Source organism: Amblyraja radiata, chromosome 31 (assembly GCF_010909765.2).
Source record: "Amblyraja radiata isolate CabotCenter1 chromosome 31, sAmbRad1.1.pri, whole genome shotgun sequence".
NCBI classification, from domain to species: Eukaryota; Metazoa; Chordata; class Chondrichthyes; order Rajiformes; family Rajidae; genus Amblyraja; species Amblyraja radiata.
This window is the reverse complement of record NC_045986.1, coordinates 29,379,733-29,451,821: the sequence shown is the minus strand read 5'-3', so window position 1 is coordinate 29,451,821 and position 72,089 is coordinate 29,379,733. Positions and strand designations below refer to the sequence as shown.

Genomic DNA, 72,089 nt, shown 5'->3' with positions numbered 1-72,089 from the left:
GCATCTATGGAGCGAAGGAAATAGGCAACGTTTCGACCCGAAACGTTGCCTATTTCCTTTGGGTTTCGTCCCGAAACATTGTCTATTTCCTTAGCTCCATAGATGCTACTGCACCCGCTGAGTTTCTCCAGCATTTTTGTGTACCTGTGAAAGTATTGCTAATTTGCTTGCACCCAGTTTGAAAATGAGATGTCCATCCCCAATGAAAGAAAGCAAAAGAAGTGCGGAGGCATCGTTATTCTAGTATCGTGGAATAGTGGCATTGAAGAGGTTGTTAGGTAGGCACATGGTTATGCTGGGAATGGAGTGATATGGATGACGTGTAGGCGGAGGTGATCAGTTTAACTTGTCATGATGTTCCTGGGCCTATTCCTGTGCTGCACCGTTCTACGTGTACAATGGCTCTTCTGCTCTATATTATTTGATCAGATGGGACTCTGTGAGAATTTTGGGCAAGAACCTACTCCTCAGCCAAGAGCACTTTAAATGCTACCTGGTGATTATCTCATTGGTGCTGCCTGTGTGATAATTGACTACTGGGATGTGTATATATTTTTGCCAGTAACTACATTGATTGTAAAATACTTTGGGACACCTAAAGACATGAAAATCGCACATAGAATCGTACAGCACAAGAACAGGCCCTTCAGCCCACAATGTCCGTGCTGTGCATGATGCCAAGACTAACTCTAACCTGCCTGTACATGATCCATATCCCTTCATTCCCTGCATATCCTTGGATAGGCCTAAAGGCCGATCCAAATTTCCCTAAAACGACACTATCACATCTGCCTCCACCATCACACCTGTTGGAGGTACTCACCACCCCTCTGTGTGTAAAAAATAAAATAAAACTGGTCCCGCACATCTCCTTTAAACTTTGCCTCTCTCACCTTAAAGCTGAGCCCTCCAGAATTTAACAATATATATGCAAAGTGCAGAAGTGATTTACTATATATATATATATAGATATTTAATATTATATTATATATATATATATATATATATTCTCTTATATATATATAATAATATATATATATATATATATCTATCTACATTATATAGCAACTTGAACCTACACAATACTTCAGATGCATATAGAGAGAGTACAGAGGAGATTTACTAGAATGTTGCCTGGGTTTCAACACTAAGTTACAGAGATAGGTGAATAAGTTAGGTCTTTATTCTCTGGAGCGCAGAAGTTAAGGGGGACTTGATAGAGGTCTTTAAGATGATGAGAGGGATAGACAGAGTTTGAGTGATCAAGCTTTTCCCTTTGAGAATAGGAAGATTCAAACAAGAGGACATGACTTCAGAATTAAGGGACAGAAGTTTAGGGGTAACATGAGGGGGAACTTCTTTACTCAGAGAGTGGTAGCGGTGTGGAATGAGCTCCAGTGGAAGTGGTGGCGCAGGTTCGTTGGTATCATTTAAGAATAAATTGGATAGGCATATGGATGAGAAGGGAATGGAGGGTTATGGTATGAGTGCAGGCAGGTGGGACTAAGGGAAAAAAATTGTTCGGCGCGGACTTGTAGGGCCGAGATGGCCTGTTTCCGTGCTGTAATTGTTATATGGTTATATGCAGCCGAACTAAAATTCTATACATTTCTAATTCTAGAAAGCCTACATCATGACTTCCTGATTCTTGTACTCGATGCCCCGACCTGTGATGGCCAGTAGAGCAGAAATAAATTGGAAATGTTGTTTTCTTTCTTGTCAGAACCTATGATGAGAAACAAGTGAGGCACAAACAGAAACTGCGCAAAGCTAAAGAGATCTTTATCCGTGAAGTGATGCTGCGAGATGGGAAATAAACATCTGGAAACAGAGGTCAAATTGATGAAAAACCTGATGGATAAGGTGAATCTGATATTTATATACAAACCAAAACAGAAAATGTTTTGTTCAGTTTAGAGATACAGCGCGGAAACAGGCCCTTCGTCCCACCGGTTCCGCGACGACCAGCGATCCCCGCATATTAACACTATCCTACACTCACTGGGGACAATGTTTACATTTCTGGTCAAATGAACAGCACAGTGGCATAACCAGTGGAGATGCTGCCTCCTGGCTGCAGTCAACTGGGTCCTGCTCTCCCTGTAGATTTAGCACAATCTCCTGCAATCATGTGGAATTCCTGGCTTTCCCCGACATCCCAGAGGAGGGTGGGATGGTAGGTTAACAGGCCATTGTAAAATGTCCCGATTGTGTAGGTGAATGGGTGGCATGGTGGCGCAGCAGCAGAGTTGCTGCCTGACAGCGCCAATGACCCGGGTTCAATCCCAACTGCGGGTGCTGTCTGTACGGAGTTTGTACGTTCTCTCCGTGACCACATGGGTTTTCTCCGAGATCTTCAGTCTCCTCCCACACGCTAATGACGTACAGGTTTGTAGGTTCATTGGCTTGGTATAGCTGTAAATTGTCCCTAGTGTGTGTAGTGTGTTAGTGTGCAGGGGATCGGTGCCGAAGGGCCTGTTTCCATGCTGTATCTCTAAACTAAATTAAACTAAATCCGGGAGAGTTGATGGGAATGTAGCGAGCATGGGTTACAGGAAAAATTAGTGCAAATGTGCAAGCCACATTGACTCAATCACCAAATCGACCTCCTAAGGAAATATGGAAGCAATATGGAATTCTGAGGTTGGTAAGGTGGAAGCTGACGACATGGGGAACTTTATCCTTTTTTTCTGAGCTACTGGAGAGTAAAAGAGAGGTGAACTGCAGTCATTAGAGGAGATGTGTTGTGGCGCCTGACAACGTTGGTGAAGGGACTGTCCCAGATCAGGATAAAGAAGGCATGTTAAAGGCACCATAACGGAAAATCTCACCATCAGGGTAGACACTCAGAAAGGAGCAGAATGATTGGAGTTCTGTGTAGGAAAGAACTGCAGATGCTGGTTTAAATCGAAGGTAGACACAAAATGCTGGAGTAACTCAGTGGGTCAGGCAGCATCTCTGGAGAGAACGAATGGGTGACGTTTCGGGTCGAGACTGGAGTTCTTGCAGGACGAGGAAGAGACTCAGCCCCTTCACCCAATGTCTGTTATATCAATCAATATTTGCTTTGTTAAAAGAGCAACAATGATATTGTTATTGCGTTTGAGTGGTGTCTTTGTTTTGTGTGTGTTTGTTTGAATTTGTATGTACATGTGTATGTGAAGGGGGAAGTATGGGGACAGTTGATGAGAGAAAGTTTGAAGAACGGGTGTAATTGTTGTTTTATTCGGCCCGTGATACTCCTTCCTCCATTGGTAGCGTACATGGTGTGATTCTCACATCCTGCCACGTCCCCTTGTCCTCTGATTCTGGGTGTTGTCCCCGAAGACCACCTGTCCCTTTCTACCATTCACCCTGCAATTAGCTCTTTTTGGCAATGGATTTTGTCAATGAATATGTTAAGGTGCGGCCCGAGAACTCTCAGCCCTCTCTCTGCCGTTCTCTCACTGACACTACTTGCGACACTTAATCATGTTCGTATTGTCTCTTGCCACCCACCTACAGGAACATGCCTGGAACATGAAGGTTACTTATGAAAATGACCTGCTCCTTGTTGAAAAGAGAGAACTTCTACAACAGTTAAATGAGCAGGATAATTCCACACGGAACAACAGTCCATCCGCCTGTAACACGAAGCACAGGTACACACACTGTTGTATAACATGCTTGTTTTTAAAGGTTTGCTTTTTAATTCAACACGGGGGGAATTATTCAGGCCAGGAGACCATAAAGCAGCACAGGATGTGAAGGATGCTAGATTAGCACCTCATTGCCAGGCCACATTTTTAATCTTAAATTACTTTATAATTCCACCAGAGTGAACAAGGATATTTCTTGCATTAGCCCTTTCCAGTCATAATAATTGCCGGGTCAGGGGGGATTCACGGCATGAACTTAAACATTGCTACTCCACGGGGTAGCTGGAAGAAAGGTGTGGTATTATTCAAAATACATCTTTCACAATTGCATTGCAAATCATATCTTAGGTTTATTTTTAAATGAGTCATTCTCCATCTACACTTCATGTTGCCTCAGGAAAGTAGCCAATATAATCAAGGAACATTTACACCCCCGACCTTCCATCTTGAAAATGTGTACCACCATATTCAGGAACAGCTTCTTCCCCGCTGCTACCAGACTCTTAAACAGACTGCTCATAAACTAAGGGTGTAATCCACATCTTCCAGTCTACCTCATTGTAGACTTTGCACTTTTTATTTTTAACTGCACTTTCTCTGTAGCTTTAACACTATATTCTGCACTCTTTTTGAAAGACCTCTTGTACTCATGCACGATCTTTGCTGTACCTGTGTATTGTTGGACTGTAATTGTGCGTAGTGTGATGCCTGGTTAGTATACAAGTTTGTCGCTGTATCTAGGCGAACATGACAATATTATACCAATCCCACTCAAAGCACCTGATACAATTGCAGCAGTGCTTCTTTTAGAAGACACAAATATTTAACGTATCTATCAGACAACAAACATTTTTATGGCACATTTCATGTAGTAAAATATACAAAGGCACTTCACTGACATGTAACCAAAAAATATTTGACATCAAAAACCATGCCAACATTATATGTTTAGAAGGAACTGCGGATGCGGGAAAATTGAAGGTAGACAAAAATGCTGGAGAAACTCAGTGGGTGAGGCAGCATCTATGGAGCGATGGAAAAAGGCGACGTTTCGGGTCGAGACCCTGAAGGGTCTCGACCCGAAACGTCACCTTTTTCCTTCAGGGTCTCGACCCGAAACGGCGCCTTTTTCCTTCGCTCCATAGCTGCTGCCTCACCCACTGAGTTTCTCCAGCATTTTTGTCTGCCAATATTATATCCTCATCTTGGTCAAGGATGCAAATTTTACAGGCAAGTCTTAAAATGACAGGGATTTGGGTAAGGAATTCCAAAGTTGAATACACAAGTACCTGTAGTTAAGAAATGCCCACAATATTTTTATGTTTTTTCACGTTAATTTTTATTTTTTCCACTCAACCGCCAGATCTTCCAACTCTAATGCGCCACACATCGTCACCAACAAGAAATTGCGACAAATCTCAAAAGAAATCCCAAAAAACAACATCCAGGTCAGTGCCTTGAAGTTTGTTTAGGAGACAATGTGAGCAAACAGGAACGGGAATCAATGAGTTCATATCAAAATGTTTCTGTCAATTGTGGAAAATAGATAAGTTGATAAATGGATAGGAGCAGAATTAGGCCATTCGGCCCATCATGACTACTCCACCATTCAATCTTTCCCCGCTCAACACCATTCTGCCTTCTCCCCATAACCCGATACCTGTACCAATCAAGAATCTATCTCTGCCTTAAAAATATCCATTGACTTGGCCCCCAGAGCCTCTGTGACAATGAATGCACAGATTCACCACCCTCTGACTAAAGAAATTCCTCCTCAATCTCCTTCCTAAAGGGACGTCCTTTGATGCTGAGGCTATGACCCTGCTGGTCCTAGACTCTCCCACTAGTGGAAACGTCCTCTCCACATCATGCGGTTATGAGCAAAGAGCACAGAGCTTGATGCATGCAGCTCATAATTGTTGAGATTCCATTATTAGATACCAATGTACACAAAGATGTTGCATTGAATAGCTTGTGTATTTGGTCCCAGGAGGGCTCCAGTTTATGCCTTGATCTGTGTATTTACCTGGAGACGCAGTAAAATAGCACGTGGCCTGTTGCCTCTATGTGGGTGGATATAAAGACTGGATGGATTTCTAAGCTTATTTGCCGTGATTAATTTTGCCGTTATGGCCAGTGATAACTGTGTCTGTGTTGAAACTGTATCCAGCATGTGCAACAGTTTTTATTTTTAAAGTGATGCTGAGCGGAAAAAATCTGTGGGCAAAATGAGGAAGAGCAAAAATCCGAATTCAGACCATTTGCCTGCACACCCGTGTGATCGATGTTGACCTGAATTGCCTTTCACATCCTTTAGGATGAACTGTTCAGAAGAGAACAAACAACTTCAAGAGGAGACAGTGAAATGAGTGATCGGCTGATTCATTGGAGAACACTCTGAGAATGAATAAGACGGTACATATACAGAGTAAGCTGATAGTGCTCCTTGCACTATCCAACCATTTTATTTTTTTCCTTCCAGCTTTTCACAGTGTCCTTGGATGTACCTGATCAGATCCAAGGATTTATCTAGCTTCATAGATTTTAGGACATCCAGCCACCTCGACTGTAATATGGACTATTCTCAAAGCCACCGCCATTAACTTTCCCAAATACCTTAGTCTTCATGTATTTCTCCATCGGTATAAACAGAGGAGAAATATTAATTGAAGACCTTGTCCATCCCTTACGGTTCTAAACACGGATGCACCACTTTGGTTGGAAATCACTGCAGATGCTGGTTTAAACCGAAGATAGACACAACAATGCTGGAGTGACCTCAGCTGGACAGGCAGCATCTCTGGAGAAAAGGAATGGGTGATGTTTCGGGCCGAGACCCTTCTTCAGACTGAGAGTCAGTCTGAAAGAAGGGTCTTGACCGAAACGTCGTCTATTCCTTCGCTCCATAGATGCTGCATCACCTGCAGTTTCTCCTGCTTTTTTGTCTACCTACCATTATACATTATATTGCCATAAATAGACACCGGACAGTATGTTGTATATTTCCTGATAGTAAAATATTTATGAATTAGCTGTGAAAAATGCAACAGATCGTCAGATAATCTGATTTAAATCTCATGTACCAACTTTTCACCTGGTTCTGAGAATTGTGATACAGTAATTACTGATATCTCTGAGCTTGCAGCATGATGTATAACTGGAGTTGCACTAAGGCAATTGAAAACCATCCTACCATCAACTAGAGAGCAGTCCTGGGCTACTGTCCACCTCATTGGAGGACCCTCCCTCGACTACCTTTAATCGGACTTCACGGACTTTATCTTGCGCTAAACGTTATTCCTTTATCATGTGTCTGTACACTGTGGACGGCTCAATTGTAATCATGTCTTTCCGTTGACTGGTTAGCACGCAACAAAAGCTTTCACTGTACCTTGGTACACGAGACAATAAGCTAAACTAAACTAACAGAGCAAACAATGGCCACTGAATCATTATACACTGGATATATCCCCTTGCCTGCTTTTCCCAAGCGATCTCGTTATCCATGGCTGAGCAACAACTCATCATCTTCACCAATCATACAATTAACATCCCACCCTGTATAAAATATATAAAGGCTATTCATTACTACTGATCTCAATTGAAATTGATTAAGAAAAGACATATGCACGGCAATGGACTCATTGAAAAACAGTTGCATGCCGCGCTAGCTAGTGATAGCATTGATAGTATGAATAAATGATTGGCACTCAGAAAGCTTAGGAAGTTCCGCATGTCCCCAACAACTCTCATCAACTTCTTACAGATGCGCCATGGAAAGCATTTTATCTGATGCATCACGGTTTGGGAACAGCTCCGTCCAAGACCGCAAGATTGCAGAGAATTGTGGACGCAGCCCAGACCATCACACAAACCAACCTCCCTTCCATTGACTCCATCTACACTTCACGCTGCCTCGGCAAGGCCAGCAGCATAATCAAGGACCAGTCTCACCCCGGTGACTCCCTCTTCTCCCCTCTCCCATCGGGCAAGAGGTACAGAAGTGTGACAACACTCAGGGCCAGTTTATGCCCAGCTGTTATCAGGCAACTGGTCCATCCTCCCGCATCTAGAGATCAGTCCTGAACCACTATCTACCTCATTGGAGACCCTCGACTATCTTGTTCGGACTTTACTGGCTTTATCTTCCACTAAACATTATTCACATCATTCCCCTTTATCGTGTATCTGTGGACGGCCGATCGTAATCATGTATTGTCTTTCCGCTGACTGGTTAGCACGCAACAAAAGCTTTTCACTGTACCTCTGTACACGTGACAATAAACTAAACTCCAGCTTAAACTCAAACAGTCATTGATGCTGATGGTAGGATGCTAATATGCTAATCTTATTGTGAGAGCAGTGTTTTGTAGCCACTTTCACTCTTGTCACGAGCTTTTCATTTTTCTGTACTTTGTTGGCAGGAGCCTTGCAAGTTGCATCATGACAGTTTATCCGTATCCCTTCGCCGAGGATCCTTGCAAGTTTCTATACAGTGATGCTGCTGCACAAATGGCAACTTCCCTATCTGCAACACGGGTACTACAAATAAATATTAAATATATCCTTTCACTGTAGTTTCCATCCCATCCTAATGGCCACATTGCCGGTACATAGTTCTTGTGAAAGTGGCATCACAGGTAGAGTTGGCGGTCAAGAAGGCTTTTGGCCCATCGGCCTTCATTAGTCCATAGAGTATTGAGGATAGAAGTTGGGAGGTCATGTTACAGTTGTACAACTTGGAGTATTGTTTAAGAAGAAACTGCAGATGCTGGAAAAAATCGAAGGTACAAAAAAAATCGAACCAAAGCTGAACACAATACTCCAAGGTAGACAAAAATGCTGGAGAAACTCAGCGGTTGAGGCAGCATCTATGAGTGAAGGGAGAGTCGAAGAAAGGGTCTCGACCCGAACGTCACCTATTCCTTCGCTCCATAGATGCTGCCTCACCCGCTGAGTTTCTCCAGCATTTTTGTCTACCTTGGATTATTGTGTTCAGTTTTGGTCACCCTGTTATAGGAAAGCTGGAAAGGGTACAGAGAAGATTACACGAGGATGTTGCCAGGACTCGAGAGCCTGAGCTACAGGGAGAGGTTGAGCAGGCTAGAACTCTGTTCCTTGGAGTGCAGGAGGATGAGGGGTGATTTATAGAGGTGTACAATATCATGAGGAATAGAGCGGGTAGATGCACAGAGTCTTTTACCAAGAGTAGGGGAAACAAGAATCAAGACATGGGGGAGGGGAGAAGGATTTAATAGGAGCCTGAGGAGCAATGTTTTTACACAAAGGGTGATAGTAATATGGAACAAATTCCCAGAGGAGGTAGTTGGAGGCAAGTACGGCCACAACATTTAAAAAAAGCATTGAAATAACGTACAAACTCCATACAGATAGCATCCATAGCAGAATCGACCCAGGTCTCTGACACTGTAAGGTAGCAGCTCTACCATTTTTGTTGCCATTGGCTTCCATTTTTTAAAATATCTCTGTATTGAGTCCTGAGACCTTCTTTACATTAAAGGTGATAAATCGGTTTCGACAAATGGTTTCAGTTATTTTTGTTGTTTCTTTTCCAGTGACACATCATCACCAAGTGGTAGTAACAATCCTGGCTGTTTGGACCTCTATCGACGTAGCAAATCAATGGATTATACGGATGCTCCCAAATCCACATATACCCCACCGCGGATGTACCAGTCAGATACGGACTACATGAATCTGTCGAGCTGTTCACGGTTCAGAGACCAGGAGGAGAGCCGATTCCTAGGCAATGACAATGTGTGATCTGGCAGTGACTGAGACAGAAGTAGATCTGAGTGCGATTGAAGTGGATCCTGACTGTGCTGCTCAAAAGAACTTTGAAGGCTGGATGATCCACAAGGTGGTTCTACCTGGAGTTAAAGTAATGCTGGTAACAGAGACAGGGACATACTGATTCAACATGCCGTTGTCTTTGTCACGTTGCCTAACAGGAATATTAACACATCTTTCTCTGGATGAGTAGTGATAGATTGGTTGAAATAACCTGCCCTGGCGTCTGTCCTATCCAAGCTATTGCACTTACAAGCACACGAACACTGGAATAGTTCCAGTGTTTCAAATGTCAAGGGTACAGGCTGGGCCTGTGAAACGCCACGGTTCTGTGGTACTAATTGTGTCCAGTCCTTCCCCAGTGTATAAATGAACTTTGGTGCTGGCTCCCCTCATGAACAATGCAAAGAAAGTGCTCACTTGTACGAGTAATTAGTTTTGTCAGGATGTAATTTAAATTCATTATTTGTGCCGAGTTCTGCAGTGGTACTTGTAAGCTAATTTCATATCAGTATATATTCCTCAGTTTAGACAACAGCATTAGCATTAGAAAGTAGTACTGGTGATCAGATGATAAAACTCTGTGTTGAGTCTACTGAACCGAATACCTTCTTGCACTGCTTTCCTCCTGAGATTTTTAATTGAATAGACAAAGCACCTGATGGCTTGGTGCATAAACCGTGAGAGGGGGTCAAGATGATCAAGTGAAGCAAAATAATTCCACTGGAAACAAACTTCTGATGGACCCTCTTAAACTGTGTCGGGTAATTTCTTACTTAAATCCCAACCGCTGCCACAAGATGCAGGAATGCCGGAGACAAACACTGTCTGATAACTGGCTGGTGTTTTCCCCTGAAATCACTGCCTTTTCCACGTTTGCAGCGATTACCAGCAATCACAGACAGTGAAATGATTTAAAAAGCTGTGGCATGTTTAGCCTGCCAGTTAAAGAGGTCGGCGTAATGCAGGCTCACGGCTGTTCCTTCGGATTAAGTTCCCACCTCAGCTGTGCCTTTGGCTGTGGGAAGAGAAGTGGTGGCAGTGGGGCACTTTCCAAACTTCCCCCAAAGGACAGCACGGAAGGTCTGCGGGGAAGAGTCAGCCGAGACTCTTTCTCAGCCCTGTCTCCGAGCTATCACACGGGAACAGGAGCGGCAGGGCCAGAGGACACAGAGTAGGCCTCCACTCAGTGACTGGTGTTGGCAATGCAGGAATTTCTGAATGAAAAGGAGAAAAACGTAACTTAAAATAAATGGAGCAAACAATGTGAGATTGGAACTCTTAATTTAGTAGTTGGGTATTAAAGCAACACTCCAACTATCCGCCATGAATCCAGATTCGATTCACTTTTTGTCATCTTGTCCACGCAAGGATAAATGACTCCTTTATATTTCAGTCGATCTCTTACTAATGCTGAGAGTCAGTTTCCACAATTGCATTGAGGAAGCTTGCCAACCTGGGATCTACAATCCTTTGTGTAGGAAGGAACTGCAGATGCTGGTTTACATTGAAGATTGGCACAAAGTGCTGGAGTAACTCAGCAGGTCAGGCAGCATCTCTGGAGAAAAGGAACAGGTGACGATTTGGGTCGAGATCCTTGAAGAAGAGACTCAACCCGAAACGTCACCTACTCCTTTTCTCCAGAGATGCTGCCTGACTCGCTGAGTTACTCAAGCTTTTTGTGTCTATCTACAATTCTCTGTTATCTTGATCTGTTCCATTATGTTCTGATATTTGCAATCTTCTTACCTTGTAACCGAGTGACCCAGCTTACACGGGAACTGATGACGTGGTTCGTCAGCTGAGTTTAGACCAGTCATCCTCACTACTGCTTTCTGCTCCTTCCTATCCAATCCACGCTTTACCTGTAAGTGATCTAAAGTTAAGGCAGCTCGCAGTAAACATGTTGTGAAAGTTCTTTACCAGTCCTGATTTCAGCATTTACCTAGACCTAGATAGCAGAAGGACTTAAAGTAGCTTCATTGTCAACTATTTCTGCCGGAGATGGAGAAGGAGATGTCTGCTAGGATGTGGTTAGTACAGGACCTGGGGTTCTTTAAAGATTCCAACAGAGGTTACAACAAACACAAAGTAATTCAGGAACTGTCGTAGACCATCATCGAAATGGATGACGCCATCAGCCTTCAATAGATCCTTCACACCACTTTGTTTGGATTTGCTTTTGGCTTTGAATCAGTGGAGGTTCACAAGTCTGTCATCAAACTTCTGGGTAAGACACTATCTCTATTGTGAATGCAAATTTTGACCTTTAACACTTCAACCAAGTAAATAAGAGGCATGAAATCAAAATAGAAAATGCGGGGAACATGAGGCAGGTCAGTCAGCACCTGCGGAAAGGCAAATAGATTTGGCATTTCTACACTGGGACCCCAGGAAAATGAAAAGAGGTTGGTTTTCAATTGTGGAGAAGATGGGAGGAGGATGGATTGAACGCAAATATTAATTCTAATCGGAAAAAAACAATTGCGTTAATGTGGCAGTTCTAAGCCGTTTGTGCTTCTTTGTGCCGGGGGAGAGAAAAACTGACCAGACGCACAGATTACTGACGGCAGAAGTAGCCAGTTCTGATGTAGAAAGAACAAACTAGTGAGTTACCTAAAGTTGAAACATTTGATACCAATTAGGGAAGGCTGTAATGTGCCTGGTCAGAAAAGATATTAATATTTTAAAAATCAGACCATATGAACATTCATAAACAAAGGCAGTTACATAAATAATTGAAGATCGATAGAAAAGTTCAAGAGGATTGGGGTTGTGGCAACATCCTAGATTTCACTGCTCTGGGTTTTGTAATGTGTATTTCATTTTTATTTGGGCTATATTTAGACAGAAAGAAACCTTTTTGAGATGTAATTGGGATTCAGTTTCTTTTCTGATTTATATCTAGATTCACAAAGCAGGATGCAAATAAATAGGAGAGTAAACTTATTTTAAAAAATTATAAATTTTGAATTTAATTTTGAAATTAATGTTAGAAGATAAATGTGCAAACACTTCACCATTGTTTTTTTTTCTATTTTCTTATTAAACTGGTTAGAATTGAATTCCGAATGCACTTTCACAGGTATTTATATAATGTGTGATACGATGCCTCTTACATTTATTATAATGTGCCAGTTTATTTCACTTCCAAAGCCCAGGTTCTTTGATCATTCAAAGTGTCTGACATATAATGAAAGAATGGATCGACTGGGCTTATATTCACTGGAATTTAGAAGTGGGGATCTGATAGAAACATATACAATTCTTGCGGGTTTGTAGGTTACTAGGCCTAGTTAAAGGGAGTGGATAGAACGCGCGACAGGGTGATTGGTCTGAATGAACAGAACAATAAAATATCAAAAATGTTCAGTTAAATTTTCTAGATAAAAAAATTGCTATAATTGCTATAATTAGAACAAGCCTGAGCTGATGAAGTTTTATTCAGAAAACAAAAGCTAAGTATAGAAGGCATAAAATTGATTAGTACGGGTGTCGGGAATTATGGGGAGAAGGCAGGAGAATGGGGTTGCGAGGGAGACATAGATCAGCCATGATTGATTGCGGGGATAGACATGCTCGGCTGAATGGCCTGATTCCGCTCCTACCATTTATGAATAAAACTGACAGAACCCAGTACTATCTATTGCCCAGACAGGACTAGTGAGTTGAGTAGGCCTGAAAGCACTCTCCGTTAAGAACAGAACCACAGCTGGTTTGCATTGAAGCATGATGAGCAAATAGCCCTCATCCAGTCTCTTCCACACCGTGGCTGCATTTGGGATTAACATCACATGTGTTGCTGTCTGACTATTCTTTGTTTGAAGCATTTTTAGCATCTTCAGCTGAAGTTCCTGCTTTTCACATCTGACAGGTCGGTAATTATTTATTTTAATATGTAATCGGCATTTGGATGGGCAAGGGCTGATTAGGGATGGTCAGCATGGTTTTGTACGTGGGAGGTCAGGTCTCACAAACCTGATTGATTTTTTTTTCCAAGATGTGACCAAAAAAGGGTGATGAGGGCAGAGCTGTAGATGTGGTGTACATGGACTTCAGTAAGGCATTCAACAAAGGTTCTGCATGGTAGGCTGCTCTGGAAGATTTAGATCACATGGGATCCAAGAGTCAAGAGTGTTCTCACAGAGAGTGGTGAATCTCTGGAATTCTCTGCCACAGAAGGTAGTTGAGGCCAGTTCATTGGCTATATTTAAGAGGGAATTAGATGTGGCCATTGTGGCTAAAGGGATCAGGGGGTATGGAGAGAAGGCAGGTACAGGATACTGAGTTGGATGATCAGCCATGATCATATTGGGCTCGAAGGGCCGAATGGACCACTCCTGCACCTATTTTCTATGTTTCTATGTTTTATTGTCATATGTCCCAGACGGAACAATGAAATTCTTACTTGCTGCAGCACAACAGAATATGTGAATATGAAAGCATAGTACATAATGGGGGAAGAGGAAAAAAAAAAGTTACAGTTCAATAAATAAGAAAATAGTGCAAATAACAAATAATAATATAGTCTTTTGCAGTTCAGAGCTCAGTTGTTGTGTTTAATAGCTGTAGGGAAGAAGCTGTTGCTGAACCTGGATCTTTCAGTTTTAATGCTCCTGTACCTTCTTCCTGATGACAATGGTGAGAGATAGCTGAATGGATAGCAAATTGACTCCATGGAAGGAAGCAGAGGGTGACGGTGGAAAGTCGTTTCTCATACTGGAGGCCTGTGACTAGTGGTGTGCCTCAGGGTTCGGTGCTGCGCCCGTTATTGGTTAATGGTTCATGTGCCCTCGTATGCGAAACAAGCACTTTATGGGAAATGGGTAGAACGTGTGGAACCACTAATATTGATAACAGACTCTGAAAGCTGCGTAATACAGAATGGAACATAGAACAGTACAGCACAGGAAAAAGAAAACGGCAATTGTCTTTGCAAAATCTACAATATGCAAAGCATCATTGAGAAGAAAGGTGTTGGCTGCCACATCTTGATACAGTAAACGTATGTCTGAAGAAGTGTCCCAACCCGAAACGTTGCCCGTCCTTTCCATCCACAGATGCTGCCTGACCCGCGGAGTTCCTCAGTAACTGCCGACTGAGTTGTTTTATTACTTTTATCCCCTCTGGTCTCCATGAAAGGAGGATGAAAGTAATTCAGCTAAACATTGAGCTTTGCTTAATTACATTTATCCTTTTAGGGTCCAGAGGAGGTTTACGACAATGATCCCAGGAATGATTGGGTTGACATATGAGGAGGGTTTGACGGCACGGGGCCTGTACTCACTGGAGTTTAGAAGGATGAGAGGGAACCTCATTGAAACTTACCGAACAGTGAAAGGCCTGGATAGAGTAGATGTGGAGTGGATTTTTCCACTAGTGGGAGAGTCTAGGACCAGAGGGCACAGCCTCAGAATAAAAGGACGTTCCTTTAGGAAGGAGATGAGGAGGAATTTCTTTAGTCAGAGGGTGATGAATCTGTGGAATTAATTGCCATAGAAGGCTGCAGAAGCCAAGTCAATGTATTTGTAAGGCTGAGATAGATAGATTCTTGATTAGTACGGGTGTCAAGGATTATAGGGAGAAGGCAGAAGAATGGGGTTCAGAGGGAAAGATATATCGGAGTAGACTTGACGGACCAAATGGCCTAATTCTGCTCCCATCACTTATGACGGTCTACTGATATGCTGGAAAGCTGCAGAGAACTATAAGGATTGCTTTGAAAACAAGGATTTTTAAATCACATTGCTCATGTACTATGGGGTGAAGGCAAGCAAATGGGGTTAGGAAGGAGATCAGCCATGATTGAATGGACTTGATGGGCCTGATGATGCCATGCCCACGATGATGTCATGTCCAAATAAGTCTACATATTTCCATGGATTGCTCCATTCAAGTTGTCTTTCTTTTGAATATCACAGGAAAGCTGTTGACTCTGAACTTACTAGCATCTTGAAAAGAGCTTAGGCTAATCGAAATGTAATCATTGACGATAATGCTACGTAGGAGGCAGGTAAATCATGTCCTTGGCTGAGTTTTGTGTACGTTTCCAAATGAATGGCTCCTTTGATTAATTTTTCCATTCTATTTGGTTTAAGTTTCTTTAAAAAGATCCGTGATTTCTTTGGCTGAGGTTTTTATTGTGTTTTCGAATGAATGGCTCCTTTGATTATTTTTTAAATTGTACTGTATTTGGCTATAAGTTTCTTTATAGAAACCCGTGATCTCCCACATCGTGCCGGAAATTAGGATCATTTTAGGAGGAAGCCACCACAGTTGCCTTTACGGTACAGTATCGCTACTTAATCTCCCTTGCTAGTAACGTAAATGTCACCACAATCAGAGAACATGCAAACTCCACAAGGCCAGTACTGGTCGTTAAGATTGATTCCCAATTGCTGGATCTGCTGTACTGCAGAAACAAAAGAATCCCATAAATTATTGGCCCCACACATGTATATTCAAGCCCCCGTATATCAATTAAAACTTCAGCAATCGCCAATCATTTTGCTCTTTGATCTGGAACTCGCTGAGTTTGTGCCTGGAGTATTGTGGAGTATTTCAACATGTAAGTAGTGAATAAAGAAACCTTAAACTTACTGCTGGACTCCACGCGTTATTAAATAGCGTGTTCTAACAGGTGCCAAATCTGTCTCTGAATTGCTCTTGCATCTACAGCCTGAACCTTCCCAAGGTGGGACAATACAAGGGAGTGCAGACACAATCACCCTGAAGAAGGGTCCCGATTCCAAAACGTTGCCTGTCCATTCCCTCAGATGCTGCCTGACCCGCTGAGTTCTCCCAGCACTTTGTGTTTTACTCAAGGCGGGATGAACCAAATCAAAAACCCAGTCAAAGCCTCAGAGAGCAACACAATGCAATTCATTGATAAGTTTATTGGTCCACGACTGATTGCTGGTAATATTTACACCTAGGCACTTTTAGTCTCAACCATTTAAACCTTCCTTTAGTGGGATCAGAGCACTGGCAGAGTGGAGTTGTGGATGTAGACTTTAGCGAGGCACACATGGGCTTGCTGCTTGTGCTTCTCTTTGGTGCGTTGGTTATTGGGCAGAGGGAGATGATTGAGGACAACCAGTGCAACTATCTCTGTGAGATCTCAGTCCAGCACCACGCTGGGAATTTCCAGGGGTCCCAGACAGGAGTGATCTTGGGACAACATGAACTAAATCCCTTGGCAGTTCACAAAGCGGTAAACAGTGTCTGACACTGAATTCAAGGAAATTCATGCCAGGAAATCCAAGCCTTTGGTGGCACGGTGGCACAGCGGTAGAGTTGCTGCCTCACAGCGCCAGAGACCCGGGTTCGATCCTGACTACGGGTGCTGTCTGTACGGACTTTGTACGTTCTCCCTGTGACCTGCCTGAGTTTTCTTCAGGTGCTCACTTTTCCTCCCACACTCCAAAATTGTACAGGTTTGTTGGTTAATTGGCTTTGATAAAATTGTAAAATTGAAGGATAGTGCTAGAGTACGGGGTGATCACTGGTCGGTGCAGACCTGGTGGGCTGAAGGGCCTGTTTCCACACTGTATCTCAAAAGTCTAAATTGTAAAGAGGACTTGTTCAATTTCCTGAGTGCTGTCAAACTCCACCCTCTAATGTTTATTTTTGGTGCTGAGATGCTGGCATAAAGAGCAGCAGCTCTGATGATTTAATTTCCAGACCATGTGATAAAACCTAATAGAAATGATGTTGGCCTGTGTGGGCTAGGTTGGCCGGTGTGGGCTAGTTGGGCCAAAGGGCCTGTTTCCATACTGTATGACTAAATGAGTGGGAGATTAGGACTGATGGGACTGCTTTGAGATATAGACTATTGGACAAAATAACTTCCTACGTCCTGAGAAGGTATGAGCACAGGTTCCAAGCCATTAGGTAATAGACTTTCCAGTAGGTTACACCGTTACCAAAGCTGCAGAAAAAATAAGGCAATGCTTGTTACATGTGGGAACTGTAACTGGTGATTATATCTCCATGTTCCACCACTTCAAAGTAAAGGGTTTGCGACGAACATTGGAACCACAGTGAACTTCTCCGCCCTTCTTGTGGTAGGAGGTGAAATCGTTAATGAAGGTACAATCCAGGCCAAGTGGTTCCAATGCTGAGCGCACTACAGCTTCCAGTGCACATTCTCCATTGATCAGCGGCCCAAAGGGTTTTGGAATTCCCAAGTACTTGCCAAGAACTATCATGTTCACCTGACGAGAGACAAATATAAACCTGTTTCAGCCCGTGCTGCCACTTTCAGACACATAATGAGAGTTAGAATGTCTGAAGTAAAAAAAGAAACCCGATTGCCCGAAAGTCAAAAGACAAGGAAATTGATTCAAGATTCAAGAGATTCAAGAGAGTTTATTGTGCTTTGTGTCAGCACAACAGAACATAGTAAACAATGATGGTCAATAAATGAGTTATGGACAACAGGAGAGGAGCAAGATCATAGAATGTTGTTGAAGATGGATAATAAGTTCATAAAACATAGGAGCAGAATTAGGCCATTCGGCCCATCGTGTCCATCTGCCATTCAATTGTGGCTGATTTATTTTTCCCTCTCAACCACATTCTCTTCTCCCTTTAACCTTTGACACCCGTACTAATGAAGAATCTATCAATCTCCACGTTAAAAATACCCAATGACTTGGCCTGTGGCAATGAATTGCACAGTTTGACCACCTTAAAGCTGTCCTGTACTCTCTGACATTTTCACCTTGGGTGGGGTGAGAGGAGGTTCTGTTTGTCTGCACTAAACTCAACTAAACTAAACAATTGCTTCTGTTCCCTCTCAGTCCTGATGCAGGGTCTCAACCTAAAAAGTCAACTGGCCCTTTTTGCCTCTGCAGTAGTTGCTTGACTTGCTGAGTTTTTCTACCATTCTGCTTTCTTTGTTTTTCACTTACCATATCTGGAAAGTAAGCTCCTACATGGGTTGCGTCAGTTGGCTTAAACAATGTTGGGATATCAATGATATCTGCTTCATCTAATCCCAATTCCACCTTTAGGATGTCTCGGTTCCAATCAATGCACATAGACTCACCTGTACATGGGCATTTCTTTCATGCAACGTTTGATTTTTCAAGATGTCATTAATTTTAACTGGGTCACAGAATGTATCTGATTTACAAAACACAAGAACACCATTAATATATATTTTTTGTTAAGTATCACTTTAACTGTACACTGAAGATCAGGTCACTAAAGTACAGATCTGCCGTGATCAAAGACGGACCAGACTCAATGGGCCGAATGGCCTAATTCTGCTCCAATGACTTATGACCTACGTTAGCGACACTAACTGTTCCATCCATATAGGAACTGCAGCCATCATGAATTTGCCTGTACAATCCTCCTTCGAACATCTGCCCATGCGTTGTTTAATCAGTCCTCAATGAAAAAAACACCTTGGCTCAAACTTGTGTGAAAGAGTCTGCGAAGGGTCTCAACCTGAAACGCCACCCATTCCTTGTATCCAGAGATGCTGCCTGTCCCGCTGAGGTACTCCACCATTTGTGTCTATCAAAGGTGCATTTGTGACTTCCACCACCATTTTTTTAATGTTGTTAAATGAGAGTTTTCATGTTACAAGGGCATTGGAGGCCACAGATTCAAACGTCAGTTATTTTTGAAAATTCCCTTTGCCAAAGGAGATACAAGGAACAAGGAGATGCTGGAATTTTGGGCAAAACACAAATGTTGGAGTAACTCAATAGATCAGGCAGGAGTATAATTAGGCCATTCGGTCCATCAAGTCTACTCTGCCATTCAATCATGGCTGATCTACCTCTCCCTCCTAACCCCATTATCCTGCCTTCAACACAAACTCTGACACCTGTACTAATCAAGAATCTATCTATCTCTACCTCAAAAATATCCACTGACTTGGTTTCCACAGCCGTCTGTGGGAAAGAATTCCACAGATTCACCGCTGTCTGACTAAAGACATTTCTCCATGTGTAATGGTGGTGTTTTACGTGAGGTTAGTTTCACTCACAAGTGAGCAGCTGAGAGGGGGAACATGAGGAACTGGCCTGAGTTGTATATGGGGATTAGCAGAGTGCCGCTGATTTACAGATGGGCTTAGATAGGGTGAAATTTGTCAAGTGTGTTCAGGAAAGTTTCCTCAGTCAATATGTTACGAGGCCTACAAGGGAGAGGGCAAAGCTTGACCTACTTTTAGAAAATAGGACTGCGAAAGTGACTAACGTGTCAGTGGATGAGCCTTTTGGGACCAGCCGCCACAGTACTAATGGCTTAAAAATAGTTATTAAATACGACAAGATTGATTTCTAAGTTGGAGCAAGGCCAACTTTGATGGTCTTAGACAGGAACTTGCAAACGTTTATTGAGGTCGGCTGCTTGTAGACAAAGGGATGTCCAGAACATGGGATGCTTTTAAAAGTGTGAAATCGAGAGTCCAAGATAGTCATATTAGAGTGAAGGGCAAGGCAGGCAGCAGTCAGGAATCCTGGACAATGAGAGAAAGTTAGGCTCTGGTCAGGAAAAAGGAAGAAGCATGGGCCAGGTAGAGGCAGTTGATCAAGTGTATCCCTGGAGGAATATAGGAGATTGATCAGACTATGGAGAATCCAAAGAGATGATTTAAGTATATTAAGAACAATTGAGAAACTGCAGAGAGAATAGAGCCCTCCAGAAACTAAAATGGTCACAAAATGCTGGAGTGACCCAGCGGGACAGGCAACATCTCTGGAGAAAAGGAATGGGTGATGTTTCGGGTCAAGACCCTTCTTCAGACTGAGAGTCACCCATAGTCAGGATCAAACCCGGGTCCCTGGTGCTGTAAGGCAGCTGAGCATCTCTACCGCTGCGCCACTGTGCCACCCCTAGATGATGAATGTTTGACTAAAACTGATTTCCAGAGAGAGTTAGATTTAGCTCTTAGGGCTAAAGGAATCAAGGGATATGGGGGAAAAAGCAGGAGCAGGGTACTGATTTTAGATGATCAGCCATGATCATATTAAATGGCTGTGCTGGATCGAAGGGCCGAATAGCCTGCTCCTGCACCTATTTTTCTATGTTTCTGTGATTAACACATCTTTTCTAGATTTGACCTCAGCCAATATTTGTATTCAGAGGTCATCTGCACTGGACATCTGTACATGTTTGTATCACCATTCTCACACAAATGCATCACCAATTGACCACTTAATATCCCAACATAATCCTCCGACAATTTCGCCACCTCCAACGGGATCCCACCACTAGCCACATCTTTCCATCTCCACCCCTTTCTGCCTTCCGCAGAGACCGTTCCTTCCGCAATTCCCTTCTTCAGACTGGTTAGGGATAAGGGAAACGAGAGATATAGACGATGATATAGAGTGATAAAGAACAACGAATGAAAGACGGGCAAAAAAGTAGATGATAAAGGAAACAGGCCATTGTTAGCGGTTTGTTGGGTCAAAAAGAGAAGCTAGTGCGACTTAGGTGGGGGAGGGATAGTGTGAGGGAATGCCGGGGTTACCTGAAGTAGAGAAATCAATATTCATACCACTGTGCTGTAAGCTGGCCAAGCGAAATATGAGATGCTGTTCCTCCAATTTGCGTTTAGCCTCATTCTGACAATGGAGGAGACCTAGGACAGAATGACCATGGAGTGGGCGGGATCATTGTGTACACGAGTATCATTGATCCAATCTGGCAACATTGGGAATATTTCGAAACTGATCAGAAATGAATAAATTGTTTTGAGGAAATACAAATGAATTGCAATATACATATGTTTAAGAAGGAGCCGCAGATGCTGGAAAATCGAAGGTAGTCAAAAATGCTGGAGAAACTCAGCAGGTGCGGCAGCATCTATGGAGCGAACGCAAACGTCGCCTATTTCCTTTGCTCCATAGATGCTGCCTCACCCGCTGAGTTTCTCCAGCATTTTTGTCTACCTGCAATATACATATGGTATTTAACCATTAGGTGCCACTGTGACCGATAAAGTCAGCCTTGTCCAATTACCAAATGTTTGCAGTTTGTAAAGAGGTGGACTATTCCACCTGTGCAAATATCCAGATAGAATCAGAAGTCTTTTCACCCCTCACTCCATGTACTATCTGTCATGTACAAAGTAACTTGTCTTTGTTGCTATAGATTTCATTGTCTGGGTCTCTTTTAAAACACATTCATTATTCGATAAACTATGTTTCAAATAATTTTCTAGGTGCTTATTTTAACTTCCTTTACCTACTTTAACTCATCGTAAATACTTTTATCTTTTTGCTGCATTAACCTAAGAGTAATTGGTGTCCCATGTTGATCTTCATCTTTAATGAAATTATCATGTTTTTCCATTTATTTTTTAATGCCAGTCATCCAGTTATATTTTCTAACAGAAAACTGCAGAGCTTTTTCATTCTTTATAAATCTCCTTAAAGCAAGGAAGCAAATTTTGATTTTCCTCTCTATGTTAGCAATGCATAAATAATTGTCTTGTTCCTTGCTAATAGCCAGGCCAGTTTCTACAAGAAAACTCATCTGCCATTGGTTTGGTTATGGTGCCTATGCTAAAGCCTCTTCTGATTTGTGTCATAGTCGTCTTGCCTTTACATGTTTCAGAATGCATGCATGCCCTGTCTTTTATGATGATGTCGATCACTGAACAGTATAACGCATGTCCAATCATAATTTTAATCATACTTTATTAGCCAAGTATGTTTTGCAACATATGAGGAATTAGATTTGCCATACAGTCATCATACCATTAAAAAGCAACAAAACACACAAAATACATTTTAACATAAACATCCACCACAGTGACCCCTCCACATTTCTCACTGTGATGGAAGGCAAAAAAAAGTTCAATCTCTTCCCTTCTTAGTTCTCCCGCGGTCGGGGGCCTCGAGCCTTTCATTGATGGGGCGATCTTGACTCTCCTAGCCGGCGGCGTTTGGGCCCTCCACGTTCGGGGGCGATCAACCTGCATCGGCGGGGGAATCTCAGCTCCCCTGCGCCGGGTGATCAGAGCCCGGGTCAGGGCTAGTCGAACCTTCTGTGTCGTTGGAGCTTTCCCGACTTGGTCTCTACCCGAGACTGCGAGCCCCGCGATGTTGAAATCCACAAGCCGCGGTTGGAGCATCGATCTCAGGCAAGGGATCGGCTCCGATGGTAAGTCCACGTCCCCGCGGTGGGGCTCAAAGTCAGTCCTGAGCAAGGTCGCCATCTTGATAATGTTAGACCGCAGTGCGACCGGAGATACGATCAGGAAAACAATTGCATCTCCGGCAAGGTAAGAGAACCCCTCCCCCACCCCCCACATAAAACAAACCAGAGAACGTTAACACAAACTTTTAAAACACACAAAAAATTACAAAAAAGATGCAAAGACAGACAGACTGTTGGCGAGGCTGCCATTGTGCGGCGCCCACTGGTGGTAGGTCAATGGATTTGACCTTGTTCATGTTGCTTCAATAAGACCATTTTAATTTCCATGTCAGAAGCACAACTTTTCCTAGAAGCCTCTCGACCATGTGAGTCACCCCAAAGTCTGTCTGACATTATTAGGATGGCAAATGCACAAAATATAATGGAGAAACCTTATGGCAAATGCTAAACCGCACAGAAACCTATTGAAAAAGCATGTTGTAAAGGGTTCTTAACGACAGCTAATCAAATTATATTTGCACATGTGTGTCATACATGGAGCAACTGGGCTTGTATACACTGGATTTTAGAAGGATTTTAGAAGCATATAAGATTATTAAGGGATTGGACACGCTAGAGGCAGGAAACATGTTCCCAATGTTGGGGAGTCCAGAACCAGGGACCACAGTTTAAGAATAAGGGGTAAGCCATTTAGAACGGAGATGAGGAAGAACAATTTCACCCAGAAAGTTGTGAATCTGTGGAATTATCTGCCTCAGAAGCCAGTGGAGGCCAATTCTCTGGATGCTTTCTAGAGAAAGTTAGATAGAGCTCTTAAAGGTAGAGTCAAGGGATATGGGGAGAAGGCAGGAACGGGGTACTGATTGTGGATGATCAGCAATGATTATAGTGCTGGCTCGATGGGCCGAATGGCCTACTCCTGCACATATTGTCTATTGTCTATTCATATCTTAAGGACTCTCAGAACATGATAAGAATCTATTTGTTTAAGAAGGAACTGCAGATGCTGGAAAATCGAAGGTACACAAAAATGCTGGAGAAACTCAGCGAGTGCAGCAGCATCTATAGCGAAGGAAATAGGCAACGTTTTGGGCCAAAACCCTTCTTGAGACTGATGGGGGGTGGCGGGGAGAAGAAAGGAAAAAGGAGGAGGAGGAGCCCGAGGGCTGAGGAAGGGGAGAAGACAGCAAGGGCTAACAAAAGGGAGAATTCAATGTTCATGCCCGCAGGATGCAGACTCCCCAAGCGGAATATGAGGTGCTGTTCCTCCAATTTCCGGTGTTGCTCACTCTGGCCATGGAGGAGACCCAGGACAGAGAGGTCGGATGGGGAATGGGAGGGGGAGTTGAAGTGCTGAGCCACCGGATGATAAGAATCTATCTGTTTGACGAGCAATTTCTTTTGATTGTGCTTTCTAAAATTGATCTTATTGAGACAGTACCTGCCTCCACTACTTCCTCGGCATCTCATTTAATACATCCACCACCCTTTATGCTCCTCATGTTCCTGTTAAATCTTTCCCCTCTCACCTTAAATCAGCATTCGTAGTTGAGAAATTGCCAATGGTGCTGCTGTAACATCTTTAACAATTGTTCAAGCATCTTCCCCACTAGTGATGTAAGGCTAACTGGTCTATAATTCCCCATTTTCTCCCTCCCTCTCCTAAAAAGTGCAGTTACACTGGCTACCCTCCAGTCCACAGGAACTGGTCCAGAATAGAGAGAACACTGGAAAATGATCACCACGATTTCTAGGGCCACCTCCTTGAGTAATCTGGGATGTAGACCATCAGGCCCTGGCGATGTATGTGCCTTCAGTGCCAACAGTTTACCTAACACCATTTCCTGACTAATGTGGATTCCCTTCAGTTCCTCCCTAGATCCTCTGTACCTTTGTATTTCTGGGAGATTGTTTGTGTCTTCCTTAGTGAATACCTCCCTTCATCCTTAAACAGTCTTACATTCTCCCTGGTCACGCTCTTATTTTTAGCATATGTGTAAAAATAGCTTGTGATTTTCCCTAATCTGATTCACCAATGAAATTTCCTGGCCTCTTTTGGCGTAATCAACTTGAGTTATTTCCTATTCACTTTATATTTCTCACAGACCCTGTCTTATGCCACCTTTTGAAACCTGACATGCATTTATTTTTTCTTCCTGACCAAATTTACAATCTCCTTGGTTATCCACAGTTCCCTTATCTTGACATCCTTATCCCTCCTCCTTACTAGAACATGCTGATCCTGCACTTTGATCAGCTGGCTTTTACATGTCGACTGTAAACCTAACCAATAACTTCTCCCAACTTACCCTCCCTCGACCTATCCCTATTCAAAACAATCTTAAAAACTTTATGGACTTGTGATCACTATCTGCAAAATGCTTTTCCACTGTAACACCAGTCACGTAGCCAGGCTCGTTTCCCAATAAAACGGTCAGTATGGTCACTGCTCGAGTTGAACTGTTTAACGAAAACATCTTGGATACACCTAACAACTTCTGCTTCATCTAATGCACAGAATAAATCCCAGTGAATATTGGGGAAGTTAAAGTCGACCACCACAACAACCCGGTAGATGGAATCAAATTAGAAAAAAAAAGTTTTAAAGGGAAGGCCAAATGGAATTCTTTGCCACAGACGGCTGTGGAGGCCAAGTCACTGGATATTTTTAAGGCAGAGATAGATAGATTCTTGATTAGTGTGGGTGTCAGGGATTATGGGGAGAAGGCAGGAGAATGGGGTTAGGAGGGAGGGACATATCAGCTATGATTGAATGGCAGAGTAGACAAGTGGGCCGAATGGCTTAATTTGCTCCTATCACTTATAATAATAATAATAATAATAATGGATGGGATTTATATAGCGCCTTTCTAATACTCAAGGCGCTTTACATCGCATTATTCATTCACTCCTCAGTCACACTCGGTGGTGGTAAGCTACTTCTGTAGCCACAGCTGCCCTGGGGCAGACTGACGGAAGCGTGGCTGCCAATCTGCGCCTACGGCCCCTCCGACCACCACCAATCACTCACACACATTCACACACAGGCAAAGGTGGGTGAAGTGTCTTGCCCAAGGACACAACGACAGTATGCACTCCAAGCGGGATTCGAACCGGCTACCTTCCGGTTGCCAGCCGAACACTTAGCCCATTGTGCCATCTGTCGTCCTATGAAACAGAAATAGGAGGTATATAAATAAAGAAGAGATTAGCGAATGTTAAGACTGCTCCAACAGAGGGTTAGACTGACAATTAACAATGGGGAATTAAGAAAATGTTGTGATTTGTCCTGGGCCCAGTTTATAGATATAAGGTGTGCCAGCACCTTTATTTTCTTAGAGGTTTAAAGAGATTCGGCACTTGGCTGAATATTCTGACAAGTAGCCACAGATGCACTGTAAACGTATTCTGACTGGTTGCATCATAGCCTGGTATGGCTTTTATACGCACATAAATTCAAGAGGCGGGACTGTCATATGCTGAGAGAATGGAGCAGCTGGGCTTGTACACTGTGGAGTTTAGCAGGATGAGAGGGTTTCTCATTGAAACATATGATTGTTAAGGGTTTGGACACGCTAGAGGCAGGAAATATGTTCCCGATGTTGGGGGAGTCCAGAACCAGGGGCTACAGTTTAAGAATAAGGAGTAAGCCATTTGGAACGGAGACGAGGAAACATTTTTTCTCACAGAGAGTGGTGAGTCTGTGGAATTCTCTGCCTCAGAGGGCAGTGGAGGCCAGTTCTCTGGGTGCTTTCAAGAGAGAGCTAGATAGGGCTCTTAAAAATAGCGGAGTCAGGGGATATGGGGAGAAGGCAGGAACGGGGTACTGATTGGGGATGATCAGCCATGATTATATTGAATGGCGGTGCTGGCTCAACCTGCCGAATGGCCTACTCCTGCACCTATTGTCTATTGTCAAAGAGTGGCGGTCTCATTGTGGGCACTGGCTTCCACACCATCAATAACATCTACTTGAGGTGCTGCCTCAAGAGATAGGCATCTATCACCAACCCCACCATCCAGCCAATGCCCTCCTTCTCGCTCCCATTGGGCAGGAAGTACACAACCCTGAAGACCCACAACGACAGGATTAAGAACAGTTAAGCCCCTGTCCCACTTAGGAGACCTAAACAGCAACCTCTGGTGACCTTGCCCACCACCCAAAAAAAAAATCAAGGCCGAGGTGACCAGCAACCTCCTACCACCTCCCACGCATATGTTGAAAACTTTCCTCGACTGAAGAAAACCGGCTTCGACTAGACCTGCGACAAAAAAATGATCGATTTTTAAAACGGCAACCTATTTTTAGTCGAGGCCAGTTTTAATCATGATGGAAAAAATAGCGGCAACCTGGATGAAGCCTCGACCACGCGGAAACCACTTTTGACCATTAGGGAGAGTGACCAAAGCCTGCGGTGACCTCATGGAAACCTTGGGTGGTGGGCAAGGTCACCAGAGGTTGCTGTTTAGGTCTCCTAAGTGGGACAGGGGCTTTACTTTCCCAAGACCATCAGGTTCTTGAACCAACCCTCCTCCTACCTTTTATCAGGATGCTTGGTTTGGGAACAGCTCCATCCAAGACTGCAAGAAATTGCAGCGAATTGTGGACGCAGCCCAGACCATCACACAAACCTACCTCCCTTCCATTGACTCCATTTACACCTTGCTGCCTCGGCAAGGCCACCAGCATCATCAAGGATGAGTTGCACCCTGGACACTCCCTCTTCACTCTCCTATCGGGCAACAGGTATAGAGGTGTGAAAACGTATACCTCCAGAGGGACAGTTTCTTCCCAGCTGTTATCAGGCTGCTGAACCATCCAACCAACAATGAATGAGCAGTGCTGAACTACTATCTGTATCTTTGATTGGCCTTTACTGGCTTTATCTTGCACTAAACGTTATTCACCTTATTCCTTTATCATGTATCCGTACACTAGATGGCTCGATTGTAATCATGTATTGTCCTTTAGCTGACTGGTTAGCACGCAACAAAAGCTTTTCACTGTACCTCGGTACACGGGACAATAAACTAAACTCAAACTTTGATTTAGTTTAGAGATACAACATGGAAACAGGCCCTTCGGCCCACCGAGTCCGCGCCGACCATCGATCCCTGTACACTAGAACTGTCCTACACACTAGGGGAAATTTTCAATTATACCAAGCTAATTAACTTATAAACCTGTACATCTTTAACGTGTGGGAGGAAACCGGAGATCCCAGAGAAAACCCACGCAGGTCAGGGTGAGAACATAAAACCTCCATACAGACAGCACCCATAGTCAGGATCAAACCTGGGTCTCTGGCAATATAGGACAGTAACTACCACTGCGCCACCGTGCCGCCTTAAATATAACCCAAGCTCAAAATAATGGCATGAAGCAACTTGGAGCACTTGGGTAAATGTTCTTTGTGGAGATTTGAAGCCCACTGCTAAAGTTCCTTGAGTGGCAATTGAATTATTGTTTCAATGTGGTAAGTGTTTTTTTAATCAAAAAATGTATTCAATTATAAAATAATAATATTACACTACAATAAAACAAAGCAGAACCCACCACCATAAATCAATACAAACATATATCCTTAATAAACTACTATACAACTATGTTACAATCCTTATTCAGGACACATTCAACACCTTGCAGAGCCCAGCGGTCCCGGAACTCCCCCAGGGTGCCCGTGGACAGGACGTATTCCCTTTCTAACCGCACCCGGGCACGGACGTAACCCCGGAAAAGGGGTGGGCAGCCGGTTCGTGCAGAGCCCTCCACCGCCTGGTGACGTGACTCGCGGATGGCCAGCTTGGCCAGGCCCAGGAGCAACACAACCAGGACATCTTCAACCCTACCCTGTGGAAAGTGTTTTGTTTCTAAATGTATTTGTGAGCGTTGACACGTACATTTGCGAATGGAAGTCCCATTGCCCAACTATCTGCATTGTGTAACTGACCTGGGTGTAGATGGGTTGGTCGGTATGTTTGCTGACAACACCAACATTAGGGAAATTGCAGACAGTGAGTAATGTTGTCAGATGATACAGCAGGATATAGATCAGCTGCAGAAATGGGTGGAGAAATGGCAGATAGAGTTGAACCCCAGCAAGCGTGAGGTGATGCATTTTGGGAGGTTGAATGTAAGGAGATGGTACACAGTTAATGGCAAGACCCTTAATAACATAGACGTGCAGAGGGATCTTGGAGTCCAAGTTCATAACTTACTGAAGGTGACAGCACAAAGTAGATAGAGTGGTGAAGAAGGCATATTGGGGCTAGGGGGCTAGTATAAGAGTCATGATGCATCACAATAGGACTTTGGTTAGGCCACATTTGGAGTATTGCGTGTAGTTCTGGTCATGCCATTGGAGGAAGTTGTGGAGACTTTGGAGAGGGTGCAGAGAAGGTTTACCAGAGTGTTATCTGTGGTTTCACCTTAGAGGATTTCAGCTACAGGGAGAGGTTGGATAGACTTGGATTGTTTTCTCTGGAACATCAGAAGTTAATTAGAAACTTGATCGGCATTTTCTCTGAGATCTCCAGTTTTCTACCACACTTTAAAGATAAGGCGGTCACTGTGGCGCAGCGGTAGAGTTGCTGCCTTACAGCAAATGGTGCGCCAGAGACCCGGGTTCGATCCCGACTATGGGTGCTGTCTGTAAGGAGTCTGTACGTTCTCCCCGTGACCTACGTGGGTTTTCTATGAGATCTTCAGTTGCCTCCTACACTCCAAAGACGTACAGGTTTATAGGTTAATTGTCTTGGTAAATGTAAAAATTGTCCCTAGTGGGTGTAGGATAGTGTTAGTGTGCTGGGACCAGGTGGGCCCAATGGCCTGTTTCTGAGCTGTATCTCTAAACTAAACTAAACTATCTAAAATGATGAGAGGCATAGATAGGATGGGAAGTCAGAACCTTTTCCCCTCTGGGTGGAAATGCCCAATGACTAGAGAACTACCTATAAAGGTGAGAGAGGGAAAGTTGAATGGAGATGTGCAAGGCAAGTATTTTACACAGAGAGTGGAGGGGACCTGGAACCCACTGCCAGGGGTGGTGGTGGTGGAGGCAGATACGACAGTGACATTTAAGAGGATTGGCACATGTAAGGGCAGGGAATAGAAGGATACGGATCTTGTTCAGGGTAGGTGAGATCAGTTTAACTTGACATCATGTTTGCCACAAGCGTTGTGAGACAAAGGGCCTCTGCTGTACAGTTCTATTCTCTATATATTGAAATCACTAACCCACGTGTCTGATGCTGCAATTGTGCGCAATTGCGATATACTCAGGGTGAGATTGATTCTCCATCACATGGCACCAAGAAAAATTCCTGTGAATGATTTCAATTCCAGGCATGTGTATTGAGCTCTGATTAAGACTCTGCAAAACTATTACTAAAATTACTAAAATTAAATCGGATAAGGGTGAGTTTTTAACACTGCCTAAGGATATTAATAAGAGGTTTGCCCAATTTTATCATAATTTATATACATCTAAAATAAATACAGATGTAAGGAAAATTACAAATTTTTTAGATAATTGCAAGCTCCCAAAATTGGATAGTTTAGAACAAGAGCAATTAGGAGCACGGATTACTAGTGAAGAAATAAAACAAATAATAAACTCACTGAAAAATGGGAAGACCCCAGGACCAGACGGTTTAGTAATGAATTTTATAAAAGATTTCAGGAGTCAATTATACCAAGATTATTCAATTTATACACGCAGGCTTATACCGAAAATAAACTACCAGAAACCCTAGCAGAAGCAACAATAACACTTATACCAAAAAAAGATAAAGATTTAGATGAACCGGGTTCTTATAGAGCTATTTCACTACTAAATACGGATCAGAACATTTTAGCAAAGATTCTAGCTAGAAGGCTAAATAATTATATTAACAATTTAATAAAAACGGATCAAACGGGATTTATACCCAAAAGACAATCATTTAATAATTTGAGAAGGCTTTTCAATATAATGTACTCTCATAATGAGGACAATAAAGATATTTCAGTTGTCACGCTGGATGCAGAGAAGGCATTTGATCAAGTAGAATGGCAGTATTTATACAAGGTACTCCAAAAATTCAATATGGGAGAGAATTTTATTAGATGGGTTAAACTACTTTACGATAGACCTACGGCAAGAATATTAACTAACAATACGCTATCTCCAAAATAATAGGCAAGGGTGTGCCTTATCACCATTGCTATTTGCCCTTATGATAGAACCGTTGGCCGAAATGATTAGAAATCACCCGAATATTCACGGATATAACACTAAGGATTCAAAGAATAAAATTTCACTATATGCTGATGATATTATTTTATATATTACTAATACACAAACGAGTATACCCACCTTATTAACACTAATTGAGGAATTCGGCTCTTTTTCAGGATATAGAATAAATTGGAATAAAAGCGAAATTATGTCTTTAAAACCACAGGATTCGAGACACTTACTAAAATTCCCCTTCAAAATTGCAACAGAAAAATTCAAGTATCTGGGTATTCAAATTACGAGAAGACACAAATCATTATTTAGTGCCAATTTTATACCACTATTAAATAAACTGAATGATATGATTAAATTTTGGAAAACACTTCCGCTCTCATTGATAGGTAGAATTAACGCTATAAAAATGACTTTCTTACCACAATTAATATATTTGTTTCAAGCGATCCCAATATATATTCCAAAATATTTTTTCAAAAAACTAGATTCCACTATCACTAATTTTATATGGGATTACAGAACACATAGAATTCAACGAAAGCACTTGTGCAAATCTAAAGAAGTTGGGGGTTTATCATTACCTAACTTTATGTATTACTACTGGGCAGTGCATATTAAGAACATAATGTACTGGCTGGATAGTTCCACTCAGCAGTTGGAGTGGATAAGAATGGAGAAAGAGGAGTGCTATCCGCACGATATAGGAACGATCCTGCTCTCACCGATAAAATTGAATAGTATAATATATAAGAAGAACCCAATTATTCACAATATAATAAGAATTTGGAAACAAATAAAAGTATCCTTGAAATTAAATAATTTATCAGTACTAACCCCACTATTGAACAACCCCGCATTCAAACCTTCTCTCATCGACAACACATATCAACAATGGGATAGACTGGGGATTAGGAAGGTAGGGGATATGTATGAATTGGGTAAACTGTTATCATTTCAACAATTAAAATTAAAATTTAAATTGAAGGATAATCAATATTTTAAATATATACAGGTATGTGACTTTATGAAGAAATATACACATAGATTTCAAACTATATTTTTAGACCCTTTAGAAGAAGCAATGAATATTAAGGCTGATTCACAAAAATTAATATCATACTTTTATAATAATATATTATATAGAGAATCACCCTCAACAGAAGCACTAAGGGAAGATTGGGAACATGAGCTAATGATAAAGATCTCGAAGGATAGATGGGAAAAGTATTTGATGAATACACATAACTGTTCTATTAATACAAGACATAATTTAATTCAATTCAAATTATTACATAGACTATATTATTCAAAAACGAGGTTGAATAAATTTTATCCAAACGTCTCTCCCAGATGCGATAAATGTTTGTTTCAAAACGCTAATTTAACACATTCATTTGTAGGATGTACAAAGTTGAATAAATTTTGGAGTGATATATTTGATATATTTACAAAGCTCTTCAAGTCAAGAATAGAACCCAAAATGGAATGGATTATATTTGGAATAATAGGAGAAGATACCAATTTAAATAAAGACCAAAATGTTTTTTTTAATTATGGGTTAATAATTGGAAAGAAATTGATACTTAAATTTTGGAAAAATACAACCATACCAACTGTTAAAATGTGGATTAGGAATATGATGGACATAGCACGCCTTGAAGAAATGAGACTCCGACTAATAGATAAATATGACCAATTCTTAAGGAGTTGGTCTCCTTTCATCGACTTTCTGGAATCATGTGATGCAGCGGTACCATAAGGATTGCTGATTTCAGTTCATGACGTGGATAGATCTACATCTCCGAATATAGATTTGAAAAATTCACTTTTAAGGGGCCTTCTCTTCTATTTCTACTTTCCACCTTTTCTTTTTTATTTTATTTTATTTTTTTTTTTTTTTTATATCCACACTTCACATTTTTCTACTCTCTACCATCTATTTTTCCACCCTTTCCCCTTTCTATTGTTTTCTTTTTCTTGTCTTGCTTACTTCCTTCTCATAACATAAAACTAGAGGTTGTACATGGAATGGATTACGGTATGACATAGTTGGCACCTAAAATTAGGTGCCACTGTATTGTTTTGTATTGTATTAACTTCTAATAAAATAAACAAAAAAAAACAAAACAAAAAAAAGACTCTGCAAAAGATGGGCAAATTTGATCTCCTTGGAGAATCTTTGTAGTGGACCCTTGACTTCCTCATCGGCAGACTGCAAACAGTGCAGATCTGTAACATCTCCTCCTCGACGATCATCACCCACAGGCGTATCTCAATGCTGTGTGTTTCACACCAGTGACTGTGTGGCTAAACACTGCACAACACGAATAGTCAAAGGCCTGGATAGAGTGAACATGGAGAGGATGTTTCCACTAGTGGAAGAGTCTAGGACCAGAGGTCATAGCCTCAGAAGAGAAGGATGCACCTTGAAGGAAATGAGAAGGAATTTATTTAGTCTTTTGGGTGGTGAATCTGTGGAATCCATTGCCACAGACGGCTGGAGGCCGTCAACGTATATTTTTAAGGTGGAGATTGACAGATTCTTGATTAGTACGGGTGTTAGGGGTTATAGGGAGAAGGCAGGAGAATGGGGTTCAGAGGGAAAGATAGATCAGGCATGATTGAATGGCAGAGTAGACACGATGGGTCGAATAATTCTGCCCATATAACTTATGAACTATGGTCACCTGTTGCATGGTCTTTGTATGTGTACTTAGTTCTTGCATGTTTGAGTCTCAGTGATTGTGATGCAACTACAAGCAGGAATTTCCATTAAACTGTAACTGACTATACTTGGGGACAGGATAGTAAACTCAACAGGACAACTTGACTTGGGCGTTTTTGGGATAGATTTTTATGGCAGCACATTCAGTACCAAAACAGTTGGCAGACTATACTGGCATCGGTATTGTGCAATGAGATAAGATCAATCAATTATCTTACTGTAATAGGACACCAAATTAGCTGGGAGCACATTTTTTCAACTGACTTTTACATTAAAGTTGAAAGAGAGATAATAGATCCCAAACCAGGATTTGAAACTCAAATCAAGGCACTCTGAGAACAAGAAAGCAAAACTAGCAAAAGGCAAATTAGGGTAAAGGAAATTTTCATTCAAGATGCAGTAACGTGAATTTGAGATTTCTTTGAATACAGAGAAATTATTCATTTTCATAAGAAAGAATAGTTCCAAGAAGCTCTACCATCACGGTGAACAAAAAGGGTTAAAGATTGCATCAGTCTTAGAGAAAAAGTGCATATTGCAGAAAGATAGGTGGGAAGGTAGAAGATTGGACATAATACAACACGGCAAAGCATTATTAACAAGAATAAAGGAAGAAGCTTTTGGGTCTGCAGCTATGAAGGACAGAAAGGCGGGTAGAATAGATAGAGAGGTAGAAAACCATAGGCGAGGGCAGATCTGCCGATGGACTTTAAGGTGGGAAAATGGGGAGTTGTCTCCTCAGTCCCAACTTCGATCCTGACTACAGGTGCCGTTTGTACAGAGTTTGTACATTCTCCCTGTGACTATGTGGGTTTCCTCCGGGTTCTCCAGTTTCCCCTTTCCAAAGACGTGCAGATTTGTATGTTAATTGGCTTTGGTAAAATTGTCACTTTAGTGTAGGATAGTGTACGATGTGATCTCTGGCCAGCACAGACTCGGTAGACCGAAGGGCCTGTTTCCCCGCTGTATCTCTAAAGTCTAAAGTAAATAAAAAGAGGCATATTATCTCAATGGTGAGAGATTACAGAGCTCTGAGTTGCAGGAAGGTCAGCAAGTCCGTGTGTGCGACTTACATAAGGATATTGTGGACCTACAAAGCCAAATCTTATTTGTTGCTCCGTCAATTGAATACAAAATGGGAAGACTATGTTTCAGTTATATAGGGTAATGGTGAAATCTAATTTGGAATTCTAAGCACAGTAATAGCCTTGTTATTAATGGAAGGGTTTAAACGCAGTAGAAGAAGTTCAGAGAAGGTTTAGAAGCAAGAAACTGCAGATGCAGGTTTACAAAAAAAAGACACAAAATGCTGGAGTGCTTCTTCAGAGTCTGAAGAAGAGTGCCAATCTGAAACATCACCTATCCATGTTTTCCTGAGATGTTGCCTGACCCACTGTGTTACTCTGGTACTTTGTGTCTTCTTTCAGAGGTTTGTGAGAGCAATTCTGGAATGGATGAGTTGTCTGGAACAGAAAGGTTGGACAGGCAAGGCTTGTTGCTCATAGAGATTGGAAGAATGGGAGGACACGAATTTGAAATAAATAAGAGGAAGAGGGTTTGAGAGGATGGGTGTTGATGTGGAGATGATATTTAGTCATCAATGTGCATTTGCCAATCGGAATACATGGGTGTGCTTATCAGAGCAAGCCTTCTTATAAGGCAGGTGCAACTCAGCTCCTGAATAGTTGCTGGCACTTGCGACAGAGGTATGCTCAATGTAATTTTTAATTGGGTCTAAAAAAAAGGTAGTAATTTGGACAGCATATTAATTGTAAGGAAGATGTACTGTGCCTTGAGACAGAAAGGTAGGAGGTGGATAAAGTTGTAGAAATTGGCACACTTCATTTATACTTCAAATGTGTGAATTGTGAAATAAGCTGAGAAAGGGATCTTGGTTTAGATGGATTAAGGCATGTCACCAGTTTCAGACCTTGAGTTTGATCGGTTGTCTATAGTGAGTACAGGAAAGTAAAATGTGGACCTACCCAAGTTTGTGAAAGAGGGTTTGAGAGGTTGGAGGAGCAGTTATCATGGGTGACTTTAATCTACATATAGATTGGGCCAACCAAATTGGTACATCACTGAGGAGGGGGATTTCCAGGAATCTATATGGGAGAGTTTTTTAAACCAATATGTAGAGGAACCGACTAGAGGGAAGGTCAACCTACACTGGGTATTGTGTAATGAGGAAGGATTAGTTAACAATCTTGTTGTGCAAAACCCCTTGGGAAACAGTGACCATAATATGGTGCGATCCTGCATTAGGATGGAGAGTGACAGTTAATTCAGAGACTAGGGTCCTGAACTTAAAGAAAGGAGACTTTGAAGGTATGAGATGGGAATTGGCAAGGATAGACTGGCAAATTATACTTAAAGGGTTGCTGGTGGAGATGCAATGGCAAAGATTGAAAGACCGCATGGATGAACTGCAGAAATTGTTCATCCCTGACTGGCGAAAAAATAAAACGGGTAAGGTGGCTCAACCATGGCTAACGAGGGAAATCAAGGATAGTGTTAAATCCAAGGAAGAGGCATTTAAATTGGCCAGAGGAAGCAGCAAACCAGAGGACTAGGAGACTTTTAGAACTCAACAGTGGAGTTAATTAAGAGGGTAAAATTAAGAGGCGTAAAGAAAGAGCATGAAAGAAAGATGGCGGGGAATATAAAAACTGACTATAAAAGCTTCTTTAAATATGTAGAAAGGAAAAGATTAGTGAAGACAAATGCGGGTCACTTCCAGTCAGAGACAGGTTAATTTATAATGGGAAACAAGGAAATGGCAGAACAGTTAAACGAGTACTTTGGTTCTGTCTTCACTAAGGAAGCCACAAACAATCTCCCAGCAATACGAGGGGACAGAGGATCTAGTGGGAGGGAGGAACTGAAGGGAATCCACATTACTCCGGAAATGTGTTGGGTAAACTGTTGGGTCTGAAGGCAGATATATCCCCAGGGCCTGGTGGTCTACATCTCAGAGTACTCAATGAGGTGGCCCTAGAAATCATGGATGCATTGGTGATCATTTTCCAATGGTCTCTCGACTCTGGATCAGTTCCTGTGGACTAGAGGGTAGCCAATGTAACTACACTTTTAAGAAAGGAGGGAGAGAGAAAACGGGGTATTATAGACCAGTTAGCCTTACATCGGTAGTGGGGAAGATGCTTGAGTCGACTATTAAAGATGTTATAGCAGCGCATTTGGAAATCAGTGACAGGATCGGTCCCAATCAGCATGGATTTATGAAGGGGAAATCATGCTTGACTAATCTTCTGGAATTTTGTGAAGATGTAACAAGTAGAATGGATAAGAGAGAGCCAGTGGATGTGGTGTACCTGAACTTTCAAAAAGCCTTTGACAAGGTCTCACACAAGAGATTAGTGTGCAAAATTAAAGCACATGGTATTAGGGGTAGGGTATTGACATGGATAGAGAACTGGTTGGCAGACAGGAAGCAAAGAGTAGCAATTAACGGGTCATTTTCCAAATGGCAAGCAGTGACTAGTGGGGTGCCGCAAGGCCCGGTGTTGGGACCCCAGTTATTTACAATATATATTAACGATTTAAACAAGGGAATTAAATGTGACATCTCCAATTTGCTGATGACACAAAACTGGGTGGCAGTGTGAGCTGCGAAGAGAATGCTATGAGGCTGCAGGGTGACTTGGATAGGTTGGGTGAGTGTGCAGATGCATGGCAGATGCAGTATAATGTGGATAAATGTGAGGTTATCCACTTTGGTGGCAAGAACAGGAAGGCAGATTATTATCTGAATGGTGCCAGATTAGAAAAAAGGGAGGTGCAACGAGACCTGGGTGTGCTTGTACTTCAATCATGCAGGTATAGCAGGCAGTGAAGAAAGCTAATGGCATGTTAGCCTTCATTGCGAGAGGATTTGAGTTTAGGAGCAAGGAGGTCCTACTGCAGTTGTACAGGGCCCTGGTGAGACCGCACCTGGAGTATTGTGTGCAATTTTGTCTAATTTGAGGAAGAACATTATTGCTATTGAAGGAGTGCAGCGTAGGTTCACCAGGTTAATTCCCAGGATGGCGGGACTGACATATGATGAAAGAATGGGCCGACTGGGCTTGTATTCACTGGAATTTAGAAGAATGAGAAGAGATCTTATAGAAACACATAACATTCTTAAAGGATTCGCAGGCTAGATGCAAGAAAAATGTTCCCAAAGTTGGGGGAGTCCAGAAATAGGGTCACAGTTTAAGAATAAAGGGTAGGCCATTTAGGACTAAGATGAGAAAAAACTTTTTCACCCAGAGAGTTGTGAATCTGTGGAAGTCTCTGCCACAAAAGGCAGTGGAGGCCAATTCACTGGATGTTCTCAAGAGGGAGTTAGATTTACCTCTTAGGGCTAATGGAATCAATGGGTCTGGGGAGAAATCAGGAATGGGGTATTGATTTCCGATGATCAGCCATGAACATATTGAATGGCGGTGCTGGTTCGAAGGGCCGAATGGCCTACTCCTGCATCTATTTTCTATGTTTCTAAGAAAAGCTGGGAGAATGTATGGAATTTTAGGGACTTTTTACCTGATGCAGCGATGGCAGGCTCGCCAACGGTCTGTCTGTCTTTTCGTCTTTTTTTGTTATTTTTAGTGTGTTTTAAAAAGTTTATGTTAATGTTCTCTGGTTTATTTTATGTGGGGGGTGAGGGAGGGGATCAGGAGAAACACTTTTTCAGTCTTTTACCTTGCTGGAGATGCGATAGTTTTCCGGATCGTATCTCCAATCGCTCTGCAGCCTAACGTCGTGGAGCTGGAGGCCTTGCGCGAGACTGACGTGGAGCCCCACCGCGGGGCCGTGGACTTGCCATCGGAGCCTGCGATCCTTTGCCTGGGATCAACGCTCCAACCGCGGCCTGCGGATTTCAACATCGAGGAGCTCGCAGTCTCAGGTAGAGACTGACGTTGGGAAGCTCCAAAGTCGCAGGAGGTTCGACCAGCCATGACCTGGGGTCCAATTGCCCGGCGCGGGGAGCTGAGATCCCCCCAATGCGGGAGCTTGATCGCCCCGACGCGGAGAGCCCGACCGCCGCTACGGGAGCCAAGATCGTCCTGTCAACGGAAAGCTCGAGGCCTCCGACCACGGTAAAACAAAGAAGGGAAGAGATTGAACTTTTTTTTCGCCTTCCATCACAGTGAGGAATGTGGGGGAGTCACTGTGGTGGATATTTATGTTAAAATGTATTTTGTGTGTTTTGTTGCTTTTTATTGGTATGATTGTATGGCAAATCAAATTTCTCATATATTGCAAAACATACTTGGCTAATAAAGTATGATTATGATTGCTGATGGATCTTAATCAGTATTGGAAACTTGAAACGTGTGAAGTCGGGGATCTGTAGATTAATTTGACTGTTTCTGTAATCATCATTGCAAAACTAATTGTGTTCTAGGGCACTGAGCCTGTACTCGCTGGAGTTTATGACCTCATTGAAACTTACCGAATAGTGAAAGGCTTGGATAGAGTGGATGTGGAGAGGATGCTTGCACTAGTGGGGGAGTCTAGGACCAGAGGCCATAGCCTCAGAATAAAATGATGTACCTTTAGAATGGAGATGAAAAGGGATTTATTTAGTTAGAGGGTGGTGAATGTGTGGAATTCATTGCCACAGACGGTTGTGGAGGCCAAGTCAATGGATATTTTTAAGACAGAGATTGATAGAACGGCTGTCAGGGGTTGTGGGGAGAAGGCAGGAGAATGGAGTTAAGAGGGAAAGATAGATCAGCCACGATTGAATGACAGAGTAGACGATGGGCCAAATGGCCTAATTCTGCTGCTAGAACTTATGAACAAATGAACTCTACAACGGCAGATAGAACACAAGTGAATATTACAGGAATAGGTTTTGCTTTCTGACCATTAGTTACTCAAACTGTATTAACAGTCTGGTTGATTTGTAATGTGCACAGCATGGACTTGTTCTGTCGAAGGGCCTGGTTCCATGCCGGATGACCCTATAAATGGTATCTCATCATTTTGCAGGAATCTCCAGCCCTCCGTGGACACTGGTTTGGTCTTCATGGGATTTCCACCAGGGAACAAATGGTTATTAGTGAGCAGACAATAGTCCGTTCACACAGTGGTGCAGCAGTAAAGTTGCTGCCTTACAGCACCAGAGACCTAGGTTCGATCCTGACCTTGGGTGCTATCTGTATGGAGTTTGTACGTTCTTCCTGTGATTGCGTGGGTTTCCTTCCACATAAGTTCATGTGATAGGAGTAGACTGAGGCTATTCGGCCCATCAATTCTACTCCGCCATTCAGTCATAGCTGATCTATCTCTTCATCCTAACCCCATTCTCCTGCCTCTCCTCATAACCTCTGACACCTGTACCAATCAATAATCTATCTATCTATGCCTTAAAAACATTCCAAAGACGTGCCGATTTCGAGGTTAAATGGCCTCTGTGAATTGTTCCTAGTGTGTGTAGGATAGGACGAGTGTAAAAATAAAGTCTATACTTTCTTACATTGCAGAAGACTAAATCTTCGTCATGTCCAAGCAAAGAACTGTGCACCTGGAGTGTGGGAAATCAACACAAGTACTTTATGTCCTCGGGACTGTAATCAACATTGACATTTACAAGTAAGTCATCAGCCTTGTTTTACGATGTCCGACTGACAAATTTTAACTGAGTTTAGAATAGAAGTTTTGGGAGTCCGGTTTCAAGCATGCAAATAACAAGGAATCTTTCCCCTTAAACCTACGTCCTCTGGTTTTTGATTCCCCTAGCCTGGGTAAAAGGCTCTGTGCATACACCCTATCTATTCCCCTCACATCTATAAAATCACACCTCGGCCTCTTGAGCTCCAAGGAATAAAGTCCTAGTCTGGCCCACCTCTCCCTATTGTCCTGGCCCCTCCAGTCCTGGCAGCATCTTACAGTTACTTAAAGCACTCTGTTTTATTGTATCCTCATCACTGAAATTACACCGTGTAACTCAGGCTGTGTAGGACATCCTCGTTGACTAGCGTTATTGGAGAGATCAACCTGCTTTCATTACACAAAACTACACAAGGAATGGGAAGAGCGATTTAATTGGGGGAATGATAGAACAGGAACCCGAGGGGTAACTATTTCACACAAACGGTGGCGGGTGTAGGAACGAGCTGCCGGAGGAGGTAGTTGAGACGGGTACTATCACTACGTTTAAGAAACATTTGGAGAGGTACCTGGATGGGACAGATGTAGAGGGATATGGGCTAAACGCAGGCTGGGTGGGACTAGTGTAGATGGCACATGCTGGCCATTGTGGACAAGTTGAGCCGATGGGCCTGTTTCCACGCGGTATAACTCTACGAATACTTGCTAATCGAAAACCGTTCTAACGAAGTAATTAAACAGACTTGTCTGAGAATAAAGTGAATATATACAAATTCATAAGGTAGACTCCAGGGTTTCTACAGCGGCATCAGCATTTCACCATGTGCTTCAGTGAAGAGGATGAATGAATAGTAATTTGCATGTCCACAGTAATAGATACAGGAGTTTGAGGATGTGGTTGCAAGACACGGCAGAAAACTGAGCCAGTCATGACAGGTTAACATTTCCTTCATTGAAATTAGTGAGACCTGGAGCAGATTCCATTGTTTTCAACAGTCAGCTGAACAGATACTTGAAAGGGAACAAACTGCAAGGCCACAGAGAACATAGAACAGTACAGCACCATTACAGGCCCTTCGGCCCACAATGTCTGTGCCGACCATGATGCCAAGACCGTATCTTTGCCACCTGCACATAATCCATATATTCCTTAATATCCTTGAGCCTATCCAAAAGTCTGTTAAATGCCACTATCCTATCTGGAATGGTCAGACTCATCATGCAACAGGTGTCCTAAACTTCCTGAGGCGCAACTTTCATCATTGTTCAACTTCTGTCAAGGAGAAGCTATACTTCACCCTCGTTAGACCTCATTTGGACCACGCAGTTGCAGCATGGGACCCATACACAAATAAAAAAAAATCTTCCATCGAATGTGTCCAAAGACAGGCAGCTCGATTTGTTACTAACACCTATGAGAGAGAAGCGAGTGTCACCAAACTTCTGAATTCTCTGGGGTGGAACCCTCTCCAAGACAGACGTGAAGCTCACCGTTTGACCTGTTTTTACAAAGTGTTAAATGGTCAGCTAGACATAGACTACAAAACACAAACCAATTAGGAGCAGACGAGGGCATTCGATCCAATTTGTGATCCCAGCTACCAAGACAGATGTGTACAGCAATTCGTTCTTCCCACGCACAATTGAAGCATGGAATAATCTTCACCCTACTATAGTTACCCAACCAGATGCAACTAAATTTAAGGTAGCTCTTTCTTCCCAATAACCCTTTCTGGCTTAATCCCTCCCTTCACTACCAGTTTAAATTCCAGTTGGAATATTTTGGAGGACCAAGAAACCAAGAACCAAGAACCACCTACCCCGGGACACGTTCCTAGCACTCACCACCCTCTGGTTAAAAACAAAGTTGCCTCATACATGTCCTTTAAACTTTACCCCTCTCACCTTAAGGCTATGTCCTCAAGTATTTGATTTTTCCCTGCTGGAAAAAGGTTCTGACTGACTGCCCTAATTATGCATCTCATAATTTGATGAAACTATATCAGGTCTCCCACATCCTCCGGCATTCCAGAGAAACCAATCCCAACTCTGTCCCACCTCACCCTGTAACTAGTAGGTCCTAATCCAGGTATAATTCTGGTAGACCTCCTCTGCAATAACCTACATTGAAACAAAAGCTGGAATAACTCTGCAGGTCAGTCCCGCTGAATTACTCCAACCTTTTGTGTCTATCTTCGATTTAAACCAGCAGCTGCAGTTTCTTCTTACACAACTTACATTACATTTTCTCTTCCTCCAGACCATCTCCCCCAGGGTGTCGATCCTTTGAAGTCACCTCGAGCCCTGGTGTCAATTATTCCATCTCAGACAAACAGAATGGCAGCATTGTCACTCACCCCGTGATACGCTGGGCTCTCACTGAAGACAGCTTGCTTCTTGTCACGGTGGACCAAGAAAGCTCAGCTGCCAATGATGGAAAGGTAATATCATAACGCCTCTGCTGACATGCATTATTAATATTATCATAATAAACACAGTAGAATTATGTCAAAATGGAATCTTGATGTGGAAAACAAAAGTTGTTAGCACTGTTTGGGGCAACACAGTGCAGGTAGTTTAGTTTAGTTTAGTCCAGGTTCTCCAGTGGGTGCTCTAGTTTCTTCCCACACCCCAAAGATATGTGGGTTTGTAGGTTAATTGGTCTCTAAAATTACCCCTAATGTGTAAGGCGTGGGTGAGAAGTTGGGATAATATAGAACCAGTGTGCACAGATGATTGATGGTCAGCGCGGATTCAATTGCAGGGGGGCTGTTTCCATGCTGCGTCTCTCTACTAAATACGGAGAGGAATATACATTATCTGACTGATTGAAAAGTTCAGTTTTACCCAACTGCTGAAAATTAGAAAGAGCCTAGACCACCTCAACCCCAGTATTGTTTGTGACTGTTTTCTGCATTCTTTTCTAGGTTAAGGTTACATTTTATGGAGACGATTTGGATAAACCGGTTGACAAGATGACCCTGGAGCTCACGGCAGTCTGTAAGTAAATTGCACTCTGATAAAACAGACCAGTCCAGTCTTTCCATCTGGTGAGTTTCAGTGGTTTCACCTCAATGGGAACTGAGTGGTGCTAGGCTCTGTTTCTGGGGACATCCTAATGCCCCTGCCAAACCAGGTTACTTTTTCGGGAACTAGGCTGTCGCCACATGGTCGCCAGGATGTCGTACATGGGTGGCCCAGACTTTGCAAATGGTTCCAAAACATGGTGGCGCCCGCATGTGGAAATATTCAAAAAGAATTTCACTGTGCAGTTGCACATGTAACAAATAAAACCCATTCAACCATTAAACCATCACGTTTTTGACACCAATCATGGGAATGGGATTCTGACTCTCTACCCCACCTATGCATGTTATAATTTTACAGATATCTCTATCCTATTACACATCCACATCCTTTGCTCCAGGCTGGAAAAAACGTTTATTGAATCTTTTCCCAGAAGTGAATTCATCTAATACATACAATATTAGCAATTTCAAGCCACTTTTAATCACAATGACAAAGTGATAATCAATTGCTTTATTTTCCCACTTCATTGACTCCCCAACTGCTGGTTCTCATCATTTCTCTTCAATTGCAGACGTGTCTTTGGATGTGGATGCAGATCGCGATGGAATAGTTGAAGAGAATAATCCTAATAAGGTGATTAAAAGTGGAAACAAGAATTATGGTGGTAACACCGCGCTGGAAAGAAGGGTGGTGGGCGAGTGGAACGAGCTGCCAGAGGAGGTAGTTGAGCCAGGGACTATAGTTGTATCTAAACATGGATAAGACAGGTTTGGAGGGACCTGGCAGGGGCAGGTGGGACTAGTGTAGCTGGGACATGTTGGCCAGTATGGGCAAGTTGGGCCGAATGGCCAGTTTCCACACTGTATGATTCTATGGCTCTATAATTCATGTTTTATAACACGTCTGAATTTTCCCCACTTTTTTTAAACAATGTATTTTGGGGGGAAAGTGGCCATTTTTGCTCATCCCCCTATATTCACTCCATACGTTCATAAGTCATAGGAGCGGAAATAGGCCATTCGGCCCATCAAGTTAACCCAGCCATTCAATCATGGCGGATCTACCTTTCCCTCTCAACCCCATTCACCCGTCTCCTCCCAAAGCACCGACCGACAATCACCCTGTACACCAGCACCTTCCTACACATGAGGGACAATTTACAATTTACAAAGGCCAATTAACCTACAAACCTGTACATCTTTGGAGTGTGGGAGGAAACCGGTGCACCCGGGAAAAAAACCATGCGGTCATGGGGAGTACGTACAAACTCCATACAGACAGCATCGGTAGTCAGGATCAAGCCCAGGTCTCTGGCGTTGTCCCGCTACACCATTGTACCACGCTAGTCAAGGAAGTTAATTTCATCAGGATCATTTACTGAACTCACCTGAGCAAGCAGAGAGTTTTCCATCACACTCTCGATTTGCTCATTGTAGATGATGGGGAGACCTTGGGATGTTGGGATGTCATTCATTAGTTGCAGGGCACCCAGACATTGATCTAATCTTGTAGCTTATCGTGTATGTGGCTGTTCAGGATGAGTTTCTGGTCAATGATGATCCCATGATGTTGATGGTGAGGGCCTGTCAATGGTAATGCATTGAAAGTCGAGGGTATTTCCACTTCTTTATGATGAATGAAACATCATTTGATGAGACAGATTACAATGCGCTGTTTTATTTTTGGTGGATAAATAACAAAAACTACAATAATTGGCATGAAAATAATGCAAGAACTTGAAGCAGAAATGGCCCCACTCTTATGTCCTCATTCCAAACCCTTATAAACATTTTTCTTGCCACCTTAATAACTCTGTTTCTCTCACAATTGATGCTGCCTGACGTTTTGAGTGTTTCCAGCCTCTTCTGTTTTATTTCAGATATACAAGAATGCCTCATATAGATTTGTTTTCATTTCTTTGCCAGAGTTCTTGGATGTGGGGTCCGGAAGGACACGGAGCTATTATCCTTGTGAACTGCGACAAGGAATTTTTAACTACTTCTGAACCTGACAACATGGATGATAAAGTTTACACATTTGAAGGTAACAGGCGATGTTTACCACCATAGACGATGAAGTATTCTTGGCCGTGCCCAGATGTAATTACACTGCTGCAAATTGTGTCTTGATGGAAATATGCTGGTACACAATGAATCTGAATCTATCAATATGAATACTTTATTGCCATTCGTTGCAAATTCTTTGCTTACATTCCCACGGTATACAAATCGTCGCCCATAAACGGCACTTACAAAGTTACAAAGTACCCCCGCGCCAGGTCCCCTTTTGTTCTCCCCCCACCCCCCTATGGTGCAATGTAAGAGTCAAAAGGCTCTGCAGCTAAGGTGGAGGTGGCTGCTAACAGCAACACACAGCAAACAAGGATGCTCGCTTAGAACAACAACTAGGTGCTTAGGAACAGAACTGGGCTCACTTAGAGGAAGCTGTAAATCATGAGGCTGCAAGGACACCAACATTAAGATAAAATAAATTCTAATGAATAATAAGATAATATGAGGTCATAGCCACAGCGTGAAAATACTTCCCTTTAGAAAGATTAAGGAGGAATTTCTTTAGTCAGAGGGTGGTGAATCTGCGGAATTCATTGCTCCAGAAGGCTGTGGAGGCCAAGTCAATGGATATTTATAATGCAGAGGTTGGCAGATTTTGAATTAGAATGGGTGTCGGGCATTATGGAGCGAAGGCAGAAGCATGGGGCTGAGAGGGAGAGATAAATCAGCCATGATTGAATGACGGAGTATACTTGATGGGCCGAATGGCCTAATTCTGCTACTAGAAATTATGGACTTATGAACTATGCATGACAGATGGAACACAAGTAAGTATTACAGGAATAGGTTTGGCTTTCTGACCATGAGTTACTCAAACTGCATTAACAGGCTGGCTTGATGGGCCAAATGGCCTTATTCTGCTGCTAGAACCTATGAACAAATGTGAATACTTTCTTTCAGACCTAGCTGACATGTCACGTATGATCATAAGAACTGAAGGACCAAAGCTTATGCCAGCTGGGTACACACTCAATCTGCACATTTCACCTTCTGATAAAGAGAAAGTCCAACTCTTTCGGCATGAGATATGTGAGTATGTTTGGTTGACATTCTCCCCGAGCAGCGATACAAGTTTAGTTTTGTAGTTTAGTTTAGAGAAACAGCATGGAAACAGGCCCTTCTGCCCACTGAGTTCATGCTGACCAGCGATCCCCGCACACTCACACTATCCTACAAACTAGGGACAATTTACTATTATACCAAGCCAATTAACCTATAAACCTGTACATACTTGGAGTGTGGGAGGAAACCTAAGATCCCGGAAAAAAACCCAATGCAGCTCACAGGGAGAATGTACAAACTCTGTACAGGCAACACCCGTAGTCAGGATTGAACTCAGCTCTCTGGCGCTGTAAAGCAACAACTCTACCGCTGCGTCACCGTGCCGCACAAGTGTTGCGTACATTTCTGGTCGCCCCATTATAGGAAGGATGTGGAGGTTTTGGAGAGGCTGCAGAGGAGATTTACCTGATCCTGGATGCCTAGATTAGGGAGCAACAGCTACATGGAGAGGTTGGACAGACTTGGATTGTTTTGTCTGGAACAGCGCAGGTTGCGAGGAGACCTGATAGAAGTATGTAAAATGATAGTGTGGATGCTGGAATTTTGAGCAAATCACAAAGTGCTGGAGGAACAGCGGGTCAGGAAGCATCTGTGGAGGGAATGGAGTCAAAAAGGGAGACTTTGGAGAAGGTTCCCGATCTGTTGGGATAATATAGAACCAGTGTGCACAGATGATTGATGGTCAGCGCGGACTCAATTGCAGGGGGGCTGTTTCCATGCTGCGTCTCTCTACTAAATACGGAGAGGAATATACATTATCTGACTGATTGAAAAGTTCAGTTTTACCCAACTGCTGAAAATTAGAAAGAGCCTAGACCACCTCAACCCCAGTATTGTTTGTGACTGTTTTCTGCATTCTTTTCTAGGTTAAGGTTACATTTTATGGAGACGATTTGGATAAACCGGTTGACAAGATGACCCTGGAGCTCACGGCAGTCTGTAAGTAAATTGCACTCTGATAAAACAGACCAGTCCAGTCTTTCCATCTGGTGAGTTTCAGTGGTTTCACCTCAATGGGAACTGAGTGGTGCTAGGCTCTGTTTCTGGGTACATCCTAATGCCCCTGCCAAACCCAGGTGACTTTTTCGGGAACTAGGCTGTCGCCACATGGTCGCCATGATGTCGTACATGGGTGGCCCAGACTTTGGAAATGGTTCCAAAACATGGTGGCGCCCGCATGTGCAAATATTCAAAAAGAATTTCACTGAGCAGTTGCACATGTAACAAATAAAACCCATTCAACCATTAAACCATCACGTTTTTGACACCAATCATGGGAATGGGATTCTGACTCTCTACCCCACCTATGCATGTTATAATTTTACAGATATCTCTATCCTATTACACATCCACATCCTTTGCTCCAGGCTGGAAAAAACGTTTATTGAATCTTTTCCCAGAAGTGAATTCATCTAATACATACAATATTAGCAATTTCAAGCCACTTTTAATCACAATGACAAAGTGATAATCAATTGCTTTATTTTCCCACTTCATTGACTCCCCAACTGCTGGTTCTCATCATTTCTCTTCAATTGCAGACGTGTCTTTGGATGTGGATGCAGATCGCGATGGAATAGTTGAAGAGAATAATCCTAATAAGGTGATTAAAAGTGGAAACAAGAATTATGGTGGTAACACCGCGCTGGAAAGAAGGGTGGTGGGCGAGTGGAACGAGCTGCCAGAGGAGGTAGTTGAGCCAGGGACTATAGTTGTATCTAAACAAGTACATGGATAAGACAGGTTTGGAGGGACCTGGCAGGGGCAGGTGGGACTAGTGTAGCTGGGACATGTTGGCCAGTATGGGCAAGTTGGGCCGAATGGCCAGTTTCCACACTGTATGATTCTATGGCTCTATAATTCATGTTTTATAACACGTCTGAATTTTCCCCACTTTTTTTAAACAATGTATTTTGGGGGGAAAGTGGCCATTTTTGCTCATCCCCCTATATTCACTCCATACATTCAAAAGTCATAGGAGCGGAAATAGGCCATTCGGCCCATCAAGTTAACCCAGCCATTCAATCATGGCTGATCTACCTTTCCCTCTCAACCCCATTCACCCGTCTCCTCCCAAAGCACCGACCGACAATCACCCTGTACACCAGCACCTTCCTACACATGAGGGATAATTTACAATTTACAAAGGCCAATTAACCTACAAACCTGTACATCTTTGGAGTGTGGGAGGAAACCGGTGCACCTGGGAAAAAAACCATGCGGTCATGGGGAGTACGTACAAACTCCATACAGACAGCATCGGTAGTCAGGATCAAGCCCAGGTCTCTGGCGCTGTCCCGCTACACCATTGTACCACGCTAGTCAAGGAAGTTCATTTCATCAGGATCATTTACTGAACTCACCTGAGCAAGCAGAGAGTTTTCCATCACACTCTCGATTTGCTCATTGTAGATGATGGGGAGACCTTGGGATGTTGGGATGTCATTTATTAGTTGCAGGGCACCCAGACATTGATCTAATCTTGTAGCTTATCGTGTATGTGGCTGTTCAGGATGAGTTTCTGGTCAATGATGATCACAGGATGTTGATGGTGAGGGCCTGTCAATGGTAATGCATTGAAAGTCGAGGGTATTTCCACTTCTTTATGATGAATGAAACATCATTTGATGAGACAGATTACAATGCGCTGTTTTATTTTTGGTGGATAAATAACAAAAACTACAATAATTGGCATGAAAATAATGCAAGAACTTGAAGCAGAAATGGCCCCACTCTTACGTCCTCATTCCAAACCCTTATAAACATTTTTCTTGCCACCTTAATAACTCTGTTTCTCTCACAATTGATGCTGCCTGACGTTTTGAGTGTTTCCAGCCTCTTCTGTTTTATTTCAGATATACAAGAATGCCTCATATAGATTTGTTTTCATTTCTTTGCCAGAGTTCTTGGATGTGGGGTCCGGAAGGACACGGAGCTATTCTCCTTGTGAACTGCGACAAGGAATTGTTAACTACTTCTGAACCTGACAACATGGATGATAAAGTTTACACATTTGAAGGTAACAGGCGATGTTTACCACCATAGACGATGAAGTATTCTTGGCCGTGCCCAGGTGTAATTACACTGCTGCAAATTGTGTCTTGATAGGAAATATGCTGGTACACAATGAATCTGAATCTATCAATATGAATACTTTATTGCCATTCGTTGCAATTTCTTTGCTTGCATTCCCACGGTATACAAATAGTCGCCCATAAACGGCACTTACAAAGTTACAAAGTACCCCCGCGCCAGGTCCCCTTTTGTTCTCCCCCCACCCCCCTATGGTGCAATGTAAGAGTCAAAAGGCTCTGCAGCTAAGGTGGAGGTGGCTGCTAACAGCAACACATGGCAAACAAGGATGCTCGCTTAGAACAACAACTAGGTGCTTAGGAACAGAACTGGGCTCACTTAGAGGAAGCTGTAAATCATGAGGCTGCAAGGACACCAACATTAAGATAAAATAAATTCTAATGAATAACAAGATAATATGAGGCCATAGCCACAGCATAAAAATACTTCCCTTTAGAAAGATTAAGGAGGAATTTCTTTAGTCAGAGGGTGGTGAATCTGTGGAATTCATTGCTCCAGAAGGCTGTGGAGGCCAAGTCAATGGATATTTATAATGCAGAGGTTGGCAGATTTTTAATTAGAATGGGTGTCTGGCGTTATGGAGCGAAGGCAGAAGCATGGGGCTGAGAGGGAGAGATAGATCAGCAATGATTGAATGACGGAGTATACTTGATGGGCCGAATGGCCTAATTCTGCTACTAGAAATTATGGACTTATGAACTATGCATGACAGATGGAACACAAGTAAGTATTACAGGAATAGGTTTGGCTTTCTGACCATGAGTTACTCAAACTGCATTAACAGGCTGGCTTGATGGGCCGAATGGCCTTATTCTGCTGCTAGAACCTATGAACAAATGTGAATACTTCTTTCTTTCAGACCTAGCTGACATGTCACGTATGATCATAAGAACTGAAGGACCAAAGCTTATGCCAGCAGGGTACACACTCAATCTGCACATTTCACCTTCTGATAAAGAGAAAGTCCAACTCTTTCGGCATGAGATATGTGAGTATGTTTGGTTGACATTCTCCCCGAGCAGCGATACAAGTTTAGTTTTGTAGTTTAGTTTAGAGAAACAGCATGGAAACAGGCCCTTCTGCCCACTGAGTTCATGCTGACCAGCGATCCCCGCACACTCACACTATCCTACAAACTAGGGACAATTTACTATTATACCAAGCCAATTAACCTATAAACCTGTACATACTTGGAGTGTGGGAGGAAACCTAAGATCCCGGAAAAAAACCCAATGCAGCTCACAGGGAGAATGTACAAACTCTGTACAGGCAACACCCGTAGTCAGGATTGAACTCAGCTCTCTGGCGCTGTAAAGCAACAACTCTACCGCTGCGTCACCGTGCCGCACAAGTGTTGCGTACAGTTCTGGTCGCCCCATTATAGGAAGGATGTGGAGGTTTTGGAGAGGCTGCAGAGGAGATTTACCTGATCCTGGATGCCTAGATTAGGGAGCAACAGCTACATGGAGAGGTTGGACAGACTTGGATTGTTTTGTCTGGAACAGCGCAGGTTGCGAGGAGACCTGATAGAAGTATGTAAAATGATAGTGTGGATGCTGGAATTTTGAGCAAATCACAAAGTGCTGGAGGAACAGCGGGTCAGGAAGCATCTGTGGAGGGAATGGAGTCAAAAAGGGAGACTTTGGAGAAGGTTCCCGATCTGAAACGTCATCTGGCCATTCCCTCCCCAGATGCTGCCTGCCCTGCTGAGTTCCTCTAGCACTTTGTGTTTTTCTTCACGAGTAGTTGGTTTTTAATCATTTCCTTTATTGCTTCTATCAAATTTCCAAATGTTAACATTCAAGTTGAGCAACTGACCTACCTTTTTATTTGCTTATTTTTCTAGTCGCTCTAGTTCTAATCAACTTTCACAAGTGCAATAGAGTGGCGCAGCGGGTAAAGCTGCTGCCTCACAGTGCCAGAGACCCAGGTTTGAATCTGACCTCGGCTGTTTTCTATATGGAGTTTGCACGTTCTCCTTGTGACTGAGTGAATTTCCTCTGGTTGGTCCGATTTCCTTCCACATCCCAAAGTTGTGCGAGTTTGTAAGTTAATTGGCCTCTGTAAATTGTCCCAAGTGTGTAGGAAGTAGATGAGGAAGTGGGATGACTATGTTTACATATTCTGTTGTGCTGCAGCAAGTAAGAATTTCATTGTCCTATCTGGGACACATGACAATAAACCACTCTTGACTCTTGAATTAATGTGAACAGGTGATTGGTGGTTGGCATGGACTCAGTGGGCTGAAGGGCCTGTTTCCATACTGTATCTTTAAACAAAACTAAACCTTTCATTCAGGCTTCTCAGATTTATTAAAATCTTTCACAAGAAAATCTTTTGAACTTCAAGTCTAAGTTGAAGTTCAACCCACTCCCTCTGTTTTGATTATATTGTATTCAAGATATCATTTGATTTATTTTCCTTTACTTTTTCATTTGTAGCAAGCGTGACCAGTGTGTTGGGCAGAACCAAAGAATTGACTGCTATGGATTTTACCAAAGGCCACAATAAGATTATTTTCTCTGCTGAAGGGCTTGCGTTTCCAGATAATAAGAATGCTACTTTGGTGACCTTCAACCTCAGCGTGGTAAGAAAAATCGCTAAATTTTGATCCAATTCAAAATGTGTCAGATGAAAAATGTAATTGTGTGAAGAAGGGTCTCGACCCGAAACATCACCCATTCCTTCTCTCCAGAGATGCTGCCTGTCCTGCTGAGTTGCTCCAGCATTTTGTGCATATCTTCGGTGTAAACCAGCACCTGCAGTTCCTTCCTACACGTAATTGAAAATAAGTTTTGAATCGATACGAAACGATAGAAGTTTATTCATCCCGGGAGTGAAATTGATCTGCCAACAGTCAGAATCACAATCCGGTGCAGACTGCTATTTTCACGCTGCCTCGACTTGAAGGAAGCATGTGGCATGTTTTCCTTCGTACGTTGGGGAATAGAATACAACAGTTCGAACATTATGTTGCAACTTTACACTTGGGATACAAGTCCATAATGCTTGCTTTCCGAGTCGGGGCTTTGAGTATAAGTCAGGAAGTCATGCAGCTTTATAGGACTTTGGTTAGGCCACATTTGGAGTATCGTGTGCAGTTCATTATAAGAAGGGTGTGGCGGCTTGGGAAGGGTGCAAAGATGGTTTAACAGATGCCTAAATTAGGGGATATTAGCTATTGGACAGACTTGGATTGTTTTCTTTGGAATGCCTGAGGTTGTGAGGAGATCTGTTAGAAGTATATAAAATTGTGTGAGGCATGGGTAGAGTAGACACAACTTTTTCCCCAGGATTAAAAACTCAAATCACAGTTGTAAGTTGAGAGGGGCAAAGTTTAAAGGAGATGTGTGGAGCGAGTTTTATTTTATACAGAGGGTGGTGAGTGCCTGGAATCACTATGGGGAGGTGAGGCAGATACGATCGTGGCATTAGTGAAGCTTTTGGAAGGGATATGGATTACGTGTGGGCAGATAAAAGCAACAGGAATTACCTGGAAATTGAAATATCAATAAAGATACATTTCATTCACCACATCACATTACTTCTTTCATTTCAGGTTCACCAACAACTTCCTATTTTCTCTGATCAAGTTGTACTTCATTTTGCTCCATGGATTATGACTCCTAATACTCAGGCTCCCGAGGAGGTGTATGTTTGTAGGTAAGGGGATATCTTTTAAAGTATGAACATCACCATAATATTTCCTTTAGTTTAGTTATAAGTACATGATAGGAACAGAATTAGGCCATTCGGCCCATCAAGTCTACTCTGCCATTCAATCGTGGCTGAACTATCTCTCCCTCTCAACCCCATTCTCCTGCCTTCCCCCCATAACCCCTGACACCTGTATTAATCAAGAATGTATCTATCTCTTTCCTAAAAATATCCATTGACGGCCTCCACGGCCTTCTGTGACATGGAATTCTGCAGATTCACCACCCTCTGACTAAAGAAATTCCTCCACATCTCCTTCCTAAAGGAAAATCCTTTTATTCTGAGACTGAGTTTAGAGATACAGCGTTGAAGCAGGTCCTCCAGCCCACTGAGTCCCACGATCAGTGATCCCACACACTAGCATTATCCCCCACACACAGGGTAATCTCATTTAGCAGTTCCCCTTTACACAATCTCTTTTTCCCCCTCTCTTAGCTCACCTGAAAATGAGAAGTTCCTGGGAGAATTCAAGAAGTTTGTGAAGAAAGCACAGTGCAAGCTAACAATCTGCCCTAAAACTGAGCATGTCAATGACATCTGGATGCAGGTAAAGCAATGATTTCCAGTCTATACAATAAGCAGCACCCACAAAGTGACTGCAATCCTCATCTGTACAAGACAATGCCTAATTATACTTTCAATTTAAATTATGCTTTCAATTCAAGCTAAGTTATGTTTTCAATTTAATCTCCTGGACGTAATAAAAATCAGAGCCATCATTAGACGAGTAAATGTACATTCTCCCTGTGACCATGTGGGCTTTCTCCGGGTGCTCCGGTTTCCTCCCACACACCAGACGTACATTTGTCTCTTTAGTAAAGATTGTAAATTGCCCCTAGTGTGTAGGATTGTGCAAGTAACCACTGAAGCACACTCCATTCTCCAGATCTGTGGCATCTGTCCAAGTGTGCCCTGTCTCTTTACCCACTCGCTTGTGTTACACACTCATCCTTCAGACCATCAGTGGAATCTATCTTTGTTGCCTGCACATGGAGTGTCACCGTTAGTCTTCCCTTTCACTGTGTGTTGTGTTAGTCTGATTCACCTTTCTGTGGAATAGTCATGCTGAATGTATTCTCTCTCTCTCAGGATGAAATCGAGTTTGGTTACATAGAAGCTCCACACAAGTTCATGAATATAGTGATGGATTCTCCTCGAAATAGGGGCCTTAAGAATTTCGCCTACAAATTCCTCTTGGTAAGGGATAATATTTCCGTTACTTGCAAGTTTATTACTTCAATATGTTCACTCTCCTAAAGTACTGATTTTAGTTGGAGTTATGCATGATACTTCAATTTCATTTGTCTGCTTTAGTATCTTATTCTGACGGTAAAGGGAAATCAGTTCCTTGCATGAGGATAGTTTAGATCCAAAACCAGAGTTTAGTTTAGTTTAAAGATACAGCGTGGAAACAGGCCCTACATCCCTCCAAGACCGCACCGACCTGCGAACCCCGCTCACTAACACGACCCTACACGCACCAGGGACAATTTTTTAAGACAATTTTACCAAGCCAATCAACATACAAACCTGTGTGTCTTTGGAGTGTGGGAGGAAACCGGAGCATCCGGAGAGAACCCATGCAAGTCACGGGGAGAAGGTACAAACCCAGTACAGACAGCGCCCGTAATCAGGAACCAACCCAGATCTCTGGAGCTGTAAAGCAGCAACTTCACCGCTGTGCCACCGTGCCACCCTAATGGATATAGATGAGGTTGCTGAAGATCATGTGGTTCGATCCTGACTACGGGCGCTGTCTGTGCAGAGTTTGTACATTCTCCCCGTGACCTAGTGCTGACGTGGATCTTGGACAAGCAGCAATCAGGGAGACGCAGGGAGAAGAGCTACTTGGCTGGGAAAGGTGAGTAATTCACAGGGGGAAAACAGTTTAAAACTGAGGAATTTGGTTTGTAAATTGGTGAATTAGGCAATTTCTCAGTGCCTTGTGAGTCTTTGGCTTGAGAGTCTTCGGCGAGGAGGTTGAGGAGAGGAGCCTACGCAAAAGGATCGAGAGGACGGGACGCAGTTGTCACATGACAGGACAAATGAGACAGTGGGATGATTGCAGAATGTGGGAGCCCAGGGACATGGATGGAATCTCTGGCTACTACAACTGTGGCAAGTGTGTCCAGCTTCAGCTCCTGAAGGACCGTGCTGGGGCACTGGAGAAGCAGCTGGATGACCTCAGGGCCATCCGGGAAATCGAGAGTTTCCTGGACAGAACCTATAGTGAGGTTGTCACGTCAAGGATACGGGAAGAACGAAGGTGTGTGACTGAGAGAAAGGGTGGTAACCGTGGAGTGCAGGAAACTCAGGTGGCTGTGCCTAATGAAAACAGGTACGCCCTCATGGGAACTGTCGGGGGAGACGATGCTTCCAGTCCCTGGCTCCAATCCTAGAGATGGGTCTCGACCGGCGAGACCGACATCGGGCAGAGCCCTAGTGGTGGGTGACTCCATTGTCTGAGGAGCGGACAGGAGATTCTGTGGCGGCAGGCGAGACGCGAGGATGGTCTGTTGCCTCCCTGGTGCCAGGGTTCAGGAAGTCACAAGCCGAATTCAGAACATCCTCGAGAGAGAAGGTGAACAGACGTCGGCACAAACGACATCGGGAAGAAGAGGAAGGAGGTTCTCCAACATGAGGTCAGATAGTTGGGAAGAAGACTGAAAGGCAGGACATCTAGGGTGGTTATCTCTGAATTGCTACCAGTACCTCGTGCTAGTGAGGACAGGAACAGGGAGATAGCGGATCTGAACGTGTGGCTGAGGGGCTGGTGCAGGGAGCAAGGATTTAGATTTATAGACCACTGGGATCTCTTCTGGGGTAGGGGTGACCTGAACAAAAGGTACGGGCTACACCTTAACTGGAGGGGGACCGACGTTCTGGCAGGCAGGTTTGCTAGGGCTACACGAGTGAGTTTAAACTAAATAATGGGGGGGGGGAGGGATTGTCAAATTGGGAGTATAAAGATGGAGTTGAAGGGGAGGTGGTTACAGGAAAGATTACAAAAGATTCTTGAATTAATGGGAAGGAAAATTCGAGATGGGATAAAAGAGTAAGGTCAGGGCCAATTGCGAGCTGTGCGAGGGGGGACGTGAATACGGAGGTCAAAGTGTTGTATATGAATGCGCAAAGTATAAGAAATAAAGTGGACGAGCTTGAGGCTCAGTTAGAAATTGGCAAGTATGATGTTGTGGGAATTACAGAGACATGGCTGCACGAGGGCCAGGGCTGGGAACTGAATATTCAAGGGTATACCTCCTATCGAAAAGACAGACAACGTGGGCAGAGGGGGTGGGGTAGCTGTTTCATGGGTAGCTCTGATCATGGATTGAAAATTGGTTGATAGACAGGAAACAAAGAGTAGGGATTAACGGGTCCCTTTCAGAATGGCAGGCAGTGACTAGTGGGGTACCACAAGGCTCGGTGCTGGGACTGCAGCTATTTACAATATACATCAATGATTTGGATGAAGGGATTCAAAGTAACATTAGCAAATTTGCAGATGACACAAAGCTGGGTGGCAGTGTGAACTGTGAGGAGGATGCTATGAGAATGCAGGGTGACTTGGACAGGTTGAGTGGGCAGATGCATGGCAGATGCAGTTTAATGCGGATAAATGTGAGGTTATCCACTTTGGTAGCAAAAACAGGAAGGCAGATTACTATCTAAATGGTGTCAAGTTGGGAAAAGGGGAAGTACAACGGGGTCTGGGGGTCCTTGTACATCAGTCTATGAAAGTAAGCATGCAGGTACAGCAGGCAGTGAAGAAAGCGATTGGCATGTTGGCCTTTATAACAAGAGGAGTCGAGTATAGGAGCAAAGAGGTCCTTCTGCAGTTGTACAGAGCCCTAGTGAGACCACACCTGGAGTATTGTGTGCAGTTTTGGTCCCCTAATTTGAGGAAGGACATTCTTGCTATGGAGGGAAGTGCAGCGTAGGTTTACAAGGTTAGTTCCTGGGATGACGGGACTGTCATATGCTGAGAGAATGATGCGGCTGGGCTTGTACACTCTGGAGTTTAGAAGGATGAGAGGGTTTCTTATTGAAACATATAAGATTGTTAAGGGTTTGGACATGCTGGAGGCAGGAAACATTTTCCCGATGTTGGGGGAGTCCAGAACCAGGGGCCATAGTTTAAGAATAAGGAGTAAGCCATTTAGAACGGAGACGAGGAAACACTTTTTCTCACAGAGAGTTGTGAGTCTGTGGAATTCTCTGCCTCAGAGGGCGGTGGAGGCCAGTTCTCTGGATACTCTGGAGAGGGCTCTTAAAGATGGCGGAGTCAGGAGATATGAGGAGAAGGCAGGAATGGGGTACAGATTGGGGATGATCAGCCATGATCACATTGAATGTGACATTGAACTCGAAGGGCCAAATGGCCTACTCCTGCGCCTATTGTCTATTGACCTCTGTGGATTTTCTCCGGGATCTTCGGTTTCTCCCACACTCCAAAGACGTACAGGTTTGCAGGTTAATTGCCTTGGTGTAAATGTAAATTGTCCCTAGTGTGTGTAGGATAGTGTTAGTGTGCAGTGATTGCCGGTGGGTCGGTGGGCCGACGGGCTTGTTTCTGTGTTATATAACTTTTATTTATTTTTTTTCCATATTCCATATTTTATTTTTATTTTTTTTAATTTATTTATTAGAAGTAGACATATTATAAAATGTAGTTACATATTATAGTAAAAAAACTTTTCATATACATCAGTCATACATTATTAATGTGTGTAGGATAGTGTTAGTGTGCGGGAATTGCCTGTGGGTGTGTTCTCGGTTGGCCGAAGGGCTTGTTTCTGTGATATAACTTTTAATGTTTTTTCTTCATATTCCATATTTTATAACAGAAGTAGAGCAAGTAAATGAAAGACAATGTTTTCAGAATGCCCAAGTTTTGTCAGCCAGATACTGAGGGCCGTTTAGTTCTTGTAGTTCTATCGATGGTCTGTGCAGGCATGTTCACATTCCATAGGTTGTTAATGGGTGATGATCAGGAACAGTTGGAGTGTGGAGAGGGCTACATTCTACATCTGACCCCCACTGCACAAACATTGATTGAACTAAATTGAAGGATGCAGCATGGGAATGGGCCCTTCTGCCCACTGCGTCCATGCCGACCATCCATCACCCGCTCACACTCGTTCTATTTTATCCCACTTTCTCATCCACTCCCTACACACTAAGTGGAATTTACAGAGGACCCATTCACCTACAAATGGATGAGGGAGGAAACCGGAGCACCCAGAGGAAACCCATGCGGTCAGGGGGAGAACATGCAAAGTCCAGGTCCTGTGGTCGGGATCGAACCCAGGTCTCTGGAAACATGATGCAACAGCTTTACCTGCTGCGCCACCTGTTAAACGGCAATACGCAAACATCAGCCTATGAATTGGCCTCTTAATTATGTTAGCACCGAGGCAAAGGTAGAGGGAAAAACTTTATTCCTCTGCATGGCATACACTGCACCTCATCAAAAGCTAACGTCTACAAACATTTGACATTGCTGCCTTTATTGTGTAATTGTCAGGGCCAAGATTTTGGACGTATCGACGTGAAAAGTGACAAAATCGTGGATTCTTTGGACGCCTTTGGAAATCTGGAGGTCAGCCCTCCTGTGACAGTGAACGGCAAGGAATATCCGCTGGGCAGGATTGTCATTGGAAGCCACCTACCCATGTAATGTTACTGCATCTGTTTTGTTGGGAGGCGGAGGTGAAGCCGTCTTGCTTCATCTCTCCAGACATCTTTCTCAGGTGTTAACTGTCTGCTTTTTAGAGCTTTACTCTAATTATTAAACTCCAATAAACTTTCGAAAATACAGCAGGGAAGCACGGTGGCACAGTGGGTAGAGCTACTGCCTCACAGCGGGTAGAGTTACTGCCTCACAGCGCCAGAGACCCAGGTTCTATCATAGGATCATAAGATCATGTGATAGGAGCAGAATTAGGCCTTTCAGCTCATCAAGTCAACTACACCATTCAATCATGGCTGATCTATCTTTCACCTCTCACCTCCATTCTCCTGCCTTCTCCCCATAACCTCTGACACCCGTACTAATCAAGAATATATCCATCACTGCCTTAAATATATCCACTGACTTGGCCTCCACAGCCTACTGTGGCAAAGAATTCCACAGATTCACCACCCTCTGACTAAAGAGATTCTCCTCAACTCCTTCCAAAAATAACGTCATTTAAATCTGAGGCTCTAGTCCTAGATTCTCCCACTAGTGGAAACAACCTCTCCACATCTGCTCTATCCGAGCCTTTCACTATTCTGTATGTTTCGATGAGGTTCCCCCCTCATTCTTCTAAACTCCAGCGAGTGTGGGCCCAGTACGACAAACGCTCATCATTGATTAACCCACTCATTCCTGGGATCGTTCTTGTAAACCTGCTCTGGACCCTCTCAAGAACCAGCACATCCTTCCTCAGATATGGTGCCCAAAAATGCTCATAATATTCCAAATGCAGCCTTACCAGTTGCCTTATAAAGCCTCAGCCTACGGGTGCTGCCTAGATCCTACCCAGAGATGCTGTCTGTGCGGAGTTTGTATGTTCTCTCTGTGACTTGTGTGGGTATTCTCCGGCTGCTCCGTTTTTCTCCCAGTCCAAAGACGTGCGGGTTTATAGACAATAGGTGCAGGAGTAGGCCATGTGAGAAAAAGTGTTTCCTCGTCTCCGTTCTAAATGGTTTACTCCTTATTCTTAAACTGTGGCCCCTGGTTTTGCACTGGTTTGTAGATTAATTGGCTTTCATAAAAATTGTAAATTGTCCGTAGTGTGTAGGGTGGTGCCAGTGTGCGGTATGATCTCTGGTTGGCGTGGATTTGCCGGGCCCAACGGCCTGTTTCCATGCTGTATCTCTAAACTAAACTAAATTTGTGTCCTTAAAGGCAGAAGGAAGTGAAATTTACATTTTAAAAATTATTTTCCAGCCACCCCGATGGGAGAAAGATGGTAAAGGAGACCCAGGACCTTCTGATGGCTCAGTCTGTGCAGTCTCCCATAATACTATACTCGGACTGGTTGCAAGTTGGTCACGTCGATGAGTTCATGTCCTTTGTTCAAGCACCTGACAGAAAGGTAATCAATATAATTCTGCTACAACTTCACTACTAACTTCCACCCTGCCCTCAAATTCACCTGGACTATCTCTGACACCTCTCTCCCCTTTCCTGATCTCTCCATCTCCATCACAGGGCATAGACTATTGACTTATGTCTACTAGAAATCCACCAATTCAACAGATATCTGGGCCACACCCATCTCTCAATCTCATCTACTGCATCTGGTGTTCCCAAAGTGGCCTCCTCTACATCGGCGAGACCATGTGTAGACTTGGCGACTGTTTGGCCAAACACTTACACTCTGTCTACTGGATCTCCCTGTGGCTAACCATATTAACATTCCTTCCCATTCCCACACGGACGTTTCTGCCCTGGGACTCCTCCATTGCCAGAGTGAGGCCACACGCAAATTGGAGGAACAGCACCAAATGGTGTGAACGTTGAATTCTCCAATTTTAGATAACCAACCTCAAAACACCCCTCCTCCCACCTTCCTTTTCTTTCCTCCATCTCCTCACCTCCTGTTCCCAGTGCCCACTTGGACTCGTAATCCTCCTCTTCCCATTGATATTCCTTCCTCTGGCTTCACAATTCTTACCTCTTCTATCCTTATCTTATACCTTCTGTTGTTTCATCTCTGGCCTTTGTCCAACCATCTGCCTATCAACACCCACCTCCCACACCTTTATCCACCTATTACTTTCTGGCCTATATTCCCCCTCCCCACAATCATGAACAGCAATAATTCCACCTGCCCGCGTTTGGCCCATATCCATCTAAACCTTTCCTACATGTACCTGTACAAAGGTCTTTTAAATGTTTTTATAATACTTGCCTCAACTATCTCCTCTGGCAGTCCCCCTGCTCTTTTCGGGCATCAGTGTCTGAGATTCTGGGCAGAGAAGGTCTCTTTTTTGGATATTGATATATTTTTCTGAATTCTGCAGGGTTTTAGATTACTTCTCGCCAGTCCCCTTTCGTTCTACAGTCTGTTCAAGAGGCTCCAGAAAGAAGGTCATGGAGAAGCTATGATGCTTGACAGTGAGTCTCCACACAGTTGTCGCATTGCATTGTGTTCTGCTCAAGTTACTTGTGAATGCAAAGTGCTGGAAGCAGGCAGCATCTGTGGAGGGAATAGACTGATGACGTTTCAGGTCGGGACCCTTCCTTAGTCTCCATAAAGTCTGGTAGGTTAATTGGCTTCTGTAAATTTGCAAATTGTCCCTATTGTGCAGGATAGTGCTAGTGTATGGAGTGATCACTGGTCGGTGCAGACTTGGTAGGCCGAAGGACCTGTTTCCACTCTGTATCTTTAAATTCTAAAGTAAAGTCTAAAGAGGGTTTCTGACATAAAACATGGCCGGTCCATTCCCCCCAGAGATGCTGCCTGACCCAGTGAGTGCCTCCAGCACTTGGTGTTTTGTAACATTATATTAGTAGTCATGCAAAACGCAAACCCTGCTGAGCAAAATGGTCACCTTTTAGCGAGTCGAGATGACAGTTGTTTTTACAAACGATCTTTATTGTCAAAGCGGTACAAACAAGGATCAAACGACAGCTAGCACAAACTGTTCCTACCACAACGGTGGTCGAAGTAATGAATGGGACAAACCCAGAAAACGCGGGAAAACAAAACGCCTCCCACCGTCACTGACCGCAGGGTTCGACTACCTACTGGCACCAGTAGGTGCCGCTACAGGACCCCCCCCCCCCCCAGAACCCGAGGTAAGGAACCGAGCGGGGACCCGTATTGAATGACCAGAGCGTATGGTCCGCGAATGCGGGCCGGGCGTAACCGAAGGGGCCGGCAAAACAGGGCCGGGAGGACGCGAGGACCGCCAACACATGGCGGGCGTAACATTGCCGGCGAAACGGAACCGGAGGCAGGCAAAGGAACAGAAAGACCGGGGTTGCTCCGCGGATGAACTGTGCCTGGACGTGGGAACGGGCTAACGTGCTCACCCGCTCGCGAAGGCTTGCCAGCAGAGCCGGGGCAGATGCGACCTGTCCTCGTGCGGCGGGCAGAAAATCCCCGGGCACCTGCAGGGCCGAGCCGTACACGAGCTCGGTCGAGGAAGCAGCCAAATCCTCCTTAGGAGCGGTGCGAATCCCAAGGCGGACCCAGGGCTGCTGGTCCACCCAGTCCGGGCCCGTAAGCCGAGCCTTGAGCGCCGACTGAAGGTGCCAATGGAACCTCTCGACCAGCCCATTGGCCTGTGGGAGGTAGACAGTCGTATGGTGTAACAGGGCGCCGTAGAGCTGGGCTCGGGCAGATCACAAGGAACAGGTGAACTGGGCCCCCCCCGGTCGGTGGAAATGTCGAAGGGCACCCCAAACTTGGCTATCCAGTGGCGCGCCATAGCCCGAGCGCAAGTGGCGCCGGTAATCCCCGCATAGTCTCCACCACCCCCAAATGCTTATGGGACCATGTGCAGTGGGGAGGCGATGCACCCGGGCATGCACCGGAGCACATGTCCTCCGTCAGTCGAAATTCATCCCGGGCGATGCGCAGTATGTCCGGCGGGAGGCGATGCACCCGGGCATGCACCGGAGGGCCCTCGGTGGGGAGGTGATGCACGACCCTGTGTTTCGGAGCAGCCACGCTGAAACGGGGTGTAAGGAGTTCCGGGAAATCCGCGAGCAGGGCAGCGTAAGTACCAGCGACTTCGGCGACGTCGTTGAGCTGCTGGTGGGCGGGGGCGGGGCCCACGGTGCGGATGAACCGATAACCAATAGCGGAGTCATGCAACCAAGTCGGAGAAAGTCGGCCCCCAAAAGCGGTTGAGCGACGTCCGCCACAATAAACGTCCACTCTTACGGGCAGGAGTCGAAGGTAAGTGCAAGGGTCCGCGTACCGTACATTCGGATGGTGCTCTCATTAGCGGTGGTGAGCACGGGGCCCCTCTTACCAGCACAAGTGTCGCGCCCGGTCGGGAGAAGGATGCTGACGATTGCACCGGAGTCTACTAGGAAGCGGCGGCCGGAGTGACGGTCGCGGATGTAGAGGCGGTTGTTTGGGCCGATCGTGATCGCCTCTACAGACGATCAGCCGAGGCATTTCCCTGAAATGTACAGGGTGTGCGGCAGCGTCAAGCCTCCGCGCCGTAGCAGAGATGATAGTAACACCAACGGTGCCTACCGCGAGTCCCTGGTCGCTGCTGCAGCTCCATGCTGGGGTTCATGGGTGGGGCTTCATTGATTTCCCGCTGAGGCGAAGGACGCGTTGGTGCGGACACGCAGCTAATGGCGCCGCCATCTTGATGATTTGTCAGCCAGAGTTCGTCTGCCCGTTCGGTGAGCTACAGGGGATCGGTGAAATCCGCACACGCGAGCATAAGGCTGACATCGTCCGGCATCTGCACTAGGAATGCCTACTCGAATAGCGGGCACGGGCGGTGGCCGTCCATCAACGCGAGCATCTCGGCCATGAGGACCGACGGCTTGCGGCCTCCCAAAGCATCCATAAGTAGAATGCGTGCGGCGCAGTCCCGGCGGCTGAGCCCAAAGGTATGCAGGAGGGCCATGAGGCCGTCGTACTTGGCGGTCACGGGTGGGTTCTGCAGAAACGGGAGTAGATGGGAGGCCGACTCCTGCTTCGGGGCTCCCACCACAGGAAAATACTTTATCTCATCCGCGACGATGTGGCGCAGGTGGAACAGCGCTTCCACATGTGCAAACCACACCTGTGGCTGCTCAGGCCAAAACACCGGCAGCTTGAGGCTGACGGTGCTCTGATGGGCATCAGGAACGGCAACTGGAGCTAACTCGTCTTGCATCTCGCCGTCCAATTACCAATTGGGCGCGTCGGGGTCACCAATATAGCGAGTCGAGACGGCAGTTGTTTTCACCAATGAGCTTTATTGTCAAAGCAGTGCAAACAACAATGATCCTACCACAACGGTGGTCGAAGTAATGAAAGGGGCAAGCCCAGAAAACGCGCAAAAACAAAACCCCTCCCACCGTCACATGACCAAGGTAATCGACCGCAGGGTTCGACTACCTACCGGCACCTGCAGGTGCCGCTACAACCTATCCCTTCCCGCTGCAGAGTTACTTCAGCATTTTGTGTGTCACTCTTTGCCAACATTGTTTATGTATATTTACATACATTATGTTTAGTGTAGCTAAGTGCGGAGTCATGCATTTTGATAGTAGGAATAAAGGCGTAGACTATTTTCTAAATGGGGAGCGAATCCAGAAATCGGAGGTGCAAAGGGACTTGGGAGTGCTGGTGTAGGATTCCCAAAAAGTTAATCTGCAAAGGAAACAGTAGTAGAGATAGCAACCCCAATGCTAACATTTATTTCAAGTGGCTAATGTACAAAAACAGCGATGTAATGCTGAGGCTCTATAAGGCGCTGGTAAGGCCGCATTTGGAATACTGTGAGCAATTTTAGGATGTGCTGGCTCTGGAGAGGGTCCAGAGGAGGTTTACAAGAATGATCCCAGGAATGAGTAGGTTAACCTATGATGAGCATTTGTCGGCACTGAAGACCAAGTCAGTGGATATATTTCAGTCAGAGATGGATAGATTCGTGAATAGTACGGGTGTCCGAGGTTATGGGGAGAAGGCAGTAGAATGAGGTTAGGAGGGAGAGGTAGATCAGCCATGATTGAATGGCAGATTAGACTCGATAGACCAAATGGCCTAATTCTACTCCTATCTCATGCATTGGGCCTATCCATTCCCTCCACAGATGCTGCCTGATCTATTGAGTTACCATTTGTGTTTTGCTCAAAATCCAGCATCTGCAGGTCCTTGTATCTCCTTTGGCAAAGGGAATTTTCAAAAATAGGCATCTGATGTTTGAATCTGTGGCCTCCAATGCCCATGTAACATGATCTTAAAAAAATGGTGGTGGAAGTCACAAATGCACCTTTGATAGACACAAATGCTGGAGTACCTCAGCAGGACAGGCAGCATCTCTGGATACAAGGAATGGGTGGCGTTTCAGGTTGAGACCCTTCGCAGACTCTTTCACACAAGTTTGAGCCAAGGTGTTTTTTTCATTGAGGACTGATTAAACAACGCATGGGCAGATGTCCGAAGGAGGATTGTACAGGCAAATTCATGATGGCTGCAGTTCCCATATGGATGGAACAGTTAGTGTCGCAAACGTAGGTCATAAGTCTTTGGAGCAGAATTAGGCCATTCGGCCCATTGAGTCTGCTCCGCCTTCGATCACGGTAGATCTGTACTTTAGTGACCTGATCTTCAGTGTAAAGTTAGAGATACTTAAGAAAAAATAGATATTAATGGTGTTCTTGTGTTTTGTAAATCAGATGCATACTGTGACCCAGTTAAAATTAATGACATCCTGAAAAATCAAGCGTTGCATGAAAGAAATGCCCATGTACAGGTGAGTCTATGTGTCGTGAAGTCGTGAAACTGTGTACATCTGAAATGTGTTGCTAATTACTTCAGATTCTTTCTGCTGTTCCCCCACAGCATTGCATTGATTGGAACCGTGACATCCTAAAGGTGGAATTGGGATTAGATGAAGCAGATATCATTGATATCCCAACATTGTTTCAGCCAACTGACGCAACCCATGTAAGAGCTTACTTTCCAGATATGGTAAGTGTAAAACAAAGAAAGCAGAATGGTAGAAAATCTCAGCAAGTCAAGTAACTACTGCAGAGGCAAAAAGGGCCAGTGGACCTTTTAGGTTGAGACCCTGCATCAGGACTGAGAGGAAAAAGGGCGCCGCATTGAAGGCAGCCTCTGCCTACAGTAAGTTTAATTTTCAATCTTTTTTCAATTTTTAGTCAGTTTTAAAGTTTGTTTTGGGGAATCTTTAACTTTTTTATGTGGGGCAGGGGGATAGGATAAGGGGGAAGCTGTTTCCCAGTCGCTTCCTGGCGGGGACGTGACTATTCTCCGAATCGCGTCCTCGCCCACCTCCTCGCAGCCTACCACCTGGATTGGCGCGGCCTTTCCTGCCGGGGACCGGTCCAAAGCTTCAGCAGCGGAGGTGCAGCGATGGAGTCACCACAGAGTGGGCGATGCCTACCTGGAGCTCCAGAGCGTGGGCCGCTGCTCCAACATCGCTGAGCTGTAGTTTGGAGAGCTTTAAGCACCGCCAGCGCTGAACAACATCGCAAGGCCGCCAGCGTTCCATCTCCGCCCAGCGCGGCCTGTGGACTTCGGGACCTACAGACTGCGGTAGGAGGTGACCGACTCGGATGTCCAAGCCGCTGAGGGGGTCCCCCAGCCCCGACGTTGGATTTCCATCACCCGGCGAGCGTGCCTGAACATCGGGCCGCCCGGAGTGGCGACACCGGGGGGTTCGGGAGCCCCCCCGACCACGGGAGGGCAACAGAGGAGGACGACTGAATTTTTGGAGCCTTCCCTCACAGTGGGAATTTGATCCCGCTGTGTGGGGATGTCTGTGTTAAAAAATTATCGTGTCCTGTGCTCTTTATTATTTATTTGTACGGCTGTATGGCGAGCACACATTTCACGGTACCAATTGGTACATGTGACAAATAAATGTATCTTGAATCTTGAAGCAATTGTTTAGTTTAGTTTAGAGATACAGCGTGGAAATAGGTCCTTCGGCCCATCAAGTCCACACCGACCTGCAATCCCCGCACACTCGCACTATCCTACACACATTAGGATCAATTTACAATGATACCAAGCCAATTATCCTACAAACTAGTAGTATGTCTTTGGAGTGTAGGAGGAAACCGAAGATCTCGGAGAAAACCCATGCAGGTGAGAACGTATAAACTCTGTACAGACAGGACACATAGTCAGGATCGAACCCGGGTCTCTGGCCCTGTAAGGCAGCAGCTCTACCGCTGCACCAGCATGCCGCACAATTGTTAGCATGGAGTGGCAAGAAGGGGGAAAGAGGATGGGAGTGATGAAGCAAATGAGAAGAAAACAAGGTTGGCAGGTGAGTGTGTGTAGGAGAACACAAGGTGGATGGTTTATCTGAAATTAGAACGTAGAGCAGTACAGGACAGGAAAAAGCGTTTCAGCACACAATGTCTGTGACGAACATGTTGTCAAGACCATCTCCGATCTGCACATAATCCATATATTTGCATTTCCCACATATCCATAAGTCACTGAATTGCCACTATTGTATCTGCCTCCACAACCAGGTTCCAGGCACCCACCACCATCTTGTAAAAACACTGCACATCTCCTTTAAACTTTCCCCCTCTCACCTTAAAGCTACGCTCGCTAGTCTTTGACAGTTCCACCCTAGAAAAAGGTTCTGACTGTCTACCCTATCTCTGCCTCCCATAATTCTATATACAACTCTCAGGTCTCCAATGAACCTCTGGTAAACCACTCCGAAGCTCTTGTACACACGAGCGTACAAAACTATGCTCTCTCCATCCTTCCTGTAGAGGAAAATTCAAAGTTCCTTCCCAATCCTGAGGCAAGGTCTCAATTCAAAAGTCCTCTTGCATCCACAAATACTGCTTGACCCATTGAGTCTGCAGAAGGGTATTGACCAGAAACGTCACCAATTCCTTCTCTCCAGAGATGCTGCCTGTTCCGCTGAGTTACTCCAGCAATTTGTGTCTTGAGTTCTTATGGCATTCTATTTATTGATCTGGATTCAAGCATCTGCAGCCTGTTTTTGTCTTTATGGTGAGTGAAATCCATTAAGACTGGGCAGGGCGATCCCAGGCTGTTCGCTACAGGGAGAATGTGTAGGAAAGATCTGCAGATGCTGGTTTAAATCAAAGATAGACACAAAATGCTGGAGTAACTCAGCGGGACAGGCAGCATCTCTGGAGAGAAGGAATGGGTGATGTTTTGGGTCGAGACCCTTCTTCAGACTTCTTTAGCTACAGGGAGAGGTTGGACAAACTTCCATTGTTTTCTCCAGAATATCGGAGGTTGAGGTGAGACCTGAACAAAATGAACCTCCTCTCACCCCTCCCAAGGTGAAAATGTCAGAGAGTACAGAACAGCTTTAAGGTGGTCAAACTGTGCAATTCATTGCCACAGGCCAAGTCATTGGGTATTTTTAAAGTGGAGATTGATAGGTTCTTGATTAGTACGGGTGTCAAAGGTTAAAGGGAGAATGTAAGAGAATGTGGTTGAGAGGGAAAAATAAATCAGCCACAATTGAATAGCAGAGTAGACACGATGGGCCGAATGGCCTAATTCTGCTCCTATGTTTTATGAACTTATTATCCATCTTCCTCAACATTCTATGATCTTGCTCCTCTCCTGTTGTCCATAACTCATTTATTGACCATCATTGTCTACTATGTTCTGTTGTGCTGACACAAAGCACAATAAACTCTCTTGAATCTCTTGAATCTTGAATCAATTTCCTTGTCTTTTGACTTTTGGGCAATCGGGTTTCCTTTTTACTTCAGACATTCTAACTCTCATTCTGTGTCTGAAAGTGGCAGCACGGGCTGAAACAGGTTTATATTTGTCTCTCGACAGGTGAACATGATAGTTCTTGGCAAGTACTTGGGAATTCCAAAACCCTTTGGGCCGCTGATCAATGCAGAATGTGCACTGGAAGCTGTAGTGCGCTCAGCATTGGAACCACTTGGCCTGGATTGTACCTTCATTGATAATTTCACCTCCTACCACAATAAGGGCGGAGAAGTTCACTGTGGTTCCAATGTTCGTCGCAAACCCTTTACTTTGAAGTGGTGGAACATGGAGATATAATCACCAGTTACAGTTCCCACATGTAACAAGCATTGCCTTATTTTTTCTGCAGCTTTGGTAACGGTGTAACCTACTGGAAAGTCTATTACCTAATGGCTTGGAACTTGTGCTCATACCTTCTCAGGACGTAGGAAGTTATTTTGTCCAATAGTCTATATCTCAAAGCAGTCCCATCAGTCCTAATCTCCCACTCATTTAGAGTCAGACAGTATGGAAACAGGCCATTTGGCCCAACTAGCCCACACCGGCCAACCTAGCCCACACAGGCCAACATCATTTCTATTAAGATTTATCTCATGGTCTGGAAATTAAATCATCAGAGCTGCTGCTCTTTATGCCAGCATCTCAGCACCAAAAATAAACATTAGAGGGTGGAGTTTGACAGCACTCAGGAAATTGAACGAGTCCTCTTTACAATTTAGACTTTCGAGATACAGTGTGGAAACAGGCCCTTCAGCCCACCAGGTCTGCACCGACCAGTGATCACCCCGTACTCTAGCACTATCCTTCAATTTTACAATTTTACCAAAGCCAATTAACCAACAAACCTGTATATTTTTGGAGTGTGGGAGGAAAAGTGAGCACCTGAAGAAAACTCAGGCAGGTCACAGGGAGAACGTACAAACTCCGTACAGACAGCACCCGTAGTCAGAATAGAACCCGGGTCACTGGCGCTGTGAGGCAGCAACTCTACCGCTGTGCCACCGTGCCACCAAAGGCTTGGACCTCCTGGCATGAATTTCCTTGATTTCAGTGTCAGACACTGTTTACCGCATTGTGAACTGCCAAGGGATTTAGTTCATGTTGTCCCAAGACCACTCCTGTCTGGGACCCCTGGAAATTCCCAGCGTGGTGCTGGACTGAGATCTCACAGAGATAGTTCCACTGGTTGTCCTCAATCATCTCCCTCTGCCCAATAACCAACGCACCAAAGAGAAGCACAAGGGGCAGAGCCATGTGTGCCTCGCTAAAGTCTACATCCACAACTCCACTCTGCCAGTGCTCTGATCCCACTAAAGGAAGGTTTAAATGGGTTGTAAATGGTTGTGACTAAAAGTCCCTAGGTGTAAATATTACCAGCAATCAGTCGTGGACCAACTACATTGATACGACAGCCAAGGCACACTAACACCTCAACTTCCTCAGGAGACGGAGGAAATTCACCATGTCTCCAAGGACTCTTACAAACCTCTACACATGCACCATAGAAAGCAAACAGTGGGGTTGCATCTCAGCTTGGTTTGGGAACAGCTCTGCCCATGATCGCAAAAAATTGCAGAAAGTCGCGGATGTAGCCCAGTCCGTCACCCAGATCAGACTCCCCACCATGGATTCCCTCTTCCCTTCATTCTGTCTTGGAAAAGCAGCCAACATAATCAAAGACTTGTCCCACCCCGGCCATTCCTTCTTGAATACGCTCCCATTGGGCAGAATGTACAGAAACCTTAAAGCGCGTACCACCAGACTCAGGAACAGCTTCTTCCTCTCTGTTGTCGGGCTTCTGAACCGTCCCTCCATAAAGTAGGGGACTGTCCGATTCACCTCTACCCCAATGCGGACATTAGACTTTCTCTGGAACTGCTACAATGCTGAGAACTATATGATTCTTTGTAATTTGATTACGTTATAATGCCTCTACTGCTTGCATTTATGCTTTGGTTGTAGTGTTTACTTAGCTTAATAAACTTATCAATGAATTGCATTGTGTTGCTCTCTGAGACTTTGACTGGGTTTTTGATTTGGTTCATCCCGCCTTGAGTAAAACACAAAGTGCTGGGAGAACTCAGCGGGTCAGGCAGCATCTGCGGGAATGGACAGCAAAGTTTGGGATTGGGGCCCTTCTTCAGGCTGATTGTGTCTGCACTTCCTTGTATTGTCCCACCTTGGACAGGTTCAGGCTGTAGATGCAAGAGCAATTCAGAGACAGATTTGGCACCTGTTAGAGCACGCTATTTAATAACGCATGGAGTCCAGCGGTAAGTTTCAGGTTTCATTATTCACTATTTACATGTGTTGAAAACTTCAAATTCCTAGGAGTTAATATCACTAACTTCTCCTGGACCACCAATATTGAACCAACAACCAAGGAAGCACAACAACGCCTCTGCTTCCTGAGAAGGCTTAGGAAGTTCGGCATTCTGTACATTCACCCTATTTCCCTCCTGATTTTATACACCTCAGTAAGATAACCCCTCGGCTTCCAGTGCCCCAGTCTGTCCATCCTCTCTCAATAACTCGGTCCATTGAGTTCTGGCAATATCCTCGTAAACCATTTCTGCACCCTTCCCCTGCTTAATGGTATCATTCCTATAACATGGTGACCAAAACTGAACACAATACTCCAGGCACAAACTCAGCGAGTTCCGGATCAAAGAGCAAAAAGATTGGAGATAGCTGAAGTTTTAATTGATATACGGGGGCTTGAAAATACACGTGGTGGGGCCAATAATTTATGGGATTCTTTTGTTTCTGCAGTACAGCAGATCCAGCAATTGGGAATCAATCCTAACGCCCAGTACTGGCCTTGTGGAGTTTGCATGTTCTCTGATTGTGGTGACATTTACGTTACTAGCAAGGGAGATTAAGTAGCGATACTGTACCGTAAAGGCAACTGTGGTGGCTTCCTCCTAAAATGATCCTAATTTCCGGCACGATGTGGGAGATCATGGGTTTCTATAAAGAAACTTATAGCCAAATACAGTACAATTTAAAAAATAATCAAAGGAGCCATTCATTCGAAAACACAATAAAAACCTCAGCCAAAGAAATCACGGATCTTTTTAAAGAAACTTAAAACAAATAGAATGGAAAAATTAATCAATGGAGCCATTCATTCGGAAACGTACACAAAACTCAGCCAAGGACATGATTTACCTGCCTCCTACGTAGCATTATCGTCAATGATTACATTTCGATTAGCCTAAGCTCTTTTCAAGATGCTAGTAAGTTCAGAGTCAACAGCTTTCCTGTGATATTCAAAAGAAAGACAACTTGAATGGAGCAATCCATGGAAATATGTAGACTTATTTGGACATGACATCATCGTGGGCATGGCATCATCAGGCCCATCAAGTCCATTCAATCATGGCTGATCTCCTTCCTAACCCCATTTGCTTGCCTTCACCCCATAGTACATGAGCAATGTGATTTAAAAATCCTTGTTTTCAAAGCAATCCTTGTAGTTCTCTGCAGCTTTCCAGCATATCAGTAGACCGTCATAAGTG

The 72,089-nt window shown here is 44.0% G+C and overlaps 3 protein-coding genes across 6 annotated transcripts in view; 2 read left to right on the top strand and 1 right to left on the bottom strand.

Moving 5' to 3' along the window:
• Nucleotides 1–5,068, top strand: part of ccdc30 (coiled-coil domain containing 30) — a 59,346-nt gene extending 54,278 nt beyond the window's left edge. For all 3 annotated transcript variants that reach the window (XM_033048397.1, XM_033048398.1, XM_033048396.1), the window contains 3 exons: nt 1,724–1,863; nt 3,505–3,641; nt 5,002–5,068. In XM_033048397.1, coding sequence (XP_032904288.1) covers nt 1,724–1,746 — 23 coding nt within the window. In that variant the 3' untranslated portion in view covers nt 1,747–1,863; nt 3,505–3,641; nt 5,002–5,068. The remainder of the gene's footprint in view (nt 1–1,723; nt 1,864–3,504; nt 3,642–5,001) is intronic.
• Nucleotides 5,069–16,891: 11,823 nt separating this feature from the next.
• LOC116990583 (protein-arginine deiminase type-4-like) lies at nt 16,892–18,553 on the bottom strand. Its single transcript, XM_033048395.1, has 2 exons — nt 18,365–18,553; nt 16,892–17,665 (listed from the first exon to the last, which is right to left on the bottom strand). The coding sequence occupies exons 1-2, from the start codon at nt 18,491–18,493 to the stop codon at nt 17,432–17,434; spliced, it is 363 nt and encodes a 120-aa protein (XP_032904286.1). The 5' UTR covers nt 18,494–18,553; the 3' UTR covers nt 16,892–17,431.
• Nucleotides 18,554–35,196: 16,643 nt separating this feature from the next.
• padi2 (peptidyl arginine deiminase 2) lies at nt 35,197–69,392 on the top strand. Of its 2 annotated transcripts, XM_033048390.1 has the most exons (17): nt 35,197–35,245; nt 40,034–40,142; nt 42,421–42,601; nt 43,088–43,160; nt 43,762–43,823; nt 45,116–45,233; nt 46,163–46,291; nt 51,859–52,004; nt 52,977–53,080; nt 53,570–53,681; nt 54,224–54,331; nt 58,662–58,810; nt 60,072–60,219; nt 61,151–61,244; nt 65,487–65,563; nt 65,653–65,781; nt 68,632–69,392. In XM_033048390.1, exons 2-17 carry the CDS (start codon nt 40,051–40,053, stop codon nt 68,863–68,865), a joined length of 1,956 nt encoding a protein of 651 aa, XP_032904281.1. In that variant the 5' UTR covers nt 35,197–35,245; nt 40,034–40,050; the 3' UTR covers nt 68,866–69,392. The 2 variants fall into 2 exon arrangements, with proteins under 2 accessions (XP_032904281.1, XP_032904282.1); XM_033048391.1 differs by lacking the exons at nt 35,197–35,245; nt 40,034–40,142; nt 42,421–42,601; ... (2 more) ...; nt 45,116–45,233; nt 46,163–46,291 and adding exons at nt 47,170–47,263; nt 47,866–47,927; nt 49,226–49,343; nt 50,277–50,405.
• Nucleotides 69,393–72,089: the final 2,697 nt, after the last annotated feature.

What these genes read in the sequence shown, in the direction of transcription:
- LOC116990583 (XM_033048395.1), bottom strand. Translation starts at nt 18,493, where the DNA reads ATGTGCATTGATTGGAACCGAGACATCCTAAAGGTGGAATTGGGATTA. An exon ending in GAGCTTACTTTCCAGATATG is followed by an intron (nt 17,666 to 18,364) that starts GTAAGTGAAAAA and finishes GTCTCTCGTCAG; the next exon opens with GTGAACATGATAGTTCTTGG.
- padi2 (XM_033048390.1), top strand. Translation starts at nt 40,051, where the DNA reads ATGTCCAAGCAAAGAACTGTGCACCTGGAGTGTGGGAAATCAACACAA. An exon ending in ATCAACATTGACATTTACAA is followed by an intron (nt 40,143 to 42,420) that starts GTAAGTCATCAG and finishes CTCTTCCTCCAG; the next exon opens with ACCATCTCCCCCAGGGTGTC. An exon ending in TCAATGACATCTGGATGCAG is followed by an intron (nt 53,682 to 54,223) that starts GTAAAGCAATGA and finishes TCTCTCTCTCAG; the next exon opens with GATGAAATCGAGTTTGGTTA.